This window comes from Meriones unguiculatus, chromosome 3 (genome assembly GCF_030254825.1).
Source record: "Meriones unguiculatus strain TT.TT164.6M chromosome 3, Bangor_MerUng_6.1, whole genome shotgun sequence".
NCBI classification, from domain to species: Eukaryota; Metazoa; Chordata; class Mammalia; order Rodentia; family Muridae; genus Meriones; species Meriones unguiculatus.
In genome coordinates, this window is record NC_083351.1 from 80439223 (window position 1) to 80511311 (window position 72089).

The following is a 72089-nucleotide window of genomic DNA, read 5'->3' on the forward strand; positions in this document are numbered from 1 at the left end:
TACAGATAGTCTTCTCCAGGGATGAACCTCACACTTGGTCATCCAATTCTACATGGTCAGCCCTGGACTCATATACATAAAATTTAATACTAAGATGACTTAGAAGGCAATATTTATACAATAAAGATCACAATAAAAATTAAGGAAAACATAAGATGATTTTGAGAGTGAGCAAGGTATGGAAGACAGAAAGGGTACCTGAGAAAGATCAGAAGAGAAAAAGGAGAAGAGAGAGGATCCAGTCACTCTTTAATTTAAGAAAAATTAAAAAGAGAAAATAATGTTCTTCTAAGTACTAATTATAATAATTTTATTTTTTCCAAACAACCTGCAAGAATTTTTGTTTTTCTGAAAATTAGAACAAATAAATAAAAACAAGTATAGTTTGATGTAATCTCATTTGGGAAGTAACTAAAATAATAGTTAGTATTGCTTTTGTTCATAATGAACAAAACATTAGGAAAGCATATAAGCCAGAGGTAGCATCAAAAATTAATTGAAACAATCATTTTTTTTTTTTATTTTTTGGGATTCAGTAATTTTATTCATGCAAAAAAAAAATATATTCACAATACATGTTCTTGAGGGTTTTTCCCAAAGTTTAAGTGTTACTGAACTGTATTCTTTTTAATATTAAAGAGTCTAAGTGTTTATTCTTCTATATTTGTGTAATTCTGAGATAAATGGAAAAGCATCTTCCAAGTTTAGATTTTGGAACTTATAAGAATAAACCCTTGAAGTTGCCCAAAAAGGAGAGTATCTACCATTCAACTGTGTTTCAAGTCAGCTATGACATTTTCTCCCTGACTTGGATCTTAGGTATTTGAGAAATGAGTTGTAAAGGAAACTAATTCCCACACTGTGGCCTCTTTCTTCTTCATTTTTTAAATTAAATTTTTATTTTTATATTAATTACAGTTTATTCACTTAGTATCCAGCTGTAGCCACTTTTCTCCTTCCCTCCCATTCCCACCTTCCCTCCCTCATTCCTTCCATGCCCCTTTCCAAGTCCATTGATAGAGGAGGTCCTCCTCTCCTTCCATCTGATTCTAGCTTATCAGGTCTCATCAGGATTGGCTGCAATGTCCTCCTCTATGGCCCGGCAAGGCTGGAATCTTTCTCTAGGATCTAGTCTGGTGAATCTGTCTGATACTGTCTCCACACAAAATCCCCCAAGATACCTGTTGTAGTTTGGATCCCACATTGCTATCCCACAGTGCTAACCCTGCCAGCACTGCTACCTCTAAGCTTCTTCCAGGGCCTTCCCTGCCTCTTTCCAACATATAGGCCTCTCCCATACCATACTCAACACCTACAAAGATATAGATTCTGCACCTCCATCCATTGGGTGTAGCCAGATAAGGCCATCTGAATCTCCCCTCTGTATGCCCATATCAACTCCTAGATTTACTCCTAACTACAGGCTTGTACCAGGACACAGATTTTTTCATATCATCCAACCCTGTGTTTATCTAATTTTATTCTACCTAAGCTATAACCGACATCTAGAGCCAACCCAACCCACACATCCTCTCTTCTACACCAACCTGCTGAGTCCATATCAGACACAGAACTAAGAAAAAAAAATTTTGCACACTCAATTTCATCACAAAAATAAAATATGATATGAAATATCAAAGCATTATGTCCCCCACAGAAATACTAGTAGTATAGTAATATTTATCATGAGAAGTATCTAGATCAGTGGTTCTCAAACTGTGGGTCATGACTCTTTGGGAGTTGAATTACCATTCTACATGGGTTACCTAAGAACATCAGTAAACACAGATATTTACATTACAATTCATAAAAGTATCCAAGTGAGTTTCCTAGTAAGGGGAAGAGGGACTGTCTCTAACATGAACTCAGTAGCTGACTCTTTGCCCCCACTCCCATGAGGGGGAGCAGCCTTGCTAGGCCACAGAACAGGACAATGCAGCCAGTCCTGCTGAGATCTGATAAGCTAGGGTCAGATCGAAGGGGAGGAGGACTTCCCCTATCAGTGGACTTGGAGAGGTGCATGGGAGGAGATTAGGAAGAGCAGGTGGGATTGGGAGGGAAAAAGAGAGAGGTCTACAGCTGGGATACAAAGTGAATAAACTGTAATTAATACAAGAAAATTAAAATAAAAAAGTAGCAACATTACAATTATAAAGCAACAACAAAAATAATTTCATTGTTGAAAGTCACCACAACATGAGTGTTAGGACTGTGCAGCAAAGTTACACAGTGGGTTCACTAATCCCTCCATGTGACTGGTTCCATGTGGAAGATTTATTAAGGGAAGGAAGACGGAGTCACAGTAGGGCAAGAGAGAATGAGACAGGAATTAGAGGTGGTGAGAGTAATCTTATAAGGTGACCAAGAACATGAGCAGGTGATTCCAGGTAGTTGGTAGGTGGCTTCACAGATGCCTAATATCTGGTTTGTCAGATTCCTTGAGGCTGGACATAGATCCCAACATTCCTCCCTTTTTGTTTTATTAAAAAGTGAGGAGCTGGGAAGGGGATGAATGTAGGGAGGGCATAGGGGCTACCTTTGCTCTTCAAGCTACTTCCTGCTGATTAGGGGCATTGTCATTCTCAGGGTATAACTGGTTCCTACCATCAGGGTCTACTGGAAGGTCATTGTCATCTGGGTCTGTGGCCAGAGGTTGATAATCCTCTAAGAGTAATTGATTAATGGTTTGGTTGCAGAATTTTTGCATCTGTTGTTGGAGGAATGTAGAGAGGAAGTTAATAATGCAGGGTGAAAAAAGCAAAAGCAGAAAGACCAGCAGAAGTGGTGTGAGTAAGGGCAGAATCTATTTCCATATGGGATCCTTAGGAGGCCCAAGAGCTAGAGGCCTTGAACTGTTCCCTTCACTTTGTAGATTTGTCTGGAGTTGTTGGATTTTGTTTTTTACTATACCCGATGGGTTGATATAAAAACAGCATTCCTCCTGGAGGAAGATGGAGAGGCCACCTTCTTTAGCTGTGAGGAGATCCAATCCATATCGGTTTTGAAGTGCTACTGCTGCCAGTGAGTCAGTATGTCCTTGGAGAGTTAGTATTGTCTGAGACACTTGCTAAAGGTCCTGGATGAACTGGGAAGAAAGCTGATAATACAAAGTTAGTCAAGTGGCTAGTGCTATTGCTCCAGTTCTGATAACTGCTATGATTCCTGCAACAGCCAAGAGAGGCAAGATTTGAATTGCCCTCTTATCCTGTTGGGCATCTATTGAGTACACAACAGGGATTGGTAGGGGTTCCTTTTGTTTATCACCCCTACCTTGGGGAAGAGGAACACAAGCGTGTAAACTCCTGAACAACCAGCAGACAGACATGAGTACCACAAAGAATTGAGGTATTATTAGCAGTAGGCATTGGGGTTAAGATGAAGTTTCAAGGATTATAGTTTTATTACACTCTAAGGAATTTTGCATTCCTACAGAATGTGTTCCAGATGCCTTGAAATAGGTTGCCATGCCAAAAAGGGTGATATGAAAAAGGTAGGAGGTTGTTGCAACATCAAAGTCAGCACAGTTAGTGAATAGTGAAGTAAGATTACTTGACAGAGTCACCAGAGAAGCTATCAGCAGTAGTTCTGAGTTGGTTTCAGGTGGGACACAGCCAGAAACCTTTTTTTTTAATTAATTAAATTTTCATTTTTTTGCTTTAATTACATTTTATTCACTTTGCATCCCAGCTTTAAAACAGCCTGGTTGGGTTATTTTAAGGAGCTTGTAGGCAGAGGTCAGAGTCTAAAGTAGGAGATGAAATGACCGGTTTATATTATTTAGGAGGGGGGATGTCAGAGAGGCAATGACCATAGAGGAGTGTTTAATTACCTTCTATACTTCTCCCATCCTCAGGGATTGGGTAATATACCAGGTGGGATCCTGTAGCTGAATGACCATAGGGGAATGGTGGTATGGAACTGTCAAAATAGGTAGGGTAGCTAGGAGGAGGAGCAAAGAGGACCCTGTTGAGCTTGGGGTCAGGCGAATGGGTGGAGTAAAGGAGACAGAGGCTCCCACTTGGGCTAAAAAGTCACTTCACAGTAAAGGAACTGAACAAGTTGGCATCATTAAAAAGGAATGAATCAAAGGAAGACCCATGAAAGTACAATTAAGTGGTGGAGTCTGACAAAGTTGGCAAGGCTGTCTCCCTCCCCTGACAATAGGAACCTAGAAGGAGAAGTTGGTCCCCAGTACTTCATCAGGACTAAGTGGCTCCAGTGTCCACAAGGAAGATGGGCAGCCCTGATACCATGATAATTACCTGTGGCCCTGCTAGTGATGGCAGTGGTTGGGTCAAGGGAACCCAGACACCTTTAGTCATCTGTAGCCAGGCCTAGCATATTGGCTGGAGCACTATCTGGGAGTGATGGTCCCATATCATGGGAGAAACAGTGGCAATCAACACCCCAATGTCCTTCTTCATGGCACTTTGAAATATGGCCCCAGTGCCCTGTGGAGTTTAAGACAAAACCAGGCTCAGTGACCTTCTTGACCACATTTGAAACAGTGACTCTGTAGTCCTCGTGCCTTAGGAGTCAAGGGAGTCTGGGTAGTGGCTGAGGCTGGTCAGATGGCCTTGGCCAGCATTTGGTATTTTTGCTTGTGGGCTTTCTTATCTCTCCTATGGTACACCTTAAAGGCCAGTGCTAAGACTTCTGCCTGTGGAGTCAGAGGTCCTCTCTCCAAGCATTTGAGCTTAGCCTTGATGTCAGGTTAACTCTGGGAGAAAAAAAAAAAATAGGTCATCAGAAGTTGCCTATCCTATGTGCTTTCTAGGTGTAGATTAGTATGTTGTAAGAAGGCCTTTGTAAGGCACTGTAGGAATTGAGACAGGTTTTTATTTTTGTCCTGAATGACCTCCTGAAGCTTTTAATAATTAGCTGACTTAAGGGTAGCCTTACAGAGACCATCCAGGAGGCAGGTCTTGAACTGATCTCTGGCTAAAATGCCTTCCAGGGTATTATAATCCCATTATGGATCCTGGTCAGGCACCCCCTCAGCCCCAATCAGGTGTGCTATGTTTGTTTGTTGAACCTTATCTGCATGCATTCTAGCCTGTTCCCAAACTCACCTGCTCTCCACAGGTAATAGGTAATATATATCATGGAAGATAAGATTATAAGATTGAGTGAGATATTGAAATTCTTTAATGAAAGTAGAATAATTAGAGGTATAAGATCCTAGTCTCTTTTCTACTTGAGAAATTTCAGTTAATGAGAAGGGAACATGCACCTTAACTAAGCCATCCACACTAGCCACCTTCCACACGGAAAGAATTGAGGCTAGTTTATGCTAGGTAGAAGAAGAAGGGGGCTTCATTATAGAGCAAGAGTGGTTATCAAGGGGGCTAATAGCTGTTGGTGGAATGAAAACGGGTGCCAAGGTAGGACAACTAGGACAGCTTATTGCTGGAAAAGCGGGTGAGGATTTTGGAGAAGCCAAAGAGGAAGAGGAGGAATCAGAGGAGGAGGAGGAATATGGAGGTTGGAGGGAAGATGGAGGCTGAGAAGAAGCTAGGCCTTAACCCAAGGCCTTTAACCTTAGAGGCCTTTAACCCAAGCTCCAAGTGTAGTGTTTTAAAATTCTACAGAGGACATCCCAGTGGGGACACTGGAGGAACAGACTAAGGACTAAGGGCAGTTCCCATTGGGAGGGTAGCAGTCAGTGACCTGCCAGAGGCATCCAAAAGGCAAGGTTTGACTCAGTAGAGTGTAGCCCTACCTGATCCAAAAACTCCATCAGCATTGCCCAGAGACCAAGGGCACAGCTACCTGTAGGAAACACGGTTTACCTAACACTAGGATTTTCAAAGATGAATGAGAGGAGGAGAAACCATGCACATAGAAGGGAAAAATTCTCATGCAAGGGAAAGAGGAAGCCATAAATGGAGGTCAGCAAAAGGGGTCAACTGTAGCCAGTGAAGACTGTGGTTGGAGGTTTCTACCTCTCAAAAGGTAGTAGGAAGTTGCCGGATGCTCAACGGTAAATCTTCCCCTACCAAGAGAGGCATCTATACTGACCAATGAGGGGAACGCACCAATTCGGCCTGTGTTGCATGCAGTAGATAGCCATTTGGTTGTCAGAAAATGGGTTATGGCCAGTTTGGAATGAAATAGGTTTGCAGCAGCTCCATTGGGGTGCTGGTGCCAAAAAGCAACCATACAGTGTGGCTACTTGAGGCACCTATTCCCGACCAAGTGTACCAACGTTAGGATTGTGCAGCAAAGTTACACGGTAGGCTCACAAATTATTCCAAGTGATTAGTTCCAAGTGAGAGGTTTATTAAGGGAAGGGGGAGGGGTCACAGAGCACATCTCTAGGTAGGGCAAGAGAGAGAGATACTGGAGGTTCTCTTATAAGTTCTCTTATAAGGTGACCCACAGCATGTTCAGGTGGTTTCAGGTGCTCGTAGGTCGCTTCACAGATGCTTGATATCCTGTTTGTCAGGTCCCTTGGGGCTGGCCGTATAGATGCCTGCTTATGGATTCCCAACAATGAGGAACTATATTCAAGGGTTATAACACTAGAATCGCTGATTTATATAAACTTCAAGTACAGGATTTAAAAGAATGCTTATGAACCACATAAAAGAATTCAAGGATTTTAAACACACAAACACCTCAGTGAATTGAAGAGGACAAGAGTTTGAATGATGTCCAAGAAAACCAAAAGTTAAGGCTGATGGAAATGAAGAACACAATCCAGGATTTGAAAACTAAATTAAATAACGACATAGAAGAACTCAAAGTGAAATTCTGATGGAAATGAAAAGTCCAATTCCTTAACTAGAAAACTCAAAGTTATGACAAGTAGAATAATTCAAGCAGAAAATATAATTTCAGGGCTTGCAGAAAAAATAAAAATCTAGATAAAATAAACAAAGAATATATATTAAATTAAAAAAATTAAGAACCAAACAGAAAATAAATATACAGAAATTTGGGATACAATAAAAAGCCCAAAATTTTAATTACAGAAATAAATGGAGAAGAATCCTACATCAGCAGCATAGAATAGAACTTCCACAAGATTACAAAAAAAAAAAATTTTCCTCTAACTAAGCATAGACACATCCATAAGGATATAAGAAGCAAGCAGAAACTTAAATAGATAAGTCAAGAATGAAAACCTTCGTAAGATATCATGCTTAAAACACTAAGCATAGGCATCAAATAAAAGGCATTGTGAGTCATGTGAGAAGAAAACATGAAATGCATACAAAGGAAATCCCAAATGAATATTAGTTGATTTCTCAACAAAATTTTCACATTCAGAAGTCCTTGAAGAATGATTTCCAAGTTCTAAAAGGCTAAAAAGAGTGATCTGGAATCAGAGCCCCAAAAAATCTCTACCATAGTGAAAGGAAAAAGAAAAATTAAAATATTCTATGATATAAACAACCACAAACACTTATAATAAAAACATAAAGAAATATAGAAAACAATATTTTGGGCTAAGGAGAGGAATGGACATAGCCAGGAGACTATAAAAAATATAAAGCTATAATTATTAAAACACAAGTATCACTGAGAATACATCATCAAAAATCAATAAAACAATGATTGTGAACAAAACACACTTATAATAACTCCAACTCTAGCCTCAATTCTCCAATAAAAAGATACAAGCTGGCTGAATATATCAAGAAATAAAATTTATTTCTCTCTTGTCTATAGGAAACACATTTTAGCTTTAATGATATATACCAACTTAGAGAAAAAGGAGGGGAAAAAGTAAATCAATCAAATGAAGCCACAGAGCAAGCCAAATAAATAAACAGCAAAGTAATACAAATCCATCTGGATAAAGATACAATTCTTTTCTTTCTTTTTCTTTTTCTTTTTCTCTTTCTTTCTTTCTTTCTTTCTTTCTTTCTCTTTCCTTCTTTCTTTCTTTCCCTCCCTTCTTCCTTCCTTCCTTCCTTCCTTCCTTCCTTCCTTCTTTCTTTCTTTCTTCCTATCTTTTTAATTAGATCATTTATTTACTTTATATCCAGATTGCAACTTCCCCTACCTTTTCCCCTCCCAGCTACTCCCTCTCACCTCCTAGGTATTCCATCTACTTCTTCTTTTCACCTCAAAAAAGGGAAGGCCTCTCAATGGACATCAATGAGCCTTTACATATTACATTGCAAAAATGCTAGGAATTACATTGAATCTGTAGATTGCTTTTGGCAGGATGGCCACCTTCACTATGTAAATTCTACCAATGCATGAGCAACCATCACAGTAGTGACTAATAACATAAAGAACCTTAGGGTGACTATAACCAAGCAAGTGAAAGACCTGTGAGAAAAATTTTAGGTTTCTGAAGAAAGAACTTGAAGAAGTTATCAGAAAATGGAAAGATCTCCCATGCTCATGGATTGGTAGGATTAACATTGTGAAAATGGCCATCTTGCCAAAAGCCATCTACAGATTCAATGCAATTCCCATCAAAATACCAATACAATTTTTTTACAGACCTTGAAAGAAAGATTCTCAGCTTCATATGGAGAAAAAAAAACCCAGAATCTCCAAAACAATCCTTTAGAACAACAAATCATCTGGAGGTATCTCCATCCCCAATCTCAAGCTGTACTACAGAGCAATAGTAATAAAAACTGCATGGAATTGGCATAGAAACAGAAAGGAGGATCAATGGAACCGAATAGAAGACCAGAAATAAACCCACACACCTATGAATACTTGATTTTTGACAAAGAAGCCAAAACCATTCAATGGAAAAAAATAACATCTTCAACAAATGGTGCTGGACCAACTGGATGTCCACATGCATAAAATTAAAAATAGATCCATATTTATCACCCTGCACAAAACTAAAGTCAAAGTGGATCAAAGACCTCAATATAAAACCAGACACACTAAAGAGGTTAGAAGAAAAAGTGGGGAGAGCCTAGAACTCATTGGCACAGGAGACAACTTCCTGAACAGAACACCAACAGCACAGGCTCTAAGAGCAACAATCAATAAATAGGACCCCAGGAAACTGAAAAGCTTCTGTAAAGCAAAAGACATTGTTGTCAGAACAAAAGACAGCCTACACACTGGGAAAGGATCATCACCAACCCTATATCTGACAGAGGGCTGATATCCAGAATATATAAATAACTAAAGAAGTAAAAAAGCAATAAATCAAGTAATCCAATTAAAAAATAGGGTACAGAGCTAAACAGAGAATTCTCTGTAGAGGAAGATAGAATGGCAGAGAAATACTTACAGAGATGCTCAACATCCTTAGCCATCAGGGAGATGCAAATCAAAATGACCTGGAGATTTTCCTTTACACCCATCAAAATGACAAAAATCAAAAACCTGAACAACAACACATGCTGGAGAGGTTGTTGAGAAAGGAGAACCCTCCTCCATTGCTGGTGGGAATGTTAACTGGTACAACTCCTTTAGAAGTCAATCTGACAATTTCTCAGACAATTAATGCTTCACTCTTAGGCATACCCAAAATTTGCTCAAGTACACAGCAAGGACATTTGCTTAACCATGTTTGTAGCAGCTTTATTTGTAATAACCAGAACCTGGAAACAACCCAGATGTCCATCAACAGAGGAATGGATACAGAATTTGTGGAACTTTCACAGAATGGAATACCACTCAGCAATCAAAACTGAGGAAATCATGAAATTTGCAGGCAAATGGTAGGATCTAGAAAAGATCATTCTGACTGAGGTATCTCAGAAGGAGAAAGACACATATGGTATATACTGACTTATATAAATTTATGAGATATGATAAACATAATGAAATCTACATACCTAAAGAAGATAAACAAGAAAGAGGACCCGGGGTAAGATAATCAATTCTCACATAGAAAGACAAATGGGATGTGCATTAGCCATAGGAGAAAACAATTAACAGGACAGAAGCCTACTGCAGAGGGCCTCTGAAAGACTCTACCTAGCAGTGTATCAAAGCAGATACTAAGACCTATAACCAAACCTTCAGCAGAGTGCAGGGAATCATATGAAAGAAGGGGAGTTAGTATGACATGGAGAGGACAGGAGCTCCAAAAAGACCAAATATATCTGGGCACAGGGGTCTTTTATGAGACTGTTTCTTCAACCAAGGACCATGTTTGGATATAACCTAGAACCTCTGCTCAGTTATATCCTGTGGTAGCTCAGTAACCAATTGGTTTCCCTAGTAAGGGGAACAGGGACTATTTCTGACATGAACTCAATGGATGGCTCTTTGACCTCCCAACCCCCTGAGGGAGGAGCAACCCTGCTAGGCCACAGAGGAGGACATTGCAGCCACTCCTGAAGATACCTGATAAACCAGGGTCAGATGAAAGGGGAGGAGGTCCTCCCTAATCAGTCGACTTGGAAAGGGGCCTGGAGGAGATGAGGGAGGGAGATGGGATTGGGAGGGAACGAGGGAGTGGGATACAGAATTAATAAAATGTAACTATTAATAAAAATTTAAAAAAATTTAAAAAATGACAATGAATCTAAGAACTATTTTTAAAAGATTTGACAGACACTTGATCCAACAAATGTAAAGAATTAGAAATAAATGGAAAATATTATAATGGGAAGTAATGAAACCCAGAGTATTATAAAGGAATACTATATAAACCAATATCCCAGTAAGCTGTAATACCAAATAGGAAAAAAAAAAAACATATTCCAAGATTCAATGAAACAATCAAAAACTAAACCAAGAAAAAGTCACCAACATAAATATACCGATAAAAAAATGAAAAGATTACTTGCTTTCTCCTAAATCCAATGTCCATCCCATCTGTCTTTCTAAGTGAGAATTGATCATCTTACCCCAGTCCTCTTTCTTTTTTATCTTTTTTAGGTGTAATCAGTATGTTCATCCTATCTTATAGGTCTATATATGTGAGTATACACCATATGTGTCTTTCTCTTTCTGGGATACCTCACTCAGAATGATCTTTCTTAGATCTCACCATTTGCCAGCAAATTTCACGATTTCCTTGTTTTTAAATGATGAGCAGTAATCCATTGTGTAAAACTACTACAATTCCTCCACTGATGGACAACTGGGTTGTTTCTAGGTTCTGGCTATTACAAATAAAGCTGCTACTAACATGGTTGAGCAGATGTCCTTGTTGTGTATTTGAGCATCTTTTGGATATATGCCTTAAGAGTGGTATAGCTGGATCTTGAGGAAATGCTATTCCTAATTGACTGAGAAACTGCCAGACTGATTTTGAAAATGGTTGTACCACTTTACATTCCTGCCAGCAATGGAGGAGGGTTCCCCTTTCTCCACAACTTCAGGACAGGAGCCTACCACAGAAGGCCTCTGAAAGACTCTACTAGCAGTGTATCAAAAGCTGATACTGAGACTCATAACCAAACCTTTAGCAGAGTGCAGGGAATCATATGAAAGAAGAGAGAGTTAGTATGACATGGAGAGGACAGGAGCTCCACAAGGACCAAATATATCTGGGCACATAGATCTTTTATGAGACTGTTTCTCCAACCAAGGACCATGCTTGGATATAACCTAGAACCCCTGGTAGCTCAGTATCTAATTGTTTTCCCTAGTAAGGGGAAGAGGGACAATTTCTGACATTAACTCAATCGCTGGCTCTTTGATTACCCCCCCGCCCCGAGGGAGGAGAAACCCTGTTAGGCCACAGAGGAGGACTTTGCAGCTAGTCCTGAAGATACCTGATAAACCAGGGTCAGATGAAAGGAGAGGAGGTCCTCCCTATCAGTGGACTTGTAAAGGGATTGGGAGCAGATGAGGGAGGGAGAGAGGGTTTGGGTGAGAATAAGGGAGAGGGATACAGGTGGAATACATAGTTAATAAACTGTAACTAATACTAAAAAAATAAATAAACTATAATAAAAAACACGAGAGTGCAAGGAAAAAAGAAAAGATTGAAATATAATAAAGAGCCTTCCAACTATAAAAGGCTGAAATCCAGAATTCTACCAGAATTCACACCAGAATTTTACCAAAGTTTCAAAGAAGATCTACAGCCATTCCTTTTTAAACTATTCAGAAGAGCAGAAAAAAATCTTCCTACCAAAACAATGCAATGATATAAGGAAAAAAAAAAAAAAGGAAAGAAAGAAGAAGGAGAAGAGAAGAGAAAAGAAAAATGCATGCCAATATAACCAATAAACACAGACTAAAAATGACCACTAATGTACTTACAAGTTGTATGTAAACACATATGTCAAAGATTAACAAAAATGACCTCCTGGGATTTAACACAGTGATGCAAATGTGGTTCAGTGTATACAATTTAGCAAGTTTAATAAATCATATGAATGGACAGAAGTACAAATCATGTGACCAAATTAATAGAGTTAGAAAAAGCCTTTGACCCATCTATAGCACTCCTGGGCATATCCCCGAAAGATGATCATACATACAACAAAACATAGCAGCATTATTCATAATAACCAGAATCTGGAAACAACCTAGTTCTCCCTCAACTGAAGAATAGATATTGAAATTGTGGTACATTTACACAATGGAACACTACTCAGAAATTAAAAACAAGGAAATCATGAACTTTGCAGGCAAATGGCCGGACTAGAAAAGATCTTCCTTAGGTAACCCAGAAGCAGAAAGACACATATGGTATATACTCACTTATAAGTTGATATTAGCCATATAATATAATATAATACTAATATTATAATATAATATAATATAATATAATATAATATAATATAATATAATATAATATAATATAATATAATATAATATGTTTTAGAACAAACATAGCTTTTATTATACTAATTTTGTAATTTGGACTTTTCTTTAGTCAGAAAGAAATACAAATATAAAAGTTTAAGTATATGTTAGAAGATATAGGAAGATGTTTGAAGCCAAGTATTACAGGAAGAAGCCAACAATGACATGAAACATTGTTATAATTGTAGCAAGTTGGTCATTGGGTTCTTTTGAAGAACACCATGCCTTTTCCCACGAGCTCAATGTTATAAATATCAGTTTTCTCAGTCTTCTTTGGAACCAGGTTTGTTCACTTCTTTTAGAGTAAGTCAACATCTAAGAATGGAAAGAAAATAAATCAGACCTGTATTCTAATTTATTTCATGTTACTACTTTATAATACAGTATTTTTGGTGATTTTTACAAGCTTTTTATATTTTTTTTCTTATCAGTTACATTTTATTAACTCTATATCCCAGCCCTGTCCAGCTTCCTCATTCCCTACCAGTCCCTCCCTCCCTCCCTCATCTCCACCATGCCCCTTTCCAAGTCCACTGATAGGGGGGGACCTCCTCCCCATTCATCTGATCCTGTTTTATCAGGTATCTTCAGGACTGGCTGCAAAGCCCTCCTCTGTGGCCTAACAGGACTGCTCCTCCCTTGAGGGGTGGAGAGGCCAAAGAGCCAGTCATTGAGTTCCTGTTAGAAATAGTCCTTGTTCCCCTCACTTTGGGAAACCAATTGGATACTGAGCTACCACAGGCTACATCTGAGTGGAGGTTCTAGGTTATATCCATACATGGTCCTTGGTTGAATGTCAGTCTCAGAAAAGACCCTGTGCCCAGATATATTTGGTCCTTGTGGAGCTCCTATCCTTTCCCCATCAGACTAACTCCCCTTCTTTCTTACGATTCCCTGTACTCTGCCAAAAGTTTGGTCATGAGTCTTTGTTTTGAAAACACTGCTAGTTAGAGTCTTTCAGATGCGCTCAGTAGACTCCTGTCATACGTTCAATGCACATCCCATCTGTCTTTCTAAACGAGGATTGATCATCTTAACCCATGTCCGCTCTCTTGATTTTCTTTTTTAGGTGTATAGATTTCATTATGTTTATCATATCTTATAGGCCTATGTAAGTGAGTATATACCATGTTTGTCTTTCTCCTTCTGGGATATTTCACTCAGAATGATCTTTTCTAGATCCCACCATTTGCCTGCAAATTTCATGATTTCCTCCATTTGATTGCTGAGTAGTATTCCATTGTATGAAAATACCACAATTTCTGTACCCATTCCACCGTTGATGGACATCTGGGTTGTTTCCAGGTTCTGGCTATTACAAATAGAGCTGCTATAAACATGGTTGAGCAAGTGTCCTTTTTGTGTACTTGAACAAACTTTGGGTATATACCTAGCAGTGGTATAGCTGGGTCTTGAGGAAGTAGTATTCCTAATTGTCTTAGAAAGCACCAGCTAGCTTTCCAGAGTGGTTGTACCAGTTTACATTCCCACCAGCAGTGGAGGAGGGTTCCCCTTTCTCCACAACCTCTCCAGCATGTGTTGTCACTTGAGTTTTTCATCTTGGCCATTCTGATGGGTGTAAGGTGATATCTCAGGGTCGTTTTGATTTGCATTTCCCTAATGGCTAATGAGGTTGAGCATTTCTTTAAGTGTTTCTCTGCCATTTGATATTCCTCTGTCAAGAATTCTCTGTTTAGCTCTGTTCCCCATTTTTTTAATTGGATTACTTGGTTTGCTGCTTTTCAGCTTCTTTAGTTCTTTGTATATACTGGATATTAGTCCTCTGTCAGATAAAGGGTTAGTGAAGATTCTTTCCCAATCTGTAGGCAGTTGTTTTGTTTTGATGACGGTGTCCTTTGCTTTACAGAAACTTTTTAGTTTCATGAGGTCCCATTTATTGATTGTTGCTCTTAGAGCCTGTGCTGTTGGTGTTCTGTTCAGGAAGTTGTCTCCTGTGCCAATGAGTTCTAGGCTGTTCCCCACTTTTTTTTCCAATTGATTTAGAGTATTTGGTTTTATGTTGAGGTCCTTGATCCACTTTGACTTTAGTTTTGTGCATGGTGATAATACAGCAAGCCTATAGCTAACATCAAATGCAATGAAGAGAAACTTAAATCAATCCCACTGAAATCAGGGACAAGACAAGGCTGCCCATTGTCCCCATTTCTCTTCAACATAGTACTTGAAGTCCTAGCCAGAGCAATAAGACAACTAAAGGAGATCAAGGGGATACAAATCAGAAAGGAAGAGGTCAAAGTGTCACTATTTGCAGATGATATGATAGTATACATGAGCGACCCCAAAAATTCAACCAGAGAACTCCTTCAGCTGATAAACACCTTCAGGAAAGTGGCAGGATACAATATCAACTCAAAAAAATCAGAAGCCCTCCTATATACCAAAGACAAAAAGGCTGAGAAAGAAATTAGGGAAACAACACCCTTCACAATAGCCACTAATAACATAAAGTACCTTGGTGTGACTCTAACCAAGCAAGTGAAAGACCTGTTTGAGAAAAACTTCAAGTCTCTGAAGAAAGAAATTGAAGAAGATCTCAGAAGATGGAAAGATCTCCTGTGCTCATGGATTGGTAGGATTAACATTGTGAAAATGGCCATCCTGCCAAAAGCAATCTACAGATTCAATGCAATCCCCATCAAAATACCAACTCAATTCTTACAGACCTTGAAAAAAAGATTCTCAGCTTCATATGGAGAAACAAAAAACCCAGAATCTCCAAAATGATCCTGTACAACAACAGATCATCTGGAGGTATCTCCATCCCTGATTTCAAGCTGTACTACAGGACAACAGTAATAAAAACTGCATGGTATTGGCATAGAAACAGAAAGGAGGATCAATGGAACCGCATAGAAGACCCAGAAATAAACCCACACACCTATGAATACTCGATATTTGACAAAGAAGCCAAATCCATTCAATGGAAAAAAGACAGCATCTTCAACAAATGGTGCTGGACCAACTGGATGTCTACATGCAGAAAAATGAAAATATAATATAATATAAACATGCTAAAATCTGTAGTCCTAAAGAAGCTAAACAACAAGGAGGACCCAAGAAAAGAGGCTGAAACCTCACTCAGCAGGGTAACAGGATAGACATTTTAGAGTAGGAGAAGACAAAGAACAGGACAGGAGCCTTTTACAGGGGACCTCTGTAAGACTGTACCCAAAAGAGCATTCGAGGAGATACTGAGACTCATAGCCAAACCTTGGGCAGAATGCAGGAAACTTTATGGATGAACTGAGCGATAGAAAGACCTGGAGGGGACAGGAGCTCGAAAGAGAGACCAACAGAGCCAAACAAAACAAAACAAAACAAAAAACAAAACAAAAAAACCCAAAAAACAAAACAAAACAAACAAACAAACAAACAAACTGGGCTCAGGGTGGCCTGCAAAGTCAGATACTTCAACCAAAGATCATGCATGGAGAGGACCTAGACCTCTTACTCAGAGGAAGCCCATAAGCTGTTCATTTTCTGAGTGGGTTCCCTAGTAATTGGGACAGGAGTTGTCTCTGACATGAACTCAGTGGTCTGCTCTTTGATCACCAGCTCCTGGGGGGGGGGGGGGATGCAGCCTTGCCAGGTTACAGAGGAAGATGGTGCAGCCAGTCCTGATGAGACCAGATAGGCTAGGGTCAGAAAGGGTGGAGGACTTCCTCTATCAGTAGAATAGGGAAGGGATAAAGGCGGAGAAGAGGGAGGATGGCTGGGACTGGGAGGAGATGGTGGAGGATACCACAGCAGAGATACAAAGTGAATAAATTGCAATAAATAATAATAATTTTAAAAACAGCAACCAACCAAACCAAACCAACAAAACAAACAAAAAACAAACTAAACAATAACAATAAAAACTCTCTAACACTAAGCTTTAGAAATCATTTTTTGAGTTGTTGGTCAGTATGGTCCAAGAGACTCTTGAGGCACATGGTATGACCCTTGGTTTGCTCTCAGAAGTTAAACATAAGTTTCTATTGTTGAAGACAGCAAGGATTTCTAAATCAGGACCCAGAGGATCCAAAATGTATCTGATCTGAAACACAGTCTCCTCTCTGATGAATAGTTTTCAAAATACCAGAAAACTTCCATATGAAGAAAGGAACTAATAGTTCTTTGCAGATAGTCTGTGAACTGAAACAATGATTGTAATTACATAATAAGCCTAAGGATGCAATATTGACACACCTATCTTGGTGACAACCAGGAGCTCTATAATTGGTACTTAGAGCTGCTCAACAACAGGAAAATCGTGTCATGTATTTGTAAACCAACCAAATACATGGAGCCAATGCGGTCATGGATCGTGGAGAACGTACAACTTCTATTAAGCCATCATAATCTCTAAAATCTAATTTTTTTATTCCTACATTTACTGATAAATGTTGTCCTCACCTCAAATCAAGCAAACATATCTTCACATCAGATGGACCTGTACAGAAAATCACAACCACCACAATATGCGGAGTTGTGGAGCCCAGACCCAACTTACACAATACAATCCTTGTACTTATGGCACAGGCATCATTGCTGCAGAATGGGGGATAAGATTGTAAGCGACAGAGGAACAGAAAATTTCCTGTTATATTTTATGTCTTATAATATCAGAGAAGATATATCCATGAAGGATCACATAGACCTGAACAAGGATGATACCAATGCTAATGTATAAGGGTCATGAGTCCTCAAAGAATTATATGAAACTAAGGAATGAGTGAAGAAATAGATTTACTGGTGGAGAAGTCAACAATTGGTTATCCAATTACTATACCTGTGAAAATACATACAGGCAAACAACACTGTAGACTGAGCAATGCATATTTATGCATATACACAGGTATATGTAGCAACACTTAAAGAAAAAAAGAAGCCATGAATTTGAGACAGAGAAATGGGTTACATCAAAGGAGTTGGAGAAAGAACAGAGAACAGAGTAAATGATTTAATTTTGTTATAATCTCAAAAGTGAAACAAATTTACATTATGATTTATTTAAAAAGTAATGGAACTAAATTTTCACATGTCCAATTTTTTATGAAATAACGATGTGGACAACATAAACTATAACACTCTTAACTTCATCAGTAGTTGTGTTTATGAGTAATGTGTTGATATAATGTTCTTTTGGAATGGATACAATTTACCCTTGTTCATTCAAATGCTGAATTCTCTACTCCACTATCAGTTTCAATGGACTTTGCATTGTGCTGCTTATTCTAACCATCACCTGTCTCAAGTTTGTATAAACGTGCCACGATTTGTTCTCTGTAATTGTCAATTAAATAACCATCTAATGCTGTGCAATGGAGAGAATAAGGTGTGACCTCCTTGTCTGGAGGGGAGGAAAAGGAAGGAAGGAGGAGAGGGAGATTGGCAGGACAGGACTTGGAAGCATGAGGAGGGATGAACTAGACCTAAGACATGACTAAAAGCAAGTAGAATGTGGGAAATCTGAATGTAGGAAACTATGTGGGCTTGGAGGTTTAGGATGGAGTAACTATTGCTCAGCATTGTGCTGTAGGTTAATTAAATAAATCCTAGTCTCTGTGTGGTGATTTGGTTATATATCTGATTTAGGAATAACCACTGATTAACTGAAAGATGCATCAATAATAAATATTAATAACCCACAAGAGTAATGTATAACAGAATGTTATATAAAATTCAAACTGCTCCTCCCATTTTATCTAATTTACCAAAAATTTAACAGACCAAAACTTTAAAATGATTACAATGTTATTTACTGAGAACAGAACACAGTCTTATCTCAGGCTTTTCCGTTAAGGAGAAAGGCAGTGCCATAATTCACACATCACTCTTTGAATCCAAAAGCATACTCTTAGGTATTAGCAGGTGCTGAGAATCTCAAACACAGATTTGTTTTTTAGCTGCTTAAAAAATTGAGTTTTGTCACTTCTGATATTTTGTATTAAAGACAACCAATATATGTGAACCAATTGTGATAAATATGAAATACTTATTAAATATCTATTCAATTTCCAATAACTATTAAACCAGTTTACAAAACTATACATACAGAGTTCTTTTACTAATTTATTCTGTTTGATTTACATAAAGCATCCAGAGGAGTTAAGATTTTTTTTAATTCTTTATTAATTACACTTTATTCACTTTGTACCCCCCTCTAGTTTCCTCCCTCCTCTCATCCCAATCCCTCCCTTCCTCCACCTTCTGCACGCATGCCCCACCCTAAGTCCACTGATAGGGGAGGACTTCTTTTCCTTCCTTCTGATCCTAGTTAATTAGTTCTCACCAAGAATGGCTGCATTGTCTTCTTCTCTGGGGGAGGTAATTAAAGAACAGGCCAATCAGTTCATGTCAGAGAGAGTCCCTGTTCCTATTACAATGGAACCCACTTGGATACTGAACTGCCATGGGCTATATCTATGTAGGAATCTTAGGTTATCTCCAAGCATAGTCCTTAGTTGTAGTATCAGTCTCAGGAAAGACCCCTGTGCTCACATTTTTTGGTTCTGTTACTCTCCTTGTAGAGTTCCTGTCTTCTCCAGATCTTACTGTTTCCCACTTCTTTCCTAAGATTCCCTGCACTGTGGCCAAAGGTTGCCCATCAGTCTCATCATCTTCATTGATAGTCTGCAGGGCAGAGCCTTTCAGAGGTCCTCTTTGTCAGGCTCCTGACTTGGTCGCTCTTTTCTCCTTCCTCTCATGTCCATCCTCTTTGCCTTTCTGGATGGGGATTGAGCATTTTATCAAGAGTCCTCCCTCTTGATTAGTTTCTTTAGGTGTACAGATTTTAGTAGGTTTATCTTATGTTATATGCCTATATGAGTGAATATATACCTTGTGTGTCTTTCTGCTTCTGGGACAGCTCACTCAGAATGATCCTTTGTAGGTCCCACCATTTACCTGCAAATTTCATGATTTCCTTATTTTTAATTTCTGAGTAATACTCCATTGTGTAGATATACCACAATTTCTGCATCCATGTTGAGGGACATCTGGGCTGTTTCCAGCTTCTGGATATTACAAATAAAGCTGCTACAAACATGGTTGAACAAATGTCCTTATTGTGTACTTGATCCTCTTTTGGATATATGCCTAGGAGTGGTATGGCTGGGTCTTGAGGAAGCACTATTCCTAGTTGTCTGAGGAAGCACCAGATTGATTTCCAGAGTGGTTGTACAAATTTACATTCCCACCAGCACTGGAGGAGGGTTCCCCTTTCTCCACAACCTCTCCAGCATGTGTTGTCACTTGAGTTTTTGATCTTAGCCATTCTGATGGGTGTAAGGTGAAATCTAAGGGTCGTTTTGATTTGAATTTCCCTTATGACTAAGAACATTGAACATTTCTCTAAGCATTTCTCTGCCATTCGATAGATATTCCTATATTGAGAATTCACTGTTTAGCTCTGTACTCCATTTTTTAATTGGATTACTTGATTTGTTGTTTTTTAACTTCTTGACTTCTTTATATAAACTGGATATTAGTCCTCTGTCAGATATAGGGTTGGTGAAGATCCTTTACCAACCTGTAGGCAGTCATTTTGTTCTGATGACAGTGTCCTTTGCTTTACAGAAGCTTTTCAGTTTCATGAGGTCCCCTTTATTGATTGTTGCTCTTAGAGCCTGTGCTGTTGGTGTTCTGTGTAGGAAGTTCTCTCCTGTGCCAATGAGTTCTAGGCTCTTCCACACTTTTCTTCTAAGCGGTTTATAGTGTCTGGTTTTATATTGAGGTCTTTGATCCACTTTGACTTCAGTTTTGTGCAGGGTGATAAGTATGGATCTATTCGTATTTTTCTACATGCAGACATCCAGTTAGACCAGCACCATTTGTTGAAGATGCTGTCTTTTTTCCATTGAACGGTTTTGACATCTTTGTCAAAAATCATGAATCCATAAGTGTGTGAACTTTTTTTAGGGTCTTTTTCAATTCCATTGATCCACCAGTTTGTGCCTATGCCAGTATCATGCAGTTTTTAGTATTGTTGCTCCATAGTACAACTTGAGATCAGGGATGGACATACTTCCACAAGATATTTTACTGTAGAAAATTGTTTTAGCAATTCTGGGTTTCTTGTTGTTCCATATGAAGGTGAAAATTTTTCTTTCAAGGTCTGTAAAGAACTGTTTTGGTAATTTGATGGGAATTGCATTGAATCTGTATATTGCTTTTGGTAAGATGGCCATTTTTCCTATATTAATCCTGCCAAGCCATGAGCATGGGAGATCTTTCCATCTTCTGATATCTTCCTCTAATTCATTCTTCATGCCAAGGTACTTTATGTCCTTTGTGGCTACTGTGAGGGTGTTGTTTCCCTAATTTCTTTCTCTGCCCTTTTTTCTTTTGTATACAGGAAGGCTACTGATTTTTTTTTTTGAGTTAAGCAAACAGAAGTAGTCAGAAATTAAGACTTTTACCTTAAAATGTTTACAAGCTCGTAGAAAAAGTAAAGTATACTGAAAAATTTATAAATAATTACAGCATAACAGAAAATATGTCAAAAGAAAAATTGGATAAAGAGTCAAATAGCTAATGGGACTGTGAATAAGCGTGATTGACTTCTCATTTGTGTTTTTTATATTACAAGAGTTTGGTTAAGTAAATGAAGGCAGTAAACTAAAAGAGTTTTAGAAAATGATTTATATTGTTCTCATGGTTATGGAGAACAGAAAACATTGTCCATGGAACTGATTTATAAATGCCAAATTCTAAAACTTAAATTTCCTTATATTGTTATAAAGATTTTCATATTTCTGTGAGCAGACCAGAATATGAATGACTGATAACAGAGACCTCTAGTAGGTAAAGATCGCCATAAATCACAGCTACTTTTCAGTTCAGTGTACTATAAATAAACATTACATCCTGCAGAACACTAGAAGAAGAAAATATTTGTACTAGGAATTATATTTAAATTCTTATGATTAAGGCTGTTTTTAAAGAAAAATTAATCTAATACTTGAACAATTCCAAGTCATAGTAGTGCTCTTATGAAGAGATTCTCCTGACAAACTTCATGTCAAAGACAGAGGAAGGAGTTAAAAGATGAAGTAAAGAATTTGTATGAAAGGAAAGAAGTCATTGAGAAGCGTGTTACTCAGTTTCCAAGAGCGTGTAGGGTTCAATGGAATATTACGCAGCAATAAAAAACAAGGAAATCATGAAATTTTCAGGTAAATGGTGGGATCTGGAAAAGATCATCCTGAGTGAGCTATCCCAGAAGCAGAAAGACACACACTGTATACACTCACTCATATAGACATATAATATAGGATAAACCTACTAAAATCTGTACACCTAAAGAAACTAATCAAGAGGGAGGACTCTTGATAAAATGCTCAATTCCTATCCAGAAAGGCAAAGAGGATGGACATGAGAGGAAGGAGCAAAGAGCAACCAAGTCAGGAGCCTGACAAAGAGGACCTCTGAAAGGCTCTGCCCTGCAGACTATCAATGAAGATGATGAGACTGATGGGCAACCTTTGGCCACAGTGCAGGGAATCTTAGGAAAGAAGTGGGAAACAGTAAGATCTGGAGAGGACAGGAACTCTACAAGGAGAGTAAAAGAACCAAAAAATCTGAGCACAAGGGTCTTTCCTGAGACTGATACTACAACCAAGGACTATGCATGGAGATAACCTAAGACCCCTGCACAGATGTAGCCCATGGCAGTTCAGTATCCAAGTGGGTTCCATTGTAATAGGAACAGGGACTCTCTCTGACATGAACTGCTTGGCCTGATCTTTAATTACCTCCCCCTGAGGGGGAAGCAGCATTACCAGGCCAGAGAAGAAAACAATGCAGCCACTCCTGATGAGACCTAATTGACTAGGACCAGAAGGAAAGAAAAGACCTCCCCTATCAGTGGACTTGGGGAGGGGCACGCATGTAGAGGGTGGATGAAGGGAGGAATTGGGATGGGAGGAGGGAGGGAAACACAGGGGGGATACAAAGTGAATAAAGTGTAATTAATAAAGAATTTAAATATATATATATATATATATATATATATATATATAAGTGTTTAGGTTTGTTGTTTTTTGTTGTTATTTATATTGTTTTGGGAATCCAGCTTTAATCCATGGTGATCTCATTAGATACAATGAGTTAATTTAATTTTCTTGTATTGTTTGTGGCTTGCTTTTTGACTGACTATATGGTTGATTTTGGAGAATGTTCCTTGAAGTACTGAGAAAAAGGTATATTCTTTTGTGGTTGGGTGAAAAGTTCTGTAAATATCTATTGGGTCTTATTTGGTTCATGACCTCTGTTGGTTTTATTAGTTTTGCATTTAGTTTCTTACTTAATGACCTGTCCATTAGGGAAGAGATGTGTTGAAGTCTCCCACTATTAATGAGTGGGATCAATGTATATTTTAAGTTTTAATAATATTTCTTTTAAAAATGTGGGTGCCTTTGTATTTGGCATGGGTTTACAGAAATGAGACATTTTCTTGGTGGGTTTTTTTCTTTGATCAAAATGAAGTGACCTTCATCTCGTTTTATCAGTTTTGGCTAGAAGTCTATTTCATTATATATATTTAAAGGCATTTGTATTTAGGTTGGGAAAATTTTCTTCTATGATTTTGTTGAGAATATTTTATAGTCCTTGGAGCCAAGAGTCTTCTTTTTTGTTATTCCTATTATTCTTTGGTTTTGTTTTTTATTGTGTTTTTATTTCTTTTTGTAAGGAATTTTTTGATTTAAGATTTTCTTTGACAGATATGTTGATTTTTTTTCAATTATATTTCTGTGCCTGAGATCCTTTCCTCCATTTTTTCTTTTTTTTCTTTTTTTTTTTTTTTTTTTTTTTTTGTATTCAGTTGCTGATGCTTACCACTGTAGCTCTTGTTCTCTTCCCTGGAGTTTTCTATCTCCAGGATTTTGTGTTTTCTTTATTGAATCTATTACAATTTTCAGGTCTTGAACCATTGTGTTAATTTTTTCACCTGTTTTATTTTTTTGTTTTTTTTTTGTTTTGTTTTGTTTTTTTTGTTTGTTTGTTTGTTTTCTCCTGGATGTCTTTGAAGGCATCTATTTGTTTAATTGTATTTTCCTACATTTCTTTGAGGGATTTATTTGCTTTCTCTTTAAAGTCCTCGGATATCTTCATAAGTATAGATTTAAGGTCATTTCTATGTGTTTCTGCTGAATCAGGATACCCATTGTTTATTTGTAATCTGGTGGAGTCATCTTGCCCTGGTTTGTTGATTGAGTTCTTAAAGTGGGCATTAGCTCTCTAAAGTTGACATTGTCAGGTTATTTTGTTGCCAGCTGGGATTTTCAGGCATGGAGGGTCAGCCCTTCATGGTTTGTATGCTGGGGGATAGATCCCTGTGATATGCCAACAGCTTTTTTATTCTAGTTGTGTTTCAGTTTGACCTATAGTCAGAGAGATTGTGGTTTGGATGTTTACCTTCTGTGAACCTGAGGTTCGTCTGGTCTGCTCAGGACAGCTAGTAGAGATATGAGTTTTAGTCTAGATCTGTGAGTCTCTGGAATCCATACTCGTACTTATTTGATGGGTTAGCTGAGACTTTTGTGGTTGGATCTGTGCATATCTGGGTTCTAGGATCTTTTTTCTCCAGGGAAACATGATTGGAAACTGGCATTTTAGGTCAGCAAGGCAGGCCATTGCCTGCTCCCACTTCTTGCTCTCTGGGTAGATCCTCAGATTCCACGGGTGTTGGGCTTCATCATTTTGTGACCAGATTAAGTATTCTCCAAACGATCATAGGGAAAGAGGTAGAAACTTGGGCCAGAGGTTGGATATCATGTCCCTGGTGCTCTGAGGTTGCTCTGACCTCTGGGACTTGGAAGAATCTGGTGACAGGGTCTGGAGCCCAGTGTCCTTGCTGTTTTGGAGTTGAGCTCAAGTAACCAGAAGGCACTGGGGACCATGTGTTCCTTGGGCCTGGGAGACAATCCACAGGAGTCTGGAACTGTGGGTCTCTGCCCTCCGGAAACCTCCTTTCCTCCGGAAAACACAAATGGTGGTGTTTTGGATTCCACATGAGGGCAGTAGGCTTGGTCAACAGGCTCTTCTTGCCTGCTTGTCAGATATCATATGTACAGTGTGGCACCATTTTGGAGTGTTTCTCAAAACTTTTGAAAAACTACAGCTCTCTCTATTTCACTATCAGTTGAGAAAATGATATAAAAAGAAAATAACACTCAGGAAACAAACAAAAACTAAGGAAACACAAGGTCACAAATATTCAAAAATATATTAGCTATCAAAACAAAAGTGATAATTTTTTTTTACCATATTTAGAGGATCATCTGCTTTCTTCTTAGAGCTCAGAACCCATTTTTGGAAAAAAAAATTCTCTTAATGTGCTTGCTATTCTTATGTCCACTGAACTCCAGCTACTATTTGGGAAGAGAGAAACACAATTGATAAAGTGCCCACAGAAGATTGGCCTGTAGGCAAGCCTGAAGTACTTTTCCTTGTTTGATGATTAATATTGTTAGGTCTAGCCTACTATGAGACATCCCACATCTGGACTGGTGGTTCTGAATGTTCCTGTAAACAAGCTGAGCAAGTTGCAAGGAGTAGTCCAGTAAGCAGCACTCCTCCGTGGTTCTTGCATGAGTTTCACCCTCAAAGATTCTGCCTTGAATTCCTGCTGGTTGCACCTAAATGGTGGATTGTTACATGGAAGTATAAGATGAAACCCTTTAGTCCCAAGTAGCTCTTGTTCATGGTGTTGCATCACAGCAATAGAAACCCTAAAAGAGGCCACTTATCATATATTAAGACCTTTGGGAAAATCAAATTGATTGAGAAAAGAAAGGAATGAAGTCACCATAGGTATCCTTATGCACATCCACATGTCTTTATTCTCAAGAGTCCTCTCTTTTTCTGAAGTTTGCACTCTCATGCTGAATGGATAAGAACATGCCTATTTGCCACACTTCAATTTGTTTCTTGAAACATCCATCACCAAGGCTCTTACATTCTCATTGGCCCTGGTAACTTCTGTCTTTCTGTTCCAAAAGACTCTGTTTTTTGTTTTTTTTTTCGTTTTTTTTTTTTTGAATTTTATTTTTTTATCAGTTACATTTTATTACCTCTGTATCCCAGCAGTGTCCCGCTTCCTCATTCCCTACCAGTCCTTCCCTCCCTCCCTCCCTCCCTCCCTCCCTCCCTCCCTCCCTTCCTCCCTCCCTCCCTCATCTCCATCATGCCCCATTCCAAGTCTACTGATAGGGGGGGACCTCCTCCCCATTCATCTGATCCTGTTTTATCAGGTATCTTCAGGACTGGCTGCAAAGCCCTCCTCTGTGGCCTAACAGGACTGCTCCTCCCTTGGGGGGTGGGGAAGCCAAAGAGCCAGTCATTGAATTCCTGTTAGAAATAGTCCTTGTTCCCCTCACTTTGGGAAACGAATTGGTTACTGAGCTACCACGAGCTACATTTGAGCAGAGGTTCTAGGTTATATCCATACATGGTCCTTGGTTGAATGTCAGTCTCAGAAAGAACCCTGTGCCCAGATAAATTTGGTCCTTGTGGAGCTCCTATCCTTTCCCCATCAGACTAACTCCCCTTCTTTCTTATGATTCCCTGTACTCTGCCAAAGGTTTGGTCATGAGTCTTTGCTGTGAAAACACTGCTAGTTAGAGTCGTTCAGATGCGCTCAGTAGACTCCTGTCATACATTCAATGCACATCCCATCTGTCTTTCTAAACAAGGATTGATCATCTTACCCCATGTCCGCTCAATTGATTATCATTTTTAGGTGTATAGATTTCATTGTGTTTATCATATCTTATAGGTCTATATAAGTGAGTATATACCATGTTTCTCTTTCTCCTTCTGGGATATTTCACTTAGAATGATCTTTTCTAGTTCCCACCATTTACCTGCAAATTTCATGATTTCCTCCTTTTTGATTGCTGAGTAGTATTCCATTGTATGAAAATACCACAATTTCTGTACCCATTCCTCCTCCGTTGATGGACATCTGGGTTGTTTCCAGGTTCTGGCTATTACAAATAAAGCTGCTATAAACATGGTTGAGCAAGTATCCCTTATGTGTACTTGAGCAAACTTTGGGTATATGCCTAGCAGTGGTATAGCTGGGTCTTGAGGAAGCACTATTCCTAATTGTCTTAGAAAGAGCCAGATAGCTTTCCAGAGTGGTTGTTCCAGTTTACATTCCCACCAGCAGTGGAGGAGGGTTCCCCTTTCTCCACAACCTCTCCAGCATGTGTTGTCACTTGAGTTTTTCATCTTGGCCATTCTGATGGGTGTAAGGTGATTATCTCTGTTATGAACATTGATGCAAAAATACTCAATAAAATACTTGCAAACTGAATCCAAGAACACATCAAAGTTATCATCCACCACGACCAAGTAGGCTTCATCCCAGGCATGCAAGGGTGGTTCAACATACGGAAATCCATCAATGTAATCCACCACATAAACAAACTGAAGGAGAAAAATCACATGATCATCTCCTTAGATGCGGAAAAAGCATTTGACAAAGTCCAACACCCATTCATGTTTAAAGTCTTGGAGAGAGCAGGGATACAAGGCACATATCTAAACATAGTAAAGGCAATATACAGCAAGCGTATAGCCAACATCAAACTCAATGGAGAAAAACTTAAATCAATCCCACTGAAATCAGGGACAAGACAAGGCTGCCCACTGTCTCCATATCTCTTCAACATAGTACTTGAAGTCCTAGCCAGAGCAATAAGACAACTAAAGGAGGTCAAGCGGATACAAATCGGAAAGGAAGAGGTCAAAGTGTCACTATTTGCAGATGATATGATAGTATATATGAGCGACCCCAAAAATTCAACCAGAGAACTCCTCCAGCTGATAAACACCTTCAGCAAAGTGGCAGGATACAAAATCAACTCAAAAAAATTCAGAAGCCCTCCTGTATACCAAAGACAAAAGGGCCAAGAAAGAAATTAGGGAAACTACACCCTTCACAATAGCCACTAATAACATAAAGTACCTTGGGGTGATGCTAACCAAGCAAGTGAAAGACCTGTTTGAGAAAAACTTCAAGTCTCTGAAGAAAGAAATTGAAGAAGATCTCAGAAGATGGAAAGATCTCCCATGCTCATGGATCGGTAGGAATAACATTGTGAAAATGGCCATCCTGCCAAAGCAATCTACAGATTCAATGCAATTCCCATCAAAATACCAATTCAATTCTTTACAGACCTTGAGAAAAGATTCTCAGCTTCATATGGAGAAACACAAAACTCAGAATCTCCAAAACAATCCTATACAACAACAGATCATCTGGAGGTATCTCCATCCCCGATCTCAAGTTGTACTACAGAGCAATAGTAATAAAAACTGCATGGTATTGGCATAAAACAGAAAGGAGGATCGATGGAACCAAATAGAAAACCCAGAAATAAACCCACACACCTATGAATACTCGATTTTTGACAAAGAAGCCAAAACCATTCAATGGAAAAAAGACAGCATCTTCAACAAATGGTGCTGGTTGTTTTTTATTATCACAGCAGTAGCAAGCAGAGTAGGGTTGGGCAAGCTTCTTTAGTAATGGATGGTGAATTGTGTTCCGGCAAGTTAAGGACAGTTGAGACTATATTTTCTGCTATAGCTCACTGCTTACGTAATTTTTCTTCTCTGGTTGCCACTGATGTTCATTTCACATGCCAGAATTGTGTGATATACATGGACAAAAGCAGCATAAGTAGGATCATGCAGAGAAAGGCTAAGTACTTTAGGTCCAGTTTTAACCACAATGCCCAGGGTTCTTGAATACTTGGGCTCACTTCATATAAGACATGGAATGCCATTCTTCAGATTATGTTGCTCTGAGGAGTGTAAATCATCATTTGAAGTCTGTTTGGCCAGAATCCAAAGTCTAAGGCCATGTTGCCAACTACTCTGTGAGTCTATAGGTAGAAGTAAGGCTTCTCAATGTCCATTATGTAAGCTATGTATTTCTCATGAAGACGTTGATAACAAAGCCTTTAAGCTTGGCAACATAGCAATGATTGTCATATATTCTTTCTTCCTTTTCTCTGGACACCTGATCTTTGACAAAGACGCCAAAACCATACAATGGAAAAAAGATAGTATCTTCAACAAATGGTGCTGGTCTAACTGGATGTCTACATGTAGAAAAATGAAAATAGATTCATACTTGTCACCCTGCACAAAACTGAAGTCCAAGTGGATCAAAGACCTCAACATAAAACCAGACACATTAAATCGGCTTGAAAAAAAAGTGGGAAATACCCTAGAACTCATTGGTACAGGGGAAATTTCCTGAACAGAACACCAACAGCACAGACTCTAAGAGCAACAACCAATAAATGGGACCTCATGAAACTGAAAAGCTTCTGTAAAGCAAAGGACACCGTCATCAAAACAAAGCGATCACCTACAGATTGGGAAAGAATCTTCACCAACCCTTTATCTAACACAGGACTCATATCCAGTATATATAAAGAACTAAAGAAGCTGAAAAGCAGCAAACCAAGTAATCCACTTAAAAAATGGGGAACAGAGCTAAACAGAGAATTCTCTGTAGAGGAATACCGAATGGCAGAGAAGCACTTAAAGAAATGCTCAACCTCACTAGCCATTAGGGAAATGCAAATCAAAACAACCCTGAGATTTCACCTTACACCCATGAGAATGGCCAAGATCAAAAACTCAAGTGACAACACATGCTGAGAGGTTGTGGAGAAAGGGGAACCCTTCTACACTGCTGGTGGGAATGTAAACTTGTACAACCACTCTGGAAATCAATCTGGCACTTTCTCAGACAACTAGGAATAGCGCTTCCTCAAGATCCAGCCATACCACTACTGGGCATATATCCAAAAGAGGCTCAAGTACACAAAAAGGACATTTGCTCAACCATGTTTGTAGCAGCTTTATTTGTAATAGCCAGAAGCTGGAAACAACCCAGATGCCCCTCAACTGAAGAATGGATGCAGAAATTGTGGTACATCTACACAATGGAATATTACTCAGCAATGAAAAATAAGGAAATCATGAAATTTGCAGGTAAATGGTGGGATCTGGAAAGGATCATCCTGAGTGAGTTGTCCTAGAAGCAAAAAGACACACATGGTATATACTCACTCATATAGACATACAACATAGGACAAACCCACTAAAACCTGTGCATCTAAAGAAACTAAGCAAGAGAGAGGACCCTAAATAAAACGTCCAATCCCCGTCCAGAAAGGCAAAGAGGATGGACATCAGAAGAAGAAGAAAACAGGAAACAACCTAGGAACCTACCACAGAGGGCCTCTGAAAGCCTCTGCCCTTCAGACTATCAAAGCAGATGCTGAGCCGGATGGGCAACTGTTGGGCAGGTGAACGGAATTTTAGGTAAGAACTGGGAAATGGTAAGAGCTGGAGAGGAGAGGTTCTCCACAAGGAGAGCAACAGAACAAGAAAATTTGAACACAGGGAACTTCCCAGAGACTCATACTCCAACCAAGGACTATTCATGGAGATAACCTAGAACCCCTGCACAGATGTAGCCCAGGGCAGTTCAGAGTCCAATTGGGTTACATAGTAATGTGAAGAGGGACTGCCTCTGACATAATCTGATTGGCCTGCTATTTGATCACCTCCCTCTGGGGGGGGGGGAGCAGCCTTACCAGGCCACAGTAGAGGACAATACAGCCACTTTTGATGTGAACTGACAGACTAAGATCAGAAAGGAGAGGAGAACCTCCCCTATTAGTGGACTTGGGGAGTGGCATGCAAGCAGAGGGAGGAGGGAGGGTGGGATTGGCAGGAGAGGAGGGAGGGGTTTATGGGGGGATGCAGAATGAATAAAGTGTAATTGATGAAAAATTTAAAAAACGAAAAATTCTTTGTCAATATCAGAAAAAATTCTTGGACTTGGATAAGACCCTGTCATTAAAGCACTTGCTATACAATCATTAGATCCAAGTTTTGATTTTGAGGACACATGTGAAAATCCTCTAAGAATAGTAAGTGCATGTAAATCCAACACTGGGAATAAATTTATCCTCTTATTTTCTTAAAAACATATTTTACTTTTTAGTATGTGGAGAAACTTGAAAACTTCCCAAAATCTAAGGACGTTTTCATTTTTTTATGTCAACTTTTTTATGAGTTCAGATATATGATTGGATCATTTGTTGTTAGAAAGCTAAACTTCATAGATTGAATACTGTATAAATTATTATATTTTTATATTTTGTGGGAAAATTGACGCATATAAGTAATTCACATTACTTTAACTTTCTTAGTATATTAATTTGGGTTCTTTTCTTTTCATGGCTTTATTTTGTTTTTATTTATGTTCACATGTTTGTGGCTATGAGCATATGCATGTACATGTGCATGTGTGCTTCCAGAAGCCAGAAGTGGGTTGGAATCCCTTAAACTGGAGATGCATGTGTATTTTTGAACAGTCTGATCTAGATCTAGGGACAGTAGGGTCTCATAATTGCTGAGCATCCCTCCAGCCCTTTCCTTATGTTCTTGTAGATAATTTATTTCTTACTTATACCTTTTAACAGTTATATTTCACTATTAACAGAAAAAAACTTAGAATCCCAAAATAAAAAGAAAATAATAAACATCACACATAACATTACTAAGCACAAGCCTGGAATATTTGATGTAATTTTATTATTTTATATGTACCTCTCTATATATGTTTTATATTATAAAGAGTCACTGAAATATGTTCATATAATATTTTAGAGTTTACAATGTGTCAGAAGTAAGAATTGAGGACCCACTAGGCTACACATTATGTAGGAATTTATTCCTTTATACATTAATATTAGTTCATAATTAATCTGTTAGACACTTCATTCTGTTTCTTGAACCATTTAAACCACATTTTGAGAAAAATAACATAGTTTTATATTTTCTTTATAATAAATGTTTCTGTAAGAAATAGCTCCTACATAGCATAGAACATGTTATTTATTTTTGTTGGAATTTGAAAAGAGCAATTTCTTGATGAAAATTTACACATCTTTAAGGCTCTTGCAAACATGCTTGATATAACCATGAAGCTGCTTCCAAGAAAGTGTATATTTTTTTCTAGAGTGCTAAACTATTCAAACACCCTCTTTAGAAAGGTGGAAGGGAAACAATATTAGCTCTATGTGTCACTGCAAGTGACAGTTCCAATTCTTAAAGGTTCTGCCATATTTTTTCTCTTCTTTTCAGTTAAAAGATGTAGATGATTTATGTCTTTGTAGAATTGCATATAGATAATTGACTGATTGATTGAGAGACACATGAATTCAATAGAGTTATAATGCATTCATATTAACTATCACAAATTATTTTTGCTGTTGCTATCATAAATGCCTTCCTTCTAGCTTCCTTATTATTCCATTTTTGTGTTTTGATTTATAAGTTTCTTTTAAATTAACTTGGCATGCTTTTAATTGTAGTGATTTGGAAAAAACACTTTTTATTGAATATAATATTTGTGATTAGCTATCACAAATAAATTTATTCATTATATTACTCCATCTTGTTTGAAATAAAAATTGCTTGTGCTTGTGGATTTTATTTCCCTCATAATGCAAACATTTTATCAATACATTTTGTCACTTAAATCTAATTTATTGCTATTGGAGTAGATATTTGGTTTATGGAATATGTACCTTTTCCTTAATTATGTGTATCTAGTACTTACAGCTTCATAATAACTTATGTAAAATATTTATTACATGTAACTGATATAATTTCTCATGCACTTATTGCATATTAATTTTTTTCTTTTCAGTTCTCAAACCACTGAAAGTTGAAAAAAGGGTCCAGTGACTATAATTTCCTATAAGGTTTATTATTGCTACAAGATCAATATAATATTCAAGTGTTTCCTATATCCCACATTACTTACTACCGTTTTAAGCTATTATAAAAGAAGTGATTGCGAATATTTTATAAATAAACTTTTGTGAGCATATATATTTTAGTTCTTTTGGAAAATCTTTTTTTTTTCAATGCAGTTTATTCAGGAACAATCATCTGACCCTGGGGAAAGCCAGCCCACAGCTTAAATAGCCTCTGGGTAGCCAACCCCAGCATGCCATGTGGGCAATGCAGATAGGTCCACATACATGGAAGCAAGCCAGATCGTTGGCCTTAGCCAAATGTGTAGTTGTTCGTGACAGAGAGCACTCACCATCAGGAAGGTGGAAGGCGGAAACCAGCTCCATCTTTAAGGCACAGCATTCCGCAGCTCTCTACAGTTCCCCCTTTTTGTTTTAGACTCATCAGGCAAGAGTAGAGGTCTGATCTCTGATATTAGAAATAAATTAGGACTTTGTACTGATGTTCATTTAGGTGTCATCCACCCAAAGAGCATCAGACCCGTCCCATACCTTTTTCTCAGAGGCTGGACCTGGGGCATCAACCCGCATGCAATCAGACATGCTCTTCTCCGGGTCGAAAGCGGCTGACCCTGAGTGCAGTGCTTAGTCTCGCATCCTGAGCGTAACATTTTAGCTTTTTATGGTAGCCAACCATGCTTGGGGAGACTGAAATCTTAAGCAGTAAACGAAGAAACTATCAACATTATAGTATGTTTGAGGAACAGCAGAAAACAACTGTGAAGTAATTTAAAGAGGCAAATATTGCTCTGTAATCTTGAGAGCCTGTATTTAGTATGTTTTGGGGCTTATTTGTCCTTATATTACTCATAATTTCAAAGTAGAGGAGCCCGTGTGAACAGAGACAACTTTTACTTAGAGAGTTATATGCAACTGTGCAACTTCATTTCCATGAAGCCAGCCTTAGTACTTACACATCCAACAGTGTTGATGTACACACTGGCCATAATATTGTCTTTTAATTTTTCAATTCAAGGACTGAGTATTAGTATCTTATTAGAATAATTGGATTTATTTCTCTAGCAAAAAGATATGTTTTTGTGGAGTCTTTTTTATTTTTGTTTATTATTTATTGATTATTTTCATTTGAGCTCTACAATGATACTTTTGTCCTGTTAAGTGATGCTATAAACCATCATTTGTGCTATTGTGATATTTATTCAAATAATCTGGACAAAAATGTATCATGAAATATATTCGCTGACAATATTCTTTTCTACACATCTTTGCTTTTCATTTTCTTTAACAAATAAATGTTTCTTTTGCTTTTGTTCATTTGATTTTGGTTTTAACAATGATTTAATCCTTTTTACTGTTTTAACATTTTTTTGTCTGCCTTTCAATCATGAACATTTCTTGTTTCTATTTTCTTAGTGATTTTTTACATCAATGTTATTATCTGCAATATGCTTTGTTTTTTTAAGCAGTTCTTTGATAATTTTACACAATGTGATTTGATCATATCCTCTCTCACCTCCCATCTTAAAAGATAAGAACAAGAATCAGATGCTGATAGAAACTCATTTACAGTCTCTGAGGTCTTGGTTGGTTCTAATAAAATTTCAGGTTTCTCCAGAAAGCACAGGCTAGCCATGTAATAAGTTTTTATGTAATACATTTCTAGTAATTGCTTCTGGAAAATTAGGAATAAATAACATTGTTGGGAAAGTCTATGGATAACTATGCTAATAAATATAATGAACAGTTGTAATGGCATTTTTGGTCTTTGACAGCCAAGGGAAATATTTAATTTATTGATTGGAGAGATGTACAATAAAAAAGAGATATACACAAAAGTTTCTCACTGAGGACATCCTCAAATATGAGTTATGTGTTCAGTTCAAAGGGCAGATGAGTTAAAAGGAGGTTGATGTAAGCCCCATCATCACCACTACCACCATCATAATTTATTGTTTAAAAAAAATCTTTACGTGTAGACATCCAGGTGGACCAGCACCATTTGTTGAAGATGCTATCTTTTTTTCATTGTATGGTTTTGGCGTCTTTGTCAAAGATCAGATGTCCATAAGTGTGTGGGTTTATTTCTGGGTCCTCTGTTCGGTTCCATTGATCCACCATTCTGTTTCTATGCCAGTACCATAGAGTTTTTAAAACTGTTGCTCTATAGTACAACTTAAGATCAGGGATGGAGATACCTCCAGAAAATCTTTTATTGTAGAGGATTGTTTTAGCAATTCTGGGTTACATGTTATTCCATATGAAGTTGAGAATTTTTCTTTCCAGGTCTGTAAAGAATTGTGTTGGTAATTTGATGGGAATTGCATTGAATCTGTACATTGCTTTTGGTAAGATGCCCATTTTTACTATGTTAATCCTGCCAAGCCATGAGCATGGGAGTTCTTTCCATCTTCTGATATCTCTTCTTCTAATTCTTTCTTCAGAGACTTGAAATTTTTTTCATACAAGTCTTTGACTTCCTTGGTTAGGGTTCCTCCAAGGTACCTTATGTCATTTGTGGCTATTGTGAAGGGTGTTGTTTCCCTAATTTCTTTCTCAGCCCTTTTGTCTTTTGTATACAGGAAGGCTACTGATTTTTTTGAGTTAATTTTTTATCCGGCCACTTTGGGGAAGGTGTTTATCAGCTATAGGAGTTCTCTGGTACTATCAAAAAATAAAAATAGATCCATACTTATCACCCTGCACAAAACTGAAGTCCAAGTGGATCAAAGACCTCAACATAAAACCAGACACATTAAATCGGCTAGAAAAAAAAATGTGGGGAATATCCCAGAACTCATTGGTAAAGGAGAAAACTTCCTGAACAGAACACCAACAGCACAGGCTCTAAGAGCAACAATCAATAAATGGGACCTCATGAAACTGAAAAGCTTCTGTAAAGCAAAGGACACTGTCATCAAAAAAATGCAACTGCCTACAGATTGGGAAAGAATCTTCACCAACCCTTTATCTGACAGAGGACTCATATCCAGAGCTGTGGGCTGGCTTTCCCCGGGGTCCGAGGACTGTTCAATGTTCCTGAATAAACTGCATTGAAAAAAAAAAAAAAGAAGCTGAAAAACAGCAAACCATGTAATCCACTTAAAAAATGAGGAACAGAGCTAAACAGAGAATTCTCTCTAGAGGAATATGGAATGGCAGAGAAGCACTTAAAGAAATGCTCAGCCTCATTAGCCATTAGAGAAATGCAAATCAAAACAACCCTGAGATTTCACCTTACACCCATCAGAATGGCCAAGATCAAAATTCAAGTGACAATACATGCTGGGGAGGTTGTGGAGAAATGGGAACCCTTCTCCACTGCTGGTGGGAATGTAAACTTGTACAAGTACTCTGGAAATCAATCTGGCGCTTTCTCAGACAACTAGGAATAGAGCTTCCTCAAGATCCAGCCATACCACTCCTAGGCATATATCCAAAAGAGGCTCAAGTACACAAAAAGGACATTTGCTCAACCATGTTTGTAGAAGCTTTACTTGTAATAGCCAGAAGCTGGAAACAACCCAGATGCCGCTCTACTGAAGAATGGATGCAGAAATTGTGGTACATCTATACAATGGAATATTACTCAGCAATAAAATTAAGGAAATCATGAAATTTGCAGGTAAATGGTGGGACCTAGAAAGGATCATCCTGAGTGAGTTGTCCCAGAAGCAAAAAGACACACATTGTATATACTCACTCATATAGACATACAACATAGGACAAACCCACTAAAATCTGTGCATCTAAAGAAACTAAGCAAGAGAGAGGACCTTACCTAAAAAGGTCAATCCCCATCCTGAAAGGCAAAGAGGATGGACATCAGAAGAAGAAGAAAACAGGAAACAACCTAGGAACCTTCTACAGAGGGCTTCTGAAAGCCAGAAGAAGAAAACAGGAAACAAACTAGGAACCTACCACAGAGGGCCTCTGAAAGGCTCTGCCCTACAGACTATCAAAGCAGATGCTTAGCCTGATGGGCAACTGCTGGGCAGAGTGGATGGAATTTTATGTAAGAAGTGGGAAATAGTAAGAGCTGGAGAGGACAGGGTCTCCACAAGGAGAGCAACAGAACAAGAAAATTTGAACACAGGGAACTTCCCAGAGACTCATACTATTCATGGAAATAACCTAGAACCCCTGCACAGATGTAGCACATGACAGTTCAGTGTCTAAGTGGGTTACATAGTAATGGGAAGAGGGACTGCCTCTGACATAATCTGACTGTCCTGCTCTTTGATCACCTCCCCCGGGGGGGGGAGCAGTCTTACCAGGCCACAGTAGAGGACAATGCAGCCACTTTTGATGTGAACTGATAGACTAAGATCAGAAAGGAGAGGAGAACCTCCCCTATCAGTGGACTTGGTGAGTGGCATGCATGCAGAAAGGGGAGGGAGGGTGGGATTGGGAGGGGAAGAGGGAGGGGCCTATAGGGGGATATAAAATGAATAAAGTGTAATTAATAAAAAAATTAATTTGAAAAAAAAAACTTTTATCAGTAGACTGTAAATCCTAAAAGAAAGGACAGTTGTATCTCTTTCACTTTTATATTCTGTAAGTGGGTCAAAGTAAGTTTGTTTATAAAAGTGAATGAACTACAATTGAAAAAAAAAATCCTTAGAAAAATAGTGCATCTTCCACACCATAAGTATAAAGGGCCATGGAAAGCTTTCGTTGGGAACTGAAAACTATTAAAAAGAGCACGGTAGTTGAGTGGTGTCATCAACATGGAAAATGACAGTGTGAGAATGACAAAATTATCATTGTGCATGGAAACCTGTGACATGTGCCCTGAAGACGTACCTGAAACAAAAATTTATTTCTTTTCCTCCCCATCTATCTATCTTCTATATATATTTTATTACTACATTTATTTAATATTTATATGTTGTAGATATCAACATGTTGTTGTTTTAGTACAAGATGTGGGATGCTTGGCTGATTCAGATAGACCCCAGCGGCAAACTATTTCTCTCATGTGGGCTCTAAGAGAAGATCTTTGCAAGCTGCAGGTAGTTTAAATCTGAGGACTCTGGAGAGAGAATGAATGCCAGAGCCCAGAGAGTGCTGGGGAGCTCTGAGAAAAAAAAAAAAAAAAAAAAAAAAAAAAAAAAAAAAAAAGCTGCTGTTGCTTTCCTGTTGTGGTTTCTGGTTGTTGTTGATGCATTGAGACAAAAGGTTGTAGAGCTCTTGAAATGAGGATTGGACTGACATCAAGGAATCTAACAACCCTAACCAGAAGGAAACACTAGAACCTCTGCACAGATGTAGCCCATGGCAGTTCAGTACCCAAGTGGGTTCCATAGTAATAGGAACAGGGACTGTCTCTGACATGAACTGATTGGCCTGCTCTTTGATCACCTCCCCCTGAAGGGGGAGCAGCCTTACCAGGCCACAGAAGAAGACAATGCAGCCACTCCTGGTGAGATCTGATAGACTATGATCAGAAGGAAGGAAAGGAAGACCTCCCCTGTCAGTGGACTTGGGGAACGGTATGGGTGAATAAGGGGGATGGAGGGTGGGATTGGGAGGGGAGAAGGGAGGAAGCCATAGGGGGGATACAAAGTGAATAAACTGTAATTAATAAAAAAAAATAAAGAGAACAGTACCTCCTCTCCCACTAACCTTTTCTCTCCTATCTGATGTTGGGGTGTTGGAAGGGATTGGGGTAGAGTAGAAAGAAAGAGATATAAAAATGTAAATAAAAGTTATTTTTAAGAAGTACACCAACACATATACTTTTATTATTTAAAACACCTTTAAAATTTAAATAAATTTGATTTTATTATGTCCAGATACTTTTTTCCCTTCTAATTCAACTTTAAGTTTCTTCTCATAAAAGAAACCAAAATCCCAATACAACAAGAAAATGCACAATATTCAGAAAACAAAATACGTTATCTAAAAAGGACACAACAACAAAGTTCCACTAAACTGTAACCAAATAAAAGTGCACACACATACAAAAATAAACAAAACAAAACAAACAACAACAACAAAACAAAAAGACTATGGAATTCATCACTTGTTGAGGAAGAACTCTTAAACATGAGATCTACCCTGGAGTGTTTCGTATGCCTGATGTCATTCCATTAAAAACAAACAAATAAACAAACAAAACTGATTTCTTCTCTCCAGAAGGTATGTATGACAGTTTTGTTATTAATCTTTACAGTAGAAGCTAGATTTGCATTTGTTGATTTATTTATTCATTATTTTAAATGTAACAAAATAAAATTTAATAAAACAAAAATTATCACATCAAAGTCATACAAGTCAGACCAACAGAAGGAAAACAGCCCAAGAGAGAACACAAGGCTGAGACCCACTCATTCTGATGATTAGGAATTCCATAAAAACACTAAGCTGGAAGCCATTATGTGCAGAGTGACCTGATGCAGAACTATGCATGCCTGAACATGTTGATTTGGTATCTTGAGTTTACATGAGCTTTGCTCATACTGTTTTAGATGTCCTTGTTTTCTTGGTGGTCTACATACCCTGTGACTCTTATAATCCTTCCACATCCATTTTAGTGGGTTTTGTGAGTTCAAGGAAGGTTTGTTGGAGACATCACACTTACGGCTTTCTGTTTCAAGGTTTCTCATGCCCTGAACAATGTACGGCTGTGGGTCTCTGTATTTGTTCCCATCTGCAGTGAGTATAACAGAACATTACTAGGAGTCATTTTAGCACTACTTTTTTGTTTTTACATAGTAATGGGAAGAGGGACTGCCTCTGACATAATCTGATTGGCCTGCTCATTGATCACCTCCCCCCTGAGGGGGGAACAGCCTTACCAGGCCACAGAAGAGGACAATGCAGCCACTTCTGATGAGAACTGATAGTCTAAGATCAGAAAGAAGGAGAGGAAGACTTCCCCTATCAGTGAACTTGGGGAGGGGCATGCATGCAAAAAGGGGAGGAAGGGTGGGATCGGGAGGGGAGGAGGGAGGGGCTTATGGGGGATACAAAATGAATAAAGTGTAATTAATAATAATAATAAAAAAATTACAAAAAATTATTTTTTTTTAGATCAGGATGGCTTGAATTCACAGAGATCTATTTGCCTCTGTCTTCTGGGACTAAAGGACCAAGTACCATGCCTGGCTTAATGAGCACTAGATCTAAGCAAGGATTTTAACAGGGTTGTCAGCCCTCAGTAAATATGGTGGCAGAGCCCCAACTCTCCCACAGCAAAGAAGGTAACTCATCTTCTGATTGGCCTTAGTCAAGATGAGGATGTAGCCATTGCTCCACCTCTTTTATCCCAAAATCAACATAGTGATCGGTCAAGTGTTGTAAGCCACCAGCAAGTGCGAAATTTAAAACAGGACCACCAGTGCTTGACCACGCGGCTCCAGCAAGGCCTGCCTCTCTCACTGTAGACATAGGTGTGAGGTACAGTCAGGTCTCATAGATCCTAGACTGCTTCTGGGACTTGGGCAATGTTCCAGCTTTTTGTCCCACCCTCAAAATCAATGCCCCCCCAATGTAGCCAAAGATTAATTTCTTCAGAGGTTATCAATTTATTATCAATGGACAGCTGGGATGTTATGTTTCTATTAGCAGTGATGGCTGGCTGACATATCCTACCTTATCTTGGGGCAGGGCTTTCCTCTCACAAAGGCTGTTCACTGTTTAATCCAGACAACTTGGTTTCACCAGACTCTTTTTCCCCTTTTACTCCTCTCTTTCTGCTTTCTCTCTCCCTTCCCCCAACTTCCTTCCCCCCACTGGCATGTACTTCCTCTTCTGTTCTGCTCCTAATAAACCTTCATTTATATAATATAAAAAAATCAATACTTGATTTTCTGCATCATAGAGTGAATTTTTTTAAACTCATAAATAGAGACATAAGGAGAAACCACAAACTTCGCTCTGCAAAAAAAAAAAAAAAAAAAAAAAAACAACAAAACAAAAACAACAAAAAACAGTTGGGGGGAAGATCGAGAGGGAGGAGGAAAGATGGCGGCGCCGGGAGGACTCTCATTCTGAGCGACAGTATAGCAGGATTGGCAGAGTAACCAGCAATCAGAACTCATGGCGATAAAACACAGGAAATTCTGTTTCCCAGGTGAGAGGATACCCCACGGTGGGGGATTCAATCAGCTTTTAACTCACCCAACTCAACCGTGGAAGAGATCCCGGTTCCACCAGACACTTGGCCACCTGCTGCCAGCCTCCAGTCCCAGCCCCAGCCCAGAGCCACAAGCCAGTGTCTCTGGTCATGGTCCCAGACTGAACCATGCACACCACACTATCAGAGACTGGAATTTTCAGTCGAGAGATAACCCAATGGTGCAGGAAACGATTGGGACCAACCTTAGGTCACCCAGACATCCTCTGGAAAAGACTTGGGTTCTGCAGGCGCCCCAGGAGCCAGCCCGGAGCCAGAGCCAGTGACCCAGGCTTCTGCACAGAGTCCTGCCTGCGCGCCTAATTCCCTGCCCCAGACAGAACTGTGGGCTCCAGGGCACCAGAGACTGCATTTCACTGTCTGGTGCAAACACACAGGGAGGGAAACGGCTGGTCTGATCTCAGAGCACTCAGCCGACACCCCCACCCTGACAAGGTCTCGGGAAAATTACCCAGTTTAGGCAGAAACCCAGGATCCCAAAGGCCAGAAAGGCAGACACAGGCAGTTTCTGTGCGTGAGCTAGCTGGTGGAGGCAGAGCAGTGAGCTCCAGGGCAAAAAAGAGATTGGGAGACCCTGTCTCCAGTGAATCCACAATGAAGGAAGGAAACTGTACTGACTTAAATCACACAATCCTTCCCTGGAAAAAGCTCGCAGACCACTGAGTCTGAGCCGCCATCACTCAGCTGTGCTCCAGACACAGGTACAAACAGTTGCTTTGTGCCAGATGTCCAACTGGGTCACAGCAGCTGATCATTAAATTTACAGCAAAAAACCCAGAAACAGGGCAGCTGTATTCAGGACTTCTCTAGGTGAGAGGAGAACCCTCTCGACTAACAAAGACCACAGTTACCACTCAGGTCTCTATCCCTGAGGTGAGCAGCAGCAACTCCTGAATAAATGCCAGCCATCCAGGGACTATACCCAAAAAGCTGAGAAGACTTCCTTCAGTAAAAACCAGCTTTCTGCCAAGGGGATTCTCTCCACCACAGAATCCCCAGGAACCACCAGAAAATAACCCCAAACACCTAAGATAGCACAATGGGTAGAGGCCAGCATAAAAGCTCCAGCAACAAAAGACAGAGCAATATGGCATCTGCAGAATCCAGTTACCGAGAGGCAAGTAGCCCTGGACACCCCAGCATAGCTGAAATCCAAGAATATGACCTAACAACTATGCTCAAGAAGATGATAACAGAGGAAACAAATAAGATACGTAAAAACATAGAGGAAGATAAACTCAAATAGAATATTGCCATCCATAAAGAAATAGAGGAAGTTGCAGCAAAACAGTTTATGGCCTTTAAAAAGGAAATGCTTAAAGCACTGAATGAAATAAAAGAAACAGAGTTGAAGGAACTAAAAGAAAAACAGGAAAATACAATCAGACAGGTGAAGGAAGTAAACAAAACAACTCAAGACCTGAAGATAGAACTGGAAAAATTAAAGAAAACACAAATGGAGGAAATAATGGAGAGGAAGAATCTAGGGAAGAAAACAGGAACTACAGAGGTAAGCATAAACAACAGACTACAAGAGATGGAAGAAAGAATCTCAGGTATAGAAGATACAATGGAAGAAATTGATGTATCTGTCAAAGAAAATGTTAAATCCAAAAAATTCCTGACACAGACCATCCAAGAAATCCAAGACAATATGAAAAGACAAAACCTAAGAATAATAGGTATAGAGGAAAAAGAAGACTCCCTTCTCCAAGGCCCAGAAAATATTTTCAACAAAATCATTGAAGAAAATTTCCCAGAGTTAAAGGAGAAGCCACTAAGAATACATGAGGCCTACAGAACACCCAACAAATTTGATCAGAAAAGAAAATCCTCCCGCCACATAATAATCAAAACAGTAAGTATACAGAACAAAGAAAAAATACTAAAAGCTGCAAGGGAAAAAGGCCAAGTAACATATAATTGCAAGCCCATTAGAATCACACCTGATTTTGCAACAGAGACTATGAAAACCAGAAGGGTCTGGATGGATATCATGCAGACCCTAAGAGAACACAGATGTCAGCCCAGGCTACTATACCCTGCAAAGCTCTCAGTCCTCATAGATGGAGAAAACAAGATATTCAATGACAAAAACAAATTTCAACAATACCTACACACAAATCCAGCACTACAGAAGACACTGGAAGGGAAAATACAACCAAAAAATTAGCTCCTTTCAGGAAAACACGGGAAATAATCAACCTTACTACAGTAAAATAAAAAGCAACCAAGCACACAACCTTATGACCACAGCCAACATCAAAATCAAAGGATCTAACAGCCACCGGTCATTAATCTCTGTCAACATCAATGGACTCAACTCTCCAGTAAAAAGACACAGATTATCAGAATGGATACATAAAAAAAAAAAAAAAAAAAAAAAAAAAAACAGCAATCTGTTGCATACAAGAAACACACCTAAGGCACAAAGATAGACATTACCTGAGGGTAAAAGGTTGGAAGACGACTTTCCAAGCAAATAGACCCAAGAAGAAAGCAGGAGTAGCCATTCTAATATCTGATAAAATAGACTTTCAACCAAAATTAATAAAAAGACATGGGGAAGGACACTTCATACTCATCAAAAGAAAATTCCACCAGGAAGACATCACAATTCTGAACATCTATGCCACAAATACAAGAGCACCCTCATTTGTGAAAGAAACATTGATAAAATTTAAACCACATACAGATCCCCACACATTAATAGTGGGAGACTTCAACACCCCAATCTCAACAAAGGACAGGTCAACAAAACAGAAATTAAACAAAGAAACAATGTCTCTAACAGAGGTCATGAATCAAATGGACCTAACAGACATTTACAGAACTTTACACCCAAACACAAAAGAATTTACCTTCTTAGCACCTCATGGAACCTTCTCTAAAAGAGACCATACAGTTGGTCACAAAGCAAGCCTCAACAGATACAAAAAGATTGAAATAATCCCTTGTATCTTGTCTGATCACCATGGAATAAAGCTGGACCTCAATAATAACAGAAATAGCAAAAAGCCTACACACACATGGAAACTGAACAACTTGTTACTAAATGACAGCTGGGTCAGGGAAGAAATAAAGAAAGAAATTAAAGTCTTCCTAGAAATCAATGAAAATAAAGACACAACATACCCAAACTTGTGGGACACAATGAAAGCAGTGCTAAGAGGAAAGTCCATAGCACTAAGTGCCTTCAAGAAGAAATTCGAGACAGCTCATTCAAGTAACTTAAAAACCCTAGAAAAAGAAGAAGCAGACACATCAAGAAGGAGCAGACAGCTGGAAATAATCAAACTCAGGGCTGAAATCGATCAATTAGAAACAAATGATACAATTCAAAGAATCAATGAACCAAGAGCTGGTTCATTGAAAAAATCAATAAGATCGACAAACCCTTAGCCAAGCTAACTAAAAGGCAGAGAGACACCACCCAAATCTACAAAATCAGAAATGAAAAGGGGGACATAATTACAGACACTGAGGAAATCCAAACAATCATTAGGACTTACTTCAAAAGTCTATATGCCACAAAATTTGAAAATCTAAACGAAATGGACAAATTTCTTGATCGATTTGGCTTACTAAAGCTGAATCAGGTAAATCAATTAAATAGTCCTATATCCCCCAAACAAATAGAAGCTGTCATCAAAAGTCTCCCAACCAAAAAAAGCCCCAGACCAGATGGCTTCAGCGCAGAATTCTACCAGAACTTCAAAGAAGAGCAAACACCAATTATCTTCAAACTATTCCACAAAATAGAAACAGAAGGAACATTACCAAACTCATTCTATGAAGCCACAGTCACCTTGGTACCTAAACCTCACAAAGACTCAACAAAGAAAGAGAACTTCAGGCCAATCTCTCTTATGAACATTCATGCAAAAATACTTAGCAAAATACTTGCAAACTGAATCCAAGAACACATCAAAGATATTATCCACTATGACCAAGTAGGCTTCATCCCAGGTATGCAGGGGTGGTTCAATATACAGAAATCCATCAATGTGATCCACCATATAAAAAAACTGAAAGAAAAAAAAAACACATGATAATCTCCCTAGATGCTGCAAGCATTTGACAAAATCCAATATCCATTCATGTTTAAAGTATTGGAGAGATCAGGGATACAAGGCACATATCTAAACATAGTAAAGGCAATATACAGTAAACCAATAGCCAACATCAAACTGAAAGGAGAGAAACTTAAAGCAATCCCACTGAAATCAGGGACAAGACAAGGCTGCCCACTCTCTCCATATCTCTTCAACATAGTGCTGGAAGTCCTTGCTAGAGCAATAAGACAGTTGAAGGAGATCAAGGGCATACAGATTGGAAAGTAAGAAGTCATATTGTCACTATTTGCAGATGATATGATAGTATATGTGAGTGACCCCAAAATCTCTACCAGGAAAGTCCTATAGCCGATAAACAGCTTCAGCAAAGTGGCCGGATACAAAATTAACTCAAAAAAAATCAGTAGCACTCCTGTATACAAAAGACAAAAGTGATGAGAAAGAAATTAGGGAAACAACACCCTTCACAATAGCCACAAATGACATAAAGTACCTTGGTGTAACCCTAACCAAGCAAGTCAAAGACTTGTATGAAAAAAATTTCAAGTCTCTGAAGAAAGAATTAGAAGAAGATATGAGAAGATAGAAAGATCTCCCATGCTCATGGCTTGGCAGGATTAACATAGTAAAAATGGGCATCTTACCAAAAGCAATTTACAGATTTAATGCAATTCCCATCAAATTGCCAACACAATTCTTTACAGACCTGGAAAGAAAAATTCTCAACTTCGTATGGAAAAACAAGAAACTTAGAATTGCTAAAATAATCCTCTACAATAAAAGATCTTCTGGAGGTATCTCCATCACTGATCTCAAGCTATACTATAGAGCAACAGTTATAAAAACTGCATGGTACTGGCATAGAAACAGAATGGTGTATCAGTGGAACCGAACAGAAGACCCAGAAATAAACCCACACACTTATGGACACCTAATATTTGACAAAGATGCCAAAACCATACAATGGAAAAGAGATAGCATCTTCAACAAATGGTGCTGGTCCACCTGGATGTCTACATGTAGAAAAGTGAAAATAGATCCATACTTATCACCCTGCACAAATCTGAAGTCCAAGTGGATCAAAGACCTCAACATAAAACCAGACACATTAAATCGGCTAGAAAAAAAAGTGGGAAATACCCTAGAACTCATTGGTACAGGAGACAACTTCCTGAACAGAACACCAACAGCAGAGGCTCTAAGAGCAACAATCAATAAATGGGACCTCATGAAACTGAAAAGCTTCTGTAAAGCAAAGGACACCGTCATCAAACAAAGCGACTGCCTACAGATTGGGAAAGAATCTTCACCAACCCTTTATCTGACAGAGGACTCATATCCAGTATATATAAAGAACTAAAGAAGCTGAAAAGCAGCAAACCAAGTAATCCACTTAAAAATGGGGAACAGAGCTAAACAGAGAACTCACTGTAGAGGAATATCGAATGGCAGAGAAGCATTTAAAGAAATGCTCAACCTCATTAGCCATTAGGGAAATGCAAATCAAAACAACCCTGAGATTTCACCTTACACCCATCAGAATGGCTACGATCAAAAACTCAAGAGGCAACACATGCTGGAGAGGTTGTGGAGAAAGGGGAACCCTTCTCCACTGCTGTTGGGAATGTAAACTTGTACAACTTCTCTGGAAATCAATCTGGCGCTTTCTCAGACAACTAGGAATAGCGCTTCCTCAAGATCTAGCCATACCACTCCTACGCATATATCCAAAAGAGGCTCAAGTACACAAAAAGGACATTTGCACAACCATGTTTGTAGCAGCTTTATTTGTAATAGCCAGAAGCTGGAAACAGACCAGATACCCCTCAACTGAAGAATGGATGCAGAAATTGTGGTACATCTATACAATGGAGTATTACTCAGCAATAAAAAAATATGGAAATCATTAAATTTGCACGTAAATGGTGAGACCTGGAAAGGATCATCCTGAGTGAGTTGTCCCAGAAGCAAAAAGACACACATGGCATATATTCACTCATATAAACAGACAACATAGGATAAACCCACTAAAATCGGTACATCTAAATGAACTAAGCAAAAGAGAGGACCCTAACTAAAATGCTCCATCCCCATCCTGAAAGGCAAAGAGGATGGACATCAGAAGAAAAAGAAAACAGGAAACAACCTAGGAACCTGCTACAGAGGGCCTCTGAAATCCAGAAGAAGAAAACAGGAAACATCCTCCGAACCAGCCACAGAGGGCCTCTGAATGCCTCTGCCCTGCAGACCGTCAAAGCAGAGGCTGAGCCTGATGGTCAACTGGTGGGCAGAGTGAATGGAATTCTATGTAAGAAGTGGGAAATAGTAAGAGCTGGGGAGGACAGGAACTCCACAAGGAGAGCAACAGAACAACAAAATTGGAACACAGGGAACTTCCTAGAGACTCATACTCCAACCAAGGACTATTCATGGAGATATCCTAGAACCCCTGCACAGATGTAGCCCATGGCAGTTCAGTGTCCAAGTGGGTTACATAGTAATGGGAAGAGGGACTGCCTCTGACATAATCTGATTGGCCTGCTCTTTGATCACCTCCCCCTGAGGGGGGAGCAAACTTACCAGGCCACAGAAGAGGACAATGCAGCCACTTCTGATGAGAACTGATAGTCTAAGATTAGAAAGACGGAGAGGAAGATCTCCCCTACCAATTATCTTGGGGAGGGGCATGCATGCAGAAAGGGGATGAAGGGTGGGATCGGTAGGGGATGAGGGAGGGGCTTATGGGCGGATACAAAATGAATAAAGTGTAATTAATAATAATAATAATAAAATAAATTAAAAGAAACATTTGGTAATGAAAAACACTTGGCAATGATGTTCATAAAGAATATTTAAGTGAAATCGCAAAATACATTAAAAAAAAACTTTTATGGTAGACCTTGGGTTAAATAATAAGCTTTATTTTCTTTTTCCTTACTGCCTTTAAAGACATAAAATAAATGAATATGGATACAAGAAAATTCTTTAGTTTAAACATTTTTAATGAAATCCTTTCAGAATCTTCATCTGGATATAAATTAGCAAAATATTTACTTTCTAAAAGACTTTTCCAAGTAATTGTCAGCCACTAGAACTCCGAGAAAGGACATACAACAATATATATGATATATCTTGTTTCTTATTTGAAAAAGTTTTTGTGTATGTACTCATATGGCATCTTTCTTTATAATGACAATTGCCATAAAAGTGTTCAAAGACACTGAATTATTCCCATAGAGAATAAGCTGCACACATGTATATATATAAATAAATTGTAAAATAGTTGATATGGTTCAGGAGAAATAGCACAAAGGGTAAATGTATTTATTTGCTGCTGCAAAATTCTGAAGACCTAATTTCAGATTTCCAGAAAGCAAGTAAAAATGGACATGGTAGGATATTTCTAGTGGTAGGGTATTTCTATAATCTCAGCATTGTTATACTGTAGAGAAGACAAAAACAGGAGGATCCCTGGAAGATCACAAGCTAGCTAACCTAGCATATCAAACGTTTAAAGTAAAGAGATCCTGCCACAAACAAGGAGGGAAGAAAGACAACTGTAGTTGTTCTCTCATTCATATATGTACACATTCACATACATAAACTTGAAAACCTATATATAAACAAAGATAAAATATATTTGTTATCACATTAGCAAATTAGTGTTTCTGATGTTTGGGTACTTGGTTTTAAGTGAATTGTGCATATCATACAAAGTCTAATTTAAATAGCAAATAGGTCTCTTACAGATTACAAAAAGGAAGCATGAACTTCAAAGTGGAAAATCAGAATTCCAGCTACCTTCTACATTAAGGAAGCCAGGACCATTTGCCTACCTTATTGCTTTGTAGTTACCTTTCCTTACAAGTCTTCAATGTGCATTTCTTCTCTTTACATACACAAAGTGTAGATTTGTGCATGTGGAAAGTTTGGGGAAAAGAGAAAAATAATGCGATGAGAAAAAAATGGAAATCTAATTCACTCTGAGTAATTAGATTTTGTAGCATCTGGAAATCTGTTGAAGCTCATTCATCTACTCTTTCTGCCAGAAAAAAAAAAAAAAACTACTTAAAATTAAACATTTTTATTCAATGAAAATAACTGTGTGAATCTTGATATATATGATTGATTATAAATCAACTTCTCTTTCTTATATTTCTGATTTTCCCTTTAACTCATTGCTTTTTCCTTCACAGTACAATTAAAATGATTAAAATGCATGATATTTTCCTCCAAAACCAAAGAATTTATTCCTAATATCAAAGTCTTATAGTTCAAAGAAACGTTACTCAGTTCTTTTCAGAATTATCCAAATGGCATTGGAAAGAAAAATAAGACTTTTTTCTTCTTCAGTAAAGTTGCTAATGTGAAATGTATGCTCCTAAAGTTCAGACTATTTTCTTTTCAGGTTTATCTTTATATTCTGTGTATATTTGTGCTTCTCTGACTGAGTTTCCGTAAGGGTGAACACAGGTATCTGTTGAGTTCTGAAGGGGTATCAGATTACTTACAGCTGGAGTTCTAGGATGTTCTGAGCCACCCAAAGTGGGTGCTGGAAACTGAACTTGGGTACACTAAAGGAGCAGTATATGTTTTCAAACACTCTAGCCCTAATTTACCTTTCTAGAAGGGATGTCATTTTATTGGATAAATAATGCATGGGAAGAAAAGAAAGTATTTTATTGTTTGTACTAAATTTAAGGACAGTTTAAGGAATAAGAGCATCACAAAAACATGGAAAATTATTTCACTGTTACTACAATACCCACTTTACATTTCTGATGAGTAATTATTAAATTTAACCAATAGAAAAATTCCTGAAAAAATCTCAACAAACAAGAATAATTACATATGTTTTTCTACAGTCACATAATACTTTCCCATATATTTATTTATTTAATCACGTTACAATTCCAGCTCCCTTCCTCCTTTCCTCCCAGTCCAATTCTCATGCATCTCTAACCCCATTCTCCATACTCTTTCTTCTCAGAGAAGGGGACCCCCCCCCCAAGTGCTCCAATCCACTCTGGAATCTTATATCACAGCAGTGATACAGGCATCCCCTCCCACTAAGGCCAGATAATGCAATTCAGCTAGAGGAAGGGATCCAGAGGGAAGCAACAGAGTCAGAGAGAGTCCATACTTCCATTGTTAGGAGACCTTGCACATCTGCTACACACGTGGACTGGGTCTAGGTCTAGCCCATGCTTGCTCTTTGGCTGGTGGTTCAGTCTCTGTGTGCTTCCATGAGACCAGCTTAGTTACTCTGTAGGTCTTCTTGTGGTGTTCTTGATATCTTTGGCCCACTCAATCCTTCCTCCCCCTCTTCTGCAAAACTCCCCCGGATCAGTTTATTGTTTGGCTATGGGTCTCTGCATCTGTTTCCATCAGCTGCTGAGTGAAGCCTCTCAGAAAACAGTTATGCTAAACTCCTGCCTGCAAGCTTAGCAGAGTATCATAAGTAGTGTCAGGGGTTGGTTCTCTCCCACTGGGTGGGTCTGATGTTGAACCAGTCATTGACATTCCCTTAATCTCTGCTCCATCTTTACACTTACACTTGTTTTAGGAAAGACAAATTTGGGGTGGGGTTATTGTCCCCTTCCCTCCATTGGAAGTCTCACCTGGAGAATGGAGGTGGCAACTTCAGGCTCTATATCCAACCTTTGCAAGGAGTCTCAGCTATGGTCACACCCATAGACTCCCAAAAGCTTTCCCTGCCCCAGAGATGACCCCCCTTTTGTTTACTTTGGTCCTTCCATTAGCTCTCCCCACACCTACTGTCACCCCTGGTAGTCTCCCCACCCCCTGTTCCACCCAGTTACCTCCTTCTGTCTACTTCAGATGCCTTTTTATTTCCCTCTCTGAGGGAGATTCAAGCATCCTTCTTTTGGCACTACTTGTTATTTAGTTTCTTTGGGTTCATGGATTGTAGCATGGTTATCTTGGATTTTAAGGCTTATAAGTGAGTAAATACCATGTGCATCTTTCTGAGTTTGGGTTACTTCACTCAGCATGATCTTTTATAGTTTTACCAATTTGCCAGAAAAAAAAAATACATGATGTCTTTGTTTTTAAAAGCTGAGTAGTATTCCATTGTAGATGTACCACATGTTCTTTATCCATTTTTCAGTTGAGGAACATCTAGGTTGTTTCCAGTTTCTGGCTATTACAAACAAAGTTTCTATGAATATAGTTGAGAAAGTGTCTTTGTGGACTGGTGGAGCATCTTTTGGGTATATGCTCAGGAGTGGAATAGCTGTGTTATGAGGTAGATCTATTTCCAATTTTCTGAGAAACCTCCAGATTGATTTCCACAATGACTGTACAAGTTTGTACTCCTTAGAGTGTTCTCCTTGCTCCACATCCTTTACAGAATTTGCTCTCATTTGAGTTTTTGATCTTAGCCATTCTGATGTGTACAAGATGGAATCTCAGAAACATTTGCATTTGTATTTCTGTGATAACAAAGGAAGTTGTGCTTCTCAGGCATTAGAGAATCCCATTTGAGATTGGAGGGCTGATATCCAAAATATGTTAAGAACTTAAGAAATAAATAACCAACAATCCAAATAATGCAATTAGAAAATGGGGTACAGAGCTAAACAGAATTTCCTTTCTTTTTCTTTTTTTTTTAAATTAAATTAAAATTTTTTTATATTAATTACAGTTTGTTCACTTTGTATCAAAGCTGTAGCCCCTTCCTCATTCCCTCCCAAATCCACCTTTACTCCCTCATCTTCTCCTATGCCCCTCTATAAGTCCACTGATATGGGAGATCCTCCTCTCCTTCCATCTGACCCTAGCTTACCAGGTCTCATCAGGACTGGCTGCATTGTCCTCCTCTGTGGACTGGCTGTGCCCCACTTGAGGGGGGGTAGTCAAAGAGCCAGCCCCTGAGTTCATGTCACAGACAGTCCCTCTTCCCCTTATTAGGGAACCCACTTGGAGAATGAGCTGTCATGGGCTACATCTGAGCAGGGGTTTTAGGTTATATCCATGAATGGTCCTTGATTGGAGTATTAGTCTCAGAAAAGACCCCTGTGCCTTTTGATTTTGATTTTGATTCTTTTGCTCTCCTTGTGGAGCTCCTGTAATCTCCAGGTCTTACTACCTCCCCTTTCTTTCTTAATATTCCCTGCACTCTGCCCAAATTTTGGTTATGAGTCTCAGCATCTCTTTTAATACACTGCTGGGTAGAGTCTTTCAGAGGCCCTCTCACATACCAGTAGGATTTTCTGAAGGTGGCAGAGGCAGGAGGATCATGAGTTTGAGGCCAGCCTGGGGTTCACGGTTTAAACAGAATTTTCTAAACAGAGGAGTCTCTAGTGGTCAACTAATATTTTGAGTAAGGTTTTTGAATTATAATTTTTGAAATTTAGTACCATAAACTTTTTGAAATAGAAGCACATCTATAAACATTTATGAATGAAAAAAAAACTTAAAGGAACTATAATTCTGACTTTGTTTATTTGTAATAATGCCTTTTGTTTATTTGAGAATAAAATATCAGTGGAATTAATTAATATGGCTTGAAATTTATTACATATTGCATCTATCTTTAGCTAGTGCAACTTGTCTAGATATGTCAATATGCCCTTGCTTCTGAACTGTCAGGCATGGTTGGAAGAAGTGTGCAGGAGTAGATGTTAACCACCAGAAGTTCAGTATCACCCATAATTAGCTCTCAATCCTTTTAACTCATTTTATTAAAGATTTTGACTTTAAAATGCATTTAACTGTCCTCTAAGCTTCAAATACTCTTTCATCTTATCTTATTCTTTGAACATAGCTCATGAAAATTATAAGTTTTCAATCTGGATCTTGCTCCTTGTGCATAACATGTTTTCTGAGAATGCCTGATTACCAATGGAAATGCTTTATGTCTACCTTTAAAAAAATAAGTGGAGGCTGAGACTCACAATCAAACTTTGAGCAGAGTACAGGGAATCTTATGAAAGAATGAAAGAAGAGAGAGATAGAAAGACCTGGAGGAGCTCCACAAAAAGAGAGAAAAAAAACTGGGCACAGTTGTCCTTGGTGAGACTGATACTCCAACCAAGGACCATTCATGGAGATAACCTAGAACCCCTGCACAGATGTAGCCCATGGCAGTTCAGTGACCAAGTAGGTTCCTTAATATTGGGAACAGGGAATGTCTTTGACATGAGCAGTGACTGGCTCTTTGATCACCTCCCCCTGATGGGGCTGCAGCCTTTTCAGGTCACAGGAGAAGACAATGCAGCCAGTCCTGATGAGAACTGATAGACTAGGATCAGATGGAAGGGGAGGAGGACCTCCCCCATCAGTGGACTTGTAGAGGGGCATAGGAGAATATGAGGGAGTGAGGGTGGAATTGGGAGGGAATGAGCAAGGGGGTTACAGCTTGGATACAAAGTGAACAAACTGTAATTAATAAAATAAATAAATTTAAAAACCACCCTGAGATTTCACCTTACATCCATCAGAATGGCCAAGATGAAAAATTCAAGTGACAACACATGCTGGAGAGGTTGCAGAGAAAGGGGAACTCTCCTCCACTGCTGGTGGGAATGTAAACTTGTACAACCACTCTGGAAATCAATCTGCCACTTTCTCAGACAACTAGGAATAGTGCTTCCTCAAGATTCAGCCATACCACTCCTAGGCATATACCGAAAAGAGGCTGAAGTACACAATAAGGACATTTGCTCAACAAATGTTTGTAGCAGCTTTATTTATAATAGCCAGAAGCTGGAAACAGCCCAGATACCCCTCAACTGAAGAATGGATGCAGAAATTGTGGTACATCTACACAATAGAGTATTACTCAGCAATGAAAAATAAGGAAATCATGAAATTTGCAGGTAAATGGTGGGACCTCGAAAAGATCATCCTGAGTGAGCTGTCCAAGAAGCAGAAAGACACACAGGGTATATACTCACTCATATAGACATATAACATAGGATAAACCTACTAAAATCTGTACATCTAAAGAAACTAATCAAGAGAGATTAAAACACTCAATCTCCATCCCAAAAGGCAAAGAGGATGGACATCAGAAGAAGAAGAAAACAGGAAACAACCTAGGAACCTGCCACAAGGGCCTCTGAAAGGCTCTGCCCTGCAGACTATCAAAGCAGATGCTGAGACTTATGGCCAACTGTTGGGCAGAGTGCATAGAATCTTATTTAACAAGTGGGAAATAGTAAGATCTGGAGAAGACAGGAACCCCACAAGGAGAGCAACAGAACCAGAACATTTGAACACACTTTTGTATGAAATGATAGTTGCTTGAAAGATACTGATGCAATGCATACTGTTTTTGTGAGAAAAGATGGTGAATGAAATTCCTGTGGTCAAGTTTTATATTTACCAAGCTTTCATGGCACATGAAAAGACAATATGAAGGTATTGAAGTAGAAGTTTCTGGTTTCTGTGAAGACGCAGTTGAGTCATGTGATGTTTTTCTGGAGGCTGGCTTGTGAGAATGCAAATAATGTTCTGCTGTGAGCTGTCTTGGGTCAGGGGTATGACTGCGACCAGCTGAGAACATCCATGGGTGGACTCTGAGGAGAGGAGATATATAGAAGCCCACAAACAGTGAGAAATTGTTGTTTAGATCCACATTGCTTTGTTGGTCTTCATGCTTCCATAACTGACTTTGCAGAAAGAAATGTTCAGGAGAACATCTCTCGGCAACACAGATGAGTTTTATGGCTTTCACAGTCTTGTACTGATCTTCAGAATCACCTGATTTATGTTGCTGCTTGGTGTTGACCTTTGGACTGAACTATTGGTATCCAGATAATAAAGATTGGACTCATGTCAAAGAACTACTTCTAAAAATGTCTACAACCCACTTGATCTAATAACCATTTTTTCTCCCCTACCCCTGGTCATTGATGGAAGGGAAGTAGAAGAACTTAGGTACCCTTAATAAAGTAGATTTGGTGAAAAATCAAAGCCTACAAAATAAAACATTATAGTTTTTTTTAAGCTGTAGTAATAATGAAAGGGAGGGAAGAGGGTGGTGGGGAAATAGAGGGAAAGGGGGTAATATTAACCAACGATGAGAAAGTTAAAAAGATTGGAAAACTGCCATAGGTCACTGAATCTCATTGGGACTGATAGCCATCGAAGGTAACAGTAAGAAACCGTACAAAAATTGTATTTTAGTTTTATACATTTATAAATGGTATATTATTTTATGCTTAAATACTCTAATTCAGAGTTTCCAAAATGTATAAATAAAAATTGAATGCAATTTTTTATTTGAAAATAAATAAATAATGTTCCCTAAATATGGATGAAGCACTATATGGGTTCTAGGAATCAATGTCTGGACTCCTAGAAGAGTAGCAAGTGCCCTTAGCTGCTGAGTTACCTCTCCAAAAAGTTTTTACTGTGCCAGCATCTCAGTCACAATTCCACAGTGCAGCCAGTCATATCTTCATCATCATTTATTGATTGTCACAATTGCTCAGACATTTTTTGCTTTATACCCCAGCAGTTTTCAGGATTCCTGCAGAAGTATTTTATAGAAATATTCCTCTGCTGAAATCTCTATCCTTTTTTTCTGATTAGACCAGAGTATTATGTACTGAGATGAAGATCAGAGATAATATAGACATTCTCTTCACATTATTCTATTGAGATATTTGAATATATTATCAATGGACCCATCACTGTTGCTACCATTTTTGGCCATCTGGTTGAGATATTTTTTTAAAGCTTTTGCTAAACAAATCTTATCTTTCTTCTTATTGTGTGTTCTTCAGAAGGAAGTGTTAAGGTTATACTTTTTTATAAAACTGTGTTTGTTTCTCAGTTTCTCTCTTAACCTGGCTATCACACAAATGATTGAGACTATTTTATATATGTTTATAACACAATACTTAAGCAGTTAATATTCTAAGTTATGATCCATTCTTAACCCTTTAAGCTAATTTGGCTTCCTTTCAGCTTGCATCCCAGAGATACTCTTTGTAGCTTTTCTTCTTCCAACTCCTCTCCTGATGTTTCCTCGACCTCTCAGGTGGCTAAATTTCCTGCTTCCTCTTCGAAGTTCTCCTTCCCTGGGTGGCAAGAAGTCCAGCCATATTCTCTCCCCTGCTCAGTGACTGGCTGTAAGCTGTCTTATTGCATATCAGGGAACAATTGAGGAGCAGTGTTTACACAACATTGAGACAGGGGAGTCTCAGAAAAGACTTCCAACTAGTTATGGAGGATACAAAAATCAGCTTTGAATTATACATAAACTTATGCCTACAGGGTAGTCACAATGAACAGCTGTTGTAGATAGAAAAAGAATTCAGCTCCCTTCCTAATTAAGTAATAGAAAACTACAGAAATCACTTGGATTTTTTTTTTACAACTCTCTCACAGCTTTTGCTACATATTATTTGATGCTCTGCTTTTAAGATACAGCTGTTTAAATTGTTTTCATAGATAGTTGATTGGTGTGATGTAATGCATTCCTTTAGATGATGATTCTGCAAGAGAATGGATTTCTCAGCCTAAGTTTATACATTATAAAGATTTCAAGATAAAATTAGAAGGAAATCATGATAGTAAAAATTCACATGGATGAACATGTATTTGGGGAGAAAATTTATTGGGAGGTATTATTAATACTCAATTAGATAACTTCAATAGAAATCTATCCTTAAATAAAGTGAGTATTACAATGAAATCTCCATTTATTTTAGTAATACTTTACTATAAATCCACGGGTAAAATATAAATACTTCATAACAGTGGTCAGCACTGTCAATTACATGTCAAGGTTTCACAGCACTGAAGATCAGAATGTGGTGTTGAGTAAAGGAGACAAAAATGAAGGTCTTTTTATTTCCTGATTGTGAAATGATAGGGGTAGGACTATTGGCTGAAAATGTATATAACATCAACCTCATTATCCATTAGGGAAATGCAAATCAAAACAACCCTGATATTTTACCTTATTACTCATCAGAATGGCCAAGATGAAAAACTCAAGTGACAACACATGCTGGAGAGGTTGTGGAGAAAGGGGAACCCTTCTCCACTGCTGGTGGGAATGTAAAGTTGTACAACCACTCTGGAAATCAATCTGGCACTTTCTCAGACAACTAGGAATAGCGCTTCCTCAAGATCCAGCCATACCACTCCTAGGCATATACCCAAAAGAGGCTCAAGTACACAAAAAGGACATTTGCTCAACCATGTTTGTAGCAGCTTTATTTGTAATAGCCAGAAGCTGGAAACAGCCCAGATGCCCCTCAGCTGAAGAATGGATGCAGAAATTGTGGTACATCTATACAATGGAGTATTACTCAACAATAAAAAATAAGGAAATCATTAAATTTGCAGGTAAATGATGAGACCTGGAAAGGATCATCCTGAGTGAGTTGTCCCAGAAGGAAAAAGACACAACGGTATATACTCAGTCATATAAACATACAACATAGAATAAACCCACTAAAATCTGTACATCTAAACAAACTAAGCAAAAGAGAGGACCCTAACTAAAATGTTCAATCCCCATCCTGAAAGGCAAAGAAGATGGACATCAGAAGAAGAAGAAAACAGGAAACACCCTTGGAACCTGGTACAGAGGGCCTCTGAAAGCCAGAAGAAGAAAACAGGAAACAACCTCCGAACCAGCCACAGAGGGCCTCTGAAAGCCTCTGCCCTGCAGACCATCAAAGCAGATGCTGAGCCTGATGGTCAAATGGCAGGCAGAGTGAATGGAATTCTATGTAAGAAGTGGGAAATAGTAAGAGTTGGGGAGGACAGGAACTCCACAAGGAGAGCAACAGAACAAAATTGGAACACAGGGAACTTCCCAGAGACTCATACTCGAACCAAGGACTATTCATGGAGATAACATAGAATCCTGACAATCCAGCCACTTCTGATGAGAACTGATAGACTAAGATCAGAAAGAAGGAGAGGAGGACCTCCCCTATCAGTGGACTTGGGGAGGGGCATGCATGCAAAAAGTGGGGGGAGGGTGGGACCAGGAGGGGAGAAGGGAGGGGCTTATGGGGGGATACAAAATGAATAAAGTGTAATTAATAAAAGTTAAATAAAAAATTAAAAAAAAGAAAATGTGCATTATTAAAGTGAGATATAAGACTCGTTGGGAAACCTGTACAAATATTCAAGTATATACAAATGCACACATAGTTTTTAAAACTTTTAAATTCATTTTCAAAGTCTATTAAGTAATTTATGAAAATGCTAATTTCTCAAAGTACAGAAAAAGTCGTATTGAAGATAAAGTTCTGAAGGGTACTTCATCCTTGTCAATGAAATTATAATTCAGATACAACAGAGTACAAAAAAACAAAGGGAAGTTTTGTTCCTGTCAGAGGAAGAGTTTGAAAATAAGTGTCTCAGTATTATATTTGGTGATCTCAGCTGACAACATTTTTACTGTTTTATGTATGTATTTTTAATTACATTAGCTTAATAATCAACATATGCTGCAATCAATTGTAGCTTTTCTGTATGAAAGATTAAAAATAGAAATGACATGGGGAGGAGCACGCATGCAGAAAGGGGAGGTAGGGTGGGAGTGGAAGGGGAAGGAGGGAGGGGTTATGGGGGATACAAAATGAATAAAGTGTAATTAATAATAATAATAATAAAAGAAAAAATAGAAATGAAACAGAGTATTATACAAAGCGGTTAGATTAATTGGCATATATGAAGAAAAATAAAGTTAACAGAAATCTATGTCAGATACACTTTCTTGCAAGCTTAAAATGTTTCCTATTTTGGAGAAAGAGCAGAACACCCCAAAGTTTTTGCTGTAATAATTTCACTATAGAGTTCCAAATACAAACTTTCTATTAGGCTAAATGCAAATCCAGTTTCTTGTTCAGGGCCTGTTAAGCAATTCTAATGATCTGAATAAGCCCAGAGGCTTTTCAAAGATGTTATGAAGAAAATTAATTGAACATTCACTGTCCCTGGAATTTACCTCTATTAGTACTTAATAGTGCAGACAAATTATTTCTCATATGTTAATGTGACATGTTAGATATTTTCTGATCTCCTCTCCAGTTCTTGTTTTTACATAACCATAATGATATTCACATTATATAATTCCATCCTCTAGCCATGACTGTCCATTCACTATTTCATCCATAGAAATTCTGAAGATTATAATTCAACACTGCAATTTTTCAGTTTGTATTATCACATGATATCCAGTATTAATTGGAAACTGTTCTTTTCTGGTCTTATAATATTTTTTCTAAGTTGAGATTCTATTTGGTAGAATTAGACTGACAGTACAAAGAAAAAGATATGTGACACTTGAACACATAAGATATGGAGTAGTATTCAAGAGAACTAAAATAAGCCTTGTGCTCTGGAAATATAGCCTTCTTTTCCTAGGGCAGTGATATTTAAAAACTGAAATGAGATAAAAAAAAACCTACTGTTTCCATTGATTTACTAGGGAAACTGCATATCTCTTTTTAATAACTAATGACTCTACATACATTTTGCCTTTCCTTTGTCTTCAGTAACCATGACAAGCAAGATCCATTTCAATCAAAATATGCTTTGTACCAGACATTAAAGTAGCGTTATTTATCCATATACAGCAAAAGTGTCATGCACTACAGTAATAATTAGCCCTTAAACAAAAATGACCAGTGTTCTCTGTCTATGTATTAGTATAGATAGATCTGCACATTTTTCTTTGGTTGGAAGGGACACTGAGTTGGCAAAGACATGAAAGTTGTAGTGACCAAGGTCAAAGGTTTAAACAAAGCTCTCACATATTACACTCCAGTTTCATGGAAAAAGTGAATGCCACTGAGGCATGGAAAGGGAAAAAAGACATAATACTACAGAAGGCATCTTTCTTTTTTTTTTGTTTATCTTTTGTCTTTTTTAAATTTATTTTTTTATTATTATAATTTATTCACATTGTATCTCAGCTGTAGCCCCTCCTTCTCTCTTCTCCTCCAGTGCCCCTCCCTCAGTCCACTGATAAGAGAGGTCCTTCTCCTCTTCCATCTGACTGAAGCCTATGAACCTACCAGGTCTCATCAGGACTGGCTGCATTTTCTTCCCCTGTGACCTGGTACAGCTGCACGCACGGAGATCATGTCAGAGACGCTCCTGTTCCCATTACTAGGGCACCCACTTGGACACTGAGCTGCCATTGGCTACATCTGAGCAAGGGGTCTGGGTTATCACCATGCATGGTCCTTGGTTAGAGTATCGGTCTTTGCAAAGACTCCTGGGCCCAGATATTTTGGCTCTGTTGGTCTCCTTGTGGAGCTCCTGTCCCCTTCAGGTCTCCTAGGCATATATCCAAAACATGCTCAAGTACACAACAAGGACATTTGCTCAACCATGTTTGTACCAGTTTTTTTTTTTTTTTTATAATAGCCAGAATCTGGAAACAACCAAGATGTCCATCAATTGAGGAATGGATACAGAAATTGTGGTACATTTACACAATGGAATGCTACTCAGTAATTAAAAACAAGGAACTCACGAAATTTGCACGCAAATAATGGGAACGAGAAAAGACCATCCTGAGTGAGGTTACTCAGAAGCAGGAAGACACATATGGCATATATTCACTTACAAGTGGATATTAGTCATATAATACAGGATAAACATAAAAAAAAATCTATACTCCTAAAGAAGATAAACAAGGAGGACCCTAGGAATTTTTCTCTATCCTCACTCAGGAAGCAAATGGGATAGGAATCTTGAAGAGGAAGAAAACAGGGACCAGGACAGGAGTCTACCACAAAAGGCCTCTGAAAGACTCTGCCCAGTAGGATATCAATGCAGATGATGAGACTCATAGGCAAACATTGGACAGAGTGCAGGGAATCTTAAGAAAAAAAGAAGGAGAAGGCATCATTCAAAGAAAAACACTTAAAGAAATGCTCATCCTCATTTAGCCATCAGGGAAATGCAAATCAAAACGACTCTGACCTTACACCCATCAGAATGGTCAAGATGAAAAACTCAAGCGACAACACATGCTGGAGAGGTTTGGAGAAAGGGGAACCCTCCTCCACTGCTGGTGGGAATGTAAACTGGTACAACCACTCTGGAAAGCTATCTGGCACTTTCTAAGACAATTAGGAATAGTGCTTCCTCAAGACCCAGCTATACCACTCCTAGGTATATACCCAAAGTTCGTTCAAGTACACAAAAGGGATACTTGCTCAACCATGTTTATAGCAGCTTTATTTGTAATAGCCAGAACCTGGAAACAACCCAGATGTCCATCAACGAAGGAATGGATACAGAAATTGTGGTATTTTTACACAATGGAATACTACTCAGCAATCAAAAAGGAGGAAATCATGAAATTTGCAGGCAAATGGTGGGATCTAGAAAAGATCATTCTGAGTGAAATATCCCAGAAGGAGAAAGACAAACATGGTATATACTCACTTATATAGACCTATAAGATATGATAAACATAATGAAATCTATACACCTAAAAAAGATAATCAATTGAGCGGACATGGGGCAAGATGATCAATCCTCGTTTAGAAAGACAGATGGGATGTACATTGAACGTATGACAGGAGTCTACTGAGTGCATCTGAAAGACTCTAACTAGCAGTGTTTTCAAAGCAAAGACTCATGACCAAACCTTTGGCAGAGTACAGGGAATCATAAGAAAGAAGGGGAGTTAGTCTGATGGGGAAAGGATAGGAGCTCCACAAGGACCAAATATATCTGGGCACAGGGTCTTTTCTGAGACTGACATTCAACCAAGGACCATGTATGGATATAATCTAGAACCTCCACTCAGATGTAGCCTGTGGTAGCTCAGTAACCAATTGGTTTCCCAAAGTGAGGGGAACAGGGACTATTTCTAACAGGAACTCAATGACTGGCTCTTTGGTCTCCCCACCCCCGAAGGGAGGAGCAGTCCTGTTAGGCCACAGTGGAGTGCTTTGCAGCCAGTCCTGAAGATACCTGATAAAACAGGATCAGATGAATAGGGAGGAGGTCCCCCCCCATCAGTGGACTTGGAAAGGGGCACTGTGGAGATGAGGGAGGGAGGGAGGGACTGGGAGGGAGTGAGGGATCGGGACACTGCTGGGATACAGAGTTAATAAAATGTAACTGATAAAAAAATTAAAAAATAAAAAATAAAAAAAGTAAAAGCTGGTGTGAGCTATATACATTGAAAGACGACACAAAACAATAAATAAAACTGGTATTAAGTTGCTAATGCCAAAATAAATAAATAGATAAATAGATAAATAAATAAATAAATAAATAAATAAATAAATAAATAAAAAAGGGTGTGCTGAGCTCCAACACCTTTATACCTTTGGCTGAGAAGATAGAGAACCTAGACACTTGCTTTCCTGTTTGCCTCAGTTAACGCCTAAAGAAAACCACATTTGGAGAAAGCAAAGTGTCAGCCTTCAAGTCTGTGGAAGCTCTGGAACAGTGCAGTTCTAAAAGGGAGCAAATTTTTAAAATATCATTGAGTAGTTTGTCAGAAATAGACTCAACACAATTTGAATCGACAGAACTATTTGGAAATGACTTTGCACATTCCCAGGAGCATGGCCTACATTTCCAGTTTCTGACTTGAGATTTAAACAGAGTGTGATTTTCATGACCTTTCTCATTTTGATAAGAACAATTTAAGAATCAGGCTGATTTCTGCCTAATCAGCAGGGATGTTGAGAAATGACTCCTGCAGTTTCTGCTGACACTTATTTATAAGATTTGCTGATGGTGGGTAAGGACACATGGAGATGCGAAATCTCAGAGTGAGAGTGAGAACGACAGATAACAAGGCAGATAGACCATCTAGTTAATTTCAGTAAAAACTTAAACCTCACAAGTGAATGGAAGATTGAAGTGAGAAATACATAGACAGGAGACAAAGACACATGTAATGAAAGGTGATGACTATGAGTCTTGTACAGCAGAAGTATTTTCATTTTAGAAAATAGTAATGCTAATACATGCTTTTTCTGTAAGTACACACACACACGCACACATGCACACACACAAATATATATATATATACATATATATATATATATGGATTTTTGAGGAAGTGGTTTCAGTGATTTCCTTTTATTTTTAGTTTAGGCACATAACTATTTCTTAATATTAAAAAGTAGCTAATTTTCAATGTTCTTTTTATACCACACAAAGCCTGTAATGGTCTTTTCAAAAATTTATTAACAAATTATCCTGACTCAGTGAGATGGTTCTCAGTATAAAACACTTGCTGCACCAGCATGCTGGCATGAATCAGATTCACAAATCCCCCATGGTGGAATGAAAGTATGAAGTCCTGAAAATTATGCTCTCACTACACAAACACACACACACATGCACACATATAATAGTTTCCATTATTTATCAATCTATAAATTTGATATTGTTCTTTTTTCTTCATTTATCTTTGGTTGACATATTTTGCTTGCTTTGTCATTTTTTTTCCTTAGATGAAATTCATGAATGTAGCTGGCCTAAAATTCATGTTATACAGCCAGTTGTAACAATAGCATTGAAATTCTTCTAATCTTCTAGCCTCCACCTCCATATTAATAGGATTATAATCCCAAGCAACCATACACAGCAGAAGTCTTTAGGGATAAACACATGGAGCAAGAAAATCATATTAACAAAGGACAACATAGATTCTCTCATTTAAAAGAAATCCTTACAGACTGCTACACACTGTTTTTCCTATATAAAATAAACTCTTCTTACATTTTCTCACAATAACCCTATCCAGAACTGCGCACTCCACAGTCCTTACTCTCTGCAGGCTGACTGACTATCGATCTCTGTATTAGTCACTGCCCACTCCAAACAGAAGTTTCTTTGATGTGGGTTGAAAGACTTACTACTCTGTGAGTATAAGGACAGGAACATAAGATCAAACACTCTACACTAACAAAGTTTTGAGACAAAGAAAGCTGAATTCTCCAACCTGAGGTAATATTAATTAGACAACTATATCTCTTTACACTCCATCTCAGTCAGTCTATTATTAGGCACATAGAGCCATTGTTATCCTATTAGACAATATGACATGGCTGAGCCTGGTGCTCCATTCTCAAAAGATGCCGTATACAAACCAATGCTTGATTTTGTTCTGTTATTCTCTCAGGCTGAAAGCATTTATGAAATGATAAAATATGATATAAATTATGTATTTTGTGATTCAGTGCTGCCTAACCTCTGTTTTGGGGATATTTAGTCTTATTACATAGAATGCCAAATTAAGAAATGAAACATTCTTGATCACTTACTTATTTAATCAATGACTCTGGATCAGAATATGCAGGTTATGGAGATGTGAACAAAATTCAAGTATAGATTATTTTAACAAAATGGTTACTATTTTGTTCATTTTAGTAAAATGGTTCATATCATATCATGGTCCTAGAAGCCTAGGTGTCTGAGTCATGATTTCTCCGTGAGAATATTTATTTTCTGTGCCCTGACTTCTCTCTTTTTAAAATCTGTTTTTCTATCCTACAATTCACCTCCAGCACAATTCTCTTTCCCTTATCAACTCTCACCCCTAGATTCACTCCATTTCACACCTCTCAGGGATATGAATGGAACACTACATAACAAAATACAGTAAGACTAGGCAAATTTTCTCATATCAGGGCTAGGTAAAGCAACCCAGTAGGAGGAAGAGAGTCTCAAGAACATTCAAAGATGTCATTGGTGGCTTACTCCAATGTTGGGAATCCCAGAAAAAGACCAACAGAACCTTACCGTATTTGCTGAGGACCTAGAACATGGCCAATTTTGTGAGCCACTGTGAACCCTGATTGGTTGATTATGTGTCCTGCTTTCTAATACCTGCAGCTTTAAAATTTTAACCCTTTAATGAACTGTTTTTCACAATACAACAAATGTGTCACTGAACCTGCAGCTTATTTTAGAGATTTTCCTGAACTACACTAATAAATTTGGCACCAGTTCACACTACTGGGCATAGCATTAGAATGGCACAATGGAATCAAACATTTACTGAAAGATCCAAATGAACTTATTAAGTGTTGAAGTTGGTTTTTTATTATGGGATATCCCATAAGATACTGGTAAAAATTTGGCTTGGGTTTCTCCAAGAGACATTTGAAAAACGTCACTGTGCAAATTTTCAGAAGGTATTTCTTTCCTACACTTAGAAATTAGTGTGGCTTACAAAGATATTCAATAAAACACCACAACTTACTTTATTGATGATGTAAATAGAATAAAATAAGAGAACTTTATTTAATCAGGTTTCCTAACAAATATCTATAAATTTTCATCTGTTGTTGGTTTGTGCTCTCATATTTCTGGAGTTTCTTGTATGTACAATATATGTTTTTATTTCTTAGCATAATTAGTAATTGTAAAATAAAATTATGTGCATCAAAACCCTAATTATTGACCTAGTGACCGTGAGAGACAATGGCTAGGAAGCTCGAGTAGATGCTATAATTTAGTGCTGAAATGGCTATGAAAGTCCCCTGCATGAGATGTCCGGATCTTACCCTACAGTGTTACTGAAAAATGGTACAAATATTAAGATTGAACCTCAGTGGTAGAGCAGAAATTTTAGGTCAAGTACATAATTTGATGGGTAATTTGGAAACTTAGTCTCCACTATTCCATGTTTGTTTCCAGGTAACCTGAATTTCTCTATCATGTGCTCCACACTGTCATGCAATTCTGCCACATACCTAAAAGCAAAAAGTCAACTCAATTATGGAACGAAACTTTAAATATTTTAATATTATATTGAATGTCCAAATAAATTGTCCTATTATTAAATGACTGTATATCAATAATTTTTACAGAAACATAAGACTCACTGTAATAGTGGGCACAAGTCTTCTTGAAAACGAAAAGCAATGAGCACCATTTCTTAACAAGATGAAGTGGGATTCGTGCTGAAGAATAAGAACATTCAAGTTCTCATATGACTTGATGTGCTGTGATGGGTGGGTGGGTGGGTGGGTGGGGTTGCCTTTTTTAGGAGGAGAGCAGAGAGGATACTGAAAAGAGGAAAGAAGGGTGGGACTGAGAGGAGAGGAGGGAGTAGGCTACGATTGAGAAGTAAAGTGAATAAATAAATAAATTAAAAATAATAAGAACTTTCAGATTTCTGTATTCAAGATATTAGAGTGAATCAAATCATGTGTTTGCATCAATATCCCATATTCCATAGTCCTGTTTAGGATCCTACTTAGGATCCCGTTTAGGATCCTACTTAAGATCCCGTTTAGGATCCTATACCTGATCTTATTTAGGATCAAGACTTTGCAAGATAAGTCTAAGTTGAAAATTTAACCACTCAAGAAGCCCTGCTCTTAAGATTAAGACTCGACCTTAATATATTATTTCCAGTTAAGTAATATATCTCCAGTGAGATAATAAATATTCAAATATGTATTGTTGATGATCAATGTGTTATTGTGTATCACATGACTGCATTTCTGTTTGGATTGAAAGAGATAGAGGCTTTATAATAATAGTTTGCTCTACAAATAAGAAGACTAGAATATGAATTCCCAGAACCCTATTAAAGCCTGCAAATTTGAAGCATGTATGTCAGAAATGAAGAATCCCACAAAGTTCATTAACCACCAAGTTTGACATATCCAGCAGTAACAGACAAGGAGTCATAGCTATCATTTAAAAGAAATGTTTAAGCCACCTCCCCCTGTGGGGGGAGCAACCTTACCAGGCCACAGTAGAGGACAATGCAGCCACTTTTGATGTGAACTGATAGACTAAGATCAGAAAGGAGAGGAGAACCTCCCCTATCAGTGGACTTGGGGAGTGGCATGCATGCAGAGGGAGGAGGGAGGGTGGGATTGGGAGGGGAGGAGAGAGGGCTCATGGGGGATACAAAATGAATAAAGTGTAATTAATAAAAAAAAATTAAAGAAATGTTTAATAATTTAAAGTATGACTACAATGAGGACATACTGTTTGAAAATTCAAGCCAAAAGCAGTAACTGTGTGTGAGGACTCTGTCCTATTTGTATTCATTATTGAACCACACCAATGTAGACTGTAAATAAACAGGTAAAACTCACTCCTAATGGTTACAGCTTCCTGTCCTTAGTAACTTCCTGGAAAGACTTTAGACCACTGGAGTATTAACAAAACATTCCTCCATTCTCAGACAAATCTTTGCACACAATAATTAAAATTTCATAAAATGATTATTTTATACAAGTAACATTTTGTTTGAGAATTTTTCTTTTCAATTTGTTGTTTTACATGTATGTGGGTTTCACCTGCATGTATATCTGTGAAACATGTATGAGTCTACTACTTATGGATGTTAAGGAAAATATTGAATCTACTGAAACTGGAGTTACAGGTGATTATGAGCCATAACGTTGATGCTGAACATTGAGGACAGGTCTTCTGCAAAACCAAAAAGTGCTATTAACTACTGAGCCATCTTTCTATCTGCAACATATGAGAAACTTAAAATGCATAATATCTAGAATAGACCTGATATGTATGTTATTACATTTGTTGCTTCAAGGTTTCAAAAGGTGATAGAATAGCTAAGAGGTCATGAGAACTTAAAGCCTGTTAATGAGACTTTGGACTGGGAAGACTTTTAAGAAAAGATGGGTAAAAGGGAGTCTTTAGATATGCCATATGGCTTAACAAAAATTCTGCCAGAATTAATGTAGAAAATGTACTAAAAAGCTCACATGTATAAAACCAAGAGAATTTCTAGGAACAAATGCTGAAAGGACATCAGAAGAAGGAGAAATCAGGGAACAGGGCAGTAGCCTATCACAGGGGGCTTCTGAAAGACTTTACTCATTAGGGTATCAAAGCAGATGCTGAGACTCATTGTCAAACTTTGGGCAGAGTGCAGAGAATCTTATGAAAGAAGGGGGAGGGCCAGGAGCTCACAAAGAGAACAACAGACAGAACCAAGAAATCTGGGCGCAGGGCTCTTTTCTGAGACTGATACTCCAGTCAAGGACCATACATAGAGATAACGTAGAACTCCTGCACCTGCACAGATGTAGCTCATGGCAGCTCAGTGTCTAAGGTGGCTTCCCTACTAATGGAAACAGGGAGTGTCCTGACATGAACTTAGTGGCTGGTTCTTTGATCACCTTCCCCTTAAGGGGGAGCAGCCTTACCAGGCCACAGAGGAAGACAGTGCAACTAGTCAAGATGAGACAATGATAGGCTAGGGTCAGATGGAGAGGGAGTAGGACCTCCTCTCTAGATGGACTTTGGGAGGGGCATGGGAGAAGATGAGGGAGAAAGCATAAGGTTGTGAGGGAACCAGGGAGAGGGCTACATATGGGCTACAAAGTTAACAAACTATAATTAATATAAAAAATTAAAAATTAAATTAAAAAATGACAACTGTTTTTGTTTTGTAGCACATGATTAAAAGTAGTTACAATAATGTGGGCTAAAACAAAATCCTTTTTGTGTTTGAAAACTTAAAATGAACACATATTCTCAACACTTTCTCAGCAATAAAAACAAAATTTTCAACTCAAGAATTATAGTAGGACAAAAGAGAGAATAAAAATGAGACCTGATAATCCTAAAACAAATAAGTGTGATACCATCAGACTTATTTTATGACATAGAAAACTAGAAATGTATACTGACAGTGCTCCAAATGGCCTGTCTATTAAAACTCTATTAGAGCAGAACTCTTGAGTGTACTAAGGACATTGTCACTCAGCATCATTACACAAGCCAAAAATAGACAAGAGATCATCCTGAGGAGGTTAGTTCATGTGGCTTTTGTCTAATGGAGTAGACTGTAAATTGATTATATGTAACTAAAAGGGCTTACAAAGACACCGCAGTCATGCATCACTTATTGATGAGGGTACATTCTGAGAAAAAATGTCAAGCGATGATTTAATCATTATAGAAATACCACACAGTGCCCTTCCACCCAAAGAAAACAGTCAATATACTCCTAGGGTAATAAAGTTATTTATATATTTGGACTGTTGATGACCAAAGTGTTCATCTGTGTCTCATCACTGCGTCTCTGTTTGGACTGAAAGTGACTGGTATCATATAATAAGAAAATACTAATGAGTTTATAAAAGAATTATATAGCTAATTATTTACCTAGTTAGCCAGCTCCAAATTTTTCGTGGACCTTTTGCCTTGGGTCAGAGATAACTACATTAAAAAAAAAAAAGATACTTGGATGAAATTTAATACAAAGTTTCATTCCATTCTCAATGCCTTTATGTATAGAAGTTCATCGAGTTGTATAGACTTGCATATGGTTAATTTTGGTTTGTGCTGTTTTTTTATTCATTTGCACTTTTGAATAATAAAGGTTATTTTAAAAATATGTTTACAGATCCCCTAAATCATATATTTTGCATTATTATCTAAAGGAATTGTAGTTAAAATGGAAGGATTATCAAAATAAAATAATGAGATGTTTGAAAAGCAGTATCAAAAACTCTGAAAAAATCATTTCTGAGAAAGCAACAGATATCTGAAAAAAAACAAAACTCATATTTACTTTCAGAGTCGCCTGGACTAGAGATGGCTCCCAGCTCCCAGCTCCCAGTTTTCACCTTCTAAGTAGGTAACAGAGTTGTAGTCATGCGTGGACTGCACTAACACAGTGCGCAGAGGCAACTTGTCACCTCAGTGCACAGATGTTCAGATAGAGTGTGTCTACAACTTTACAGTGTATGACAGGTGCCCTATCTCTTCCTATAACTAATGAATTAGTAACATCTTGTCCCTCCAGGATGAACCTAAAGACAAAATGAAATATGACTCATGCATTTTTAGAAGGCAATGTGCCCTCTGCATATAGATAGGAAAAAATGATTTGCTATGCAAGATTAGGATTGTGATAGTTAAAAAAAAAATGTTTCCAGCATCTTAGCACTTCCTTTACAGAATGATAAGATCTTTATCATGTATCTTTGAAAATGAAAAATTTTGTATTGACTTCAGCGAGTAAATAACAATGGAATTGAATGTGTTATTCGGGTTTCAGGATATATAACAAATTGCAGCTTCCATTGCATAGACTGAAAACTCTTTCAGCATCCCAAGCCACAATTTTCAAAATGTGATTACTGTCAGAGCATTTCTTTGTCAGGAATTCTAATCCACATGAACTATTCCTGTCCCTATGGATACTCAGTGTTTCAAAATAAACCAAACTCTTATATCAACTCAGCTCAGGTGCCAGACATATTAGTGAAGACAGCTGCACATGAATCTGGACCTCAGTATTATACTTCCCCAAAGGGTTTAAGTTTCACAGATATTTTGGATGAGATCAAAGCCACTTTAGATATGACTTTTCTGGATTGAACAACAAATAGCATCTGAGCATAACAGAGTATTTGGCCTTACTCCTAAGTTTCAGAGAATTTGTAACACGACAATATTAACAGGAATATTTTCTGTAGAGACCCTCTGTCGTCTACACTAAGCACGCCTTTGATAATTCATAACCACAAGGAGGATTTTCATTGTCTATCTCTAGAGCATAAGGCTCCAAAATCATGATGCAAGGCTGTCAGGACTGACTTTAGTTCCAGAAGTCATTGGAAGTGTGAGCTCTTTTATGCTTCATAATTTAAGAAATTTCACAAATAGATGCTGGCAAGTAAAACATTTTAAAGGCAAGAAAAGTATGCAAAAGGAATTTTACATAATTCTAAATTATTATCTTGTCATTTGCACAGACGGTTTTCTCAACCACTAGTCTAAACAATGACTTACTCGAGCAGGAACCAACAAGCTTCATCAGTATAATGGTTTTCCCAAAGTAATTAACTACCACGTTGTATCAACCGTTGCATTCTAGTTCCATTGTAGCTCAACTCCCATGGCAAATCCAACTGTCACTCATGATGACCCTTTCAGTGAAAGAAGAACAGATTGTAATATTATCAGTCTGATAACAGATATCTATAAAAACCTACAACTTATAATAACTCATATTCAAATGTGAAAAACTGGCTACAAAATAATGGCCATATATTCTGCAATTTGAGTTCAATTTTTAGCACCATCCAATACAATATGGAAATAAAACATTTAAAGACAAAAAGTTAAATTATGGATATTTCACTGTATATTTTTATTGAAAATGTATTCTCTTCTCATACAATATATTCTGATTATAGTATTTTTCCCTCAACTTCTGCCAGTTCCTTTCTACCTTTCCTCCCTTCAGGATCCTCTCCACTTCTGAACCACTACAAAAGAACAGGCTCCCAAGAAACAACAACCATACATGACAAAATAAAATATAAGATGAGACAGAAATTATTATGTCAAAGTTACACACTGAAACCCAATAGAAGAGAGATTCCTATAAAAATACTAAGCTAATATCAATAATATATACCCAGAGGACCTGGTACAGACCCTGGTATGACTTGTGCTTCATGCTTCTATCTCTGTTAGTTCATATGTGCCTTGCTTATTTGATTCAGAGGACCTTGCTCTTTCTAGGTGTTGTCTATATCCTCTGAATACTGCAATCTTTCATACTCCTTTTTGTGGGATTTTTTGAGCTCTGAGGGGAGGATTTTGAGAGAGACATTCCATTTAGACACGTGCCAGGCAATGTCTGGCTATGTGTCTCTGCATCTATTCACACCTGGTGCCTGTGGAAGCCTCTCAGATGACTGAATGAGACACTGATCTTTGAGTATAGGAGAATATCATTAAGAATCAGTTTATTGATATTTATTTTTGCAGGCAAGACAGACTGTAGGACAAAGGTTTTATGGCTGAATTGGTCTCTTTTGGTAGCCTCAAGAGTATGCTCCCATACCAAGGAAACTAGAACATATGGGTGAAGGCTCCGTGAAGCACCAGCTTGAGTTCTCCATGTTCACTGAGTTGAGTGGGGTCCCATTAGTAGTTTGTGAACAGCAATTTGAAATTGGGAATGGTGAGGATTCCAGCAGTTCTTTTAGTGTTCAGGATTGTGTTACGTATCAAGTTTTGGTTTTTTTTTTTTTTTTTTTTTTTGGTTGGTCAGTTGGTTTATGTCTTTATTTGAATGTTTATGTTGTCTTACTATATAAAGCTGAGAATTGCCCTTTCAAAGTCTGCAAGGAATCATACTGAAATTTGGGTAGGGATTTCATTGAACCTGTAGATTGCTTTTGGTAGGATGATCATGTTTATGATCAGTCCTACTGATCCATGAGCACAGGAGACATTTCCATCTTCTGATATCTTCTTCAATTTTTTTTTCAGTAGCAAAGGTTTTTCTGTTGTTTTTTTTTTAATCATACAAGTCTTTCACTTACTTGATTAGTGTTACCCCAAGATATTTTACATTGTTTTGAGTTATTTTGAAAGATGTTATTT